General features: G+C 34.5%; 8 protein-coding genes and 1 long non-coding RNA gene across 11 annotated transcripts; 1 reads left to right on the forward strand and 8 right to left on the reverse strand.

The window, feature by feature from the left end:
• Positions 1-10,534: 10,534 nt before the first annotated feature.
• On the reverse strand, positions 10,535-11,651 carry LOC120083581. Its single transcript, XR_005483461.1, has 3 exons — positions 11,493-11,651; positions 11,129-11,389; positions 10,535-11,055 (listed from the first exon to the last, which is right to left on the reverse strand). It is a non-coding gene; the product is annotated as an uncharacterized LOC120083581 (long non-coding RNA).
• A 1,657-nt stretch (positions 11,652-13,308) lies between these two features.
• On the forward strand, positions 13,309-17,890 carry LOC120083183 (aspartic proteinase). Of its 2 annotated transcripts, none has more exons than XM_039038823.1 (14): positions 13,309-13,432; positions 14,496-14,874; positions 14,975-15,035; positions 15,157-15,251; positions 15,337-15,449; positions 15,542-15,710; positions 15,796-15,835; positions 16,004-16,068; positions 16,399-16,512; positions 16,643-16,707; positions 16,827-16,983; positions 17,068-17,187; positions 17,388-17,476; positions 17,559-17,890. In XM_039038823.1, exons 2-14 carry the CDS (start codon positions 14,503-14,505, stop codon positions 17,641-17,643), a joined length of 1,545 nt encoding a protein of 514 aa, XP_038894751.1. In that variant the 5' UTR covers positions 13,309-13,432; positions 14,496-14,502; the 3' UTR covers positions 17,644-17,890. The 2 variants fall into 2 exon arrangements, with proteins under 2 accessions (XP_038894751.1, XP_038894750.1); XM_039038822.1 differs by having other exon boundaries at positions 13,388-13,542.
• On the reverse strand, positions 17,656-19,793 carry LOC120083184 (probable F-box protein At4g22030). The gene has a single exon (XM_039038824.1). The coding sequence runs from the start codon at positions 19,281-19,283 to the stop codon at positions 17,988-17,990; it is 1,296 nt and encodes a 431-aa protein (XP_038894752.1). The 5' UTR covers positions 19,284-19,793; the 3' UTR covers positions 17,656-17,987.
• A 5,093-nt stretch (positions 19,794-24,886) lies between these two features.
• On the reverse strand, positions 24,887-28,025 carry LOC120083194 (aminomethyltransferase, mitochondrial). Of its 2 annotated transcripts, XM_039038837.1 has the most exons (5): positions 27,832-28,025; positions 27,474-27,542; positions 26,298-26,873; positions 25,941-26,059; positions 24,887-25,649 (listed from the first exon to the last, which is right to left on the reverse strand). In XM_039038837.1, exons 3-5 carry the CDS (start codon positions 26,853-26,855, stop codon positions 25,103-25,105), a joined length of 1,224 nt encoding a protein of 407 aa, XP_038894765.1. In that variant the 5' UTR covers positions 26,856-26,873; positions 27,474-27,542; positions 27,832-28,025; the 3' UTR covers positions 24,887-25,102. The 2 variants fall into 2 exon arrangements, with proteins under 2 accessions (XP_038894765.1, XP_038894763.1); XM_039038835.1 differs by lacking the exon at positions 27,474-27,542 and having other exon boundaries at positions 27,832-28,019.
• A 2,475-nt stretch (positions 28,026-30,500) lies between these two features.
• Positions 30,501-31,080, reverse strand: LOC120084124 (glycine-rich cell wall structural protein 1-like). Its single transcript, XM_039040023.1, has 2 exons — positions 30,948-31,080; positions 30,501-30,895 (listed from the first exon to the last, which is right to left on the reverse strand). Exons 1-2 carry the CDS (start codon positions 31,078-31,080, stop codon positions 30,501-30,503), a joined length of 528 nt encoding a protein of 175 aa, XP_038895951.1.
• A 7,088-nt stretch (positions 31,081-38,168) lies between these two features.
• LOC120084125 (glycine-rich cell wall structural protein-like) lies at positions 38,169-38,540 on the reverse strand. The gene has a single exon (XM_039040024.1). It carries the CDS (start codon positions 38,538-38,540, stop codon positions 38,169-38,171), a length of 372 nt encoding a protein of 123 aa, XP_038895952.1.
• Positions 38,541-40,735: 2,195 nt separating this feature from the next.
• Positions 40,736-44,978, reverse strand: LOC120082591 (L-ascorbate oxidase homolog). The gene is made up of 8 exons (XM_039037833.1): positions 44,361-44,978; positions 44,107-44,216; positions 42,706-42,976; positions 42,468-42,570; positions 42,009-42,354; positions 41,337-41,702; positions 41,166-41,244; positions 40,736-41,080 (listed from the first exon to the last, which is right to left on the reverse strand). Exons 1-8 carry the CDS (start codon positions 44,499-44,501, stop codon positions 40,868-40,870), a joined length of 1,629 nt encoding a protein of 542 aa, XP_038893761.1. The 5' UTR covers positions 44,502-44,978; the 3' UTR covers positions 40,736-40,867.
• Positions 44,979-46,274: 1,296 nt separating this feature from the next.
• Positions 46,275-49,337, reverse strand: LOC120082628 (tyrosyl-DNA phosphodiesterase 2). Its single transcript, XM_039037881.1, has 4 exons — positions 48,745-49,337; positions 48,498-48,643; positions 48,307-48,414; positions 46,275-47,045 (listed from the first exon to the last, which is right to left on the reverse strand). The coding sequence occupies exons 1-4, from the start codon at positions 49,265-49,267 to the stop codon at positions 46,461-46,463; spliced, it is 1,362 nt and encodes a 453-aa protein (XP_038893809.1). The 5' UTR covers positions 49,268-49,337; the 3' UTR covers positions 46,275-46,460.
• A 4,362-nt stretch (positions 49,338-53,699) lies between these two features.
• Positions 53,700-57,831, reverse strand: LOC120083447 (glucan endo-1,3-beta-glucosidase 1). Its single transcript, XM_039039215.1, has 4 exons — positions 57,549-57,831; positions 56,166-57,470; positions 55,036-55,063; positions 53,700-54,108 (listed from the first exon to the last, which is right to left on the reverse strand). Exons 1-4 carry the CDS (start codon positions 57,610-57,612, stop codon positions 53,943-53,945), a joined length of 1,563 nt encoding a protein of 520 aa, XP_038895143.1. The 5' UTR covers positions 57,613-57,831; the 3' UTR covers positions 53,700-53,942.
• Positions 57,832-70,856: the final 13,025 nt, after the last annotated feature.

Here is a 70,856-nt window from a genome sequence, read left to right on the forward strand (position 1 = left end):
TCCTAACGATCATTTAACTGAGGCTATAGATCCGACTAACGCTTGGTCTTCTTCTTTGTTGAGAACTGCATTGCCATGCGTCGAAGCTTCATCACGAACGACTCGAACTTTTCGAATTACAGACTTGATTGCAAAGTTGATTTCGTCCAAAAACACAAGGGCCCGTACAATTAACACTTTGTAATACTGAAAGCTTTAACAAAAAGGCAATTTAAAATCCAAAAAGTTCATCAATTTCATCCACAAATGCAGAAAACAGTTAACTACAAATGCAGAAACCCATCGCGACTGTAAAAAGTGTTCATTTCAAATCTATAATTTGGAATATCAGATAACCTGGCTCTGATACCATTTGAAGGAAATCAGAACTGAGATTTCCATGAGCAGCGGAACAATACTATTCCAAATTACAATCATGAATGAACATAACATTTCCAGTCGACCTCTAAACAAGCGGTTATACAATTCAAATGCAGAAATTACAGCATGAACAATACAAATGCATAAAGAGATCAAACTCTACGCACAATAGTAGAAGCATTTCCACACTCCGATGCACACGAATGCTCGAACAATAGCAACCTTGAATGCCCGATCTACACGACTGCAACACCGCACGAACACTTTGTGCTCGTTCTCAACAATCTCCTCGGTCATGAACTCCTCTACAACATGAACAAACTCCTCTGCAGCACCACGAACGGCCTCCAAAAAACCTCGACGGTGTCGAGTTGAGTCTGACACCACCAATAAGGCTACCTTAAACCTGTCTCTTATACACATCTAGATGTGTATAAGAGACAGCACGAACACTTTGTGCTCGTTCTCAACAATCTCCTCGGTCATGAACTCCTCTACAACATGAACAAACTCCTCTGCAGCACCACGAACGGCCTCCAAAAAACCTCGACGGTGTCGAGTTGAGTCTGACACCACCAATAAGGCTACCTTGGTATTGTCGATGTGAGAATCCAGAGGGTGGGCTCTGTTCAAACTTGGTATAAGGCAGACGAAGGAGGAAACAACGATCTCGTACACGACTGGGCAATGGGGAAATGGCAGAGACCTATTGCATAGGTCGATCCCCAATCGTTTAGATAAAGTTAAGCAATCGTCTAGCAAAAGCTATGTGATCGTTTAGCTCGATCTGTCGCCTACAGACTCTGTACGATCGTTTATCTTGGGCCAGCGATCATCTAGCAAAACAATGCGATCGTTTAGTAAATACTGCACGATCGTTTAGCTCGCTACTGCACGATCATTTAGCTCACCCAACCGTCGTTTAGTAAATCCAAATTTACTTGACGACTTCGTGAGTTTCTTTTTTGTGAGAGAGAAAACTCAGAACCTTTTCACTCATTTGTAAAACTTCTTTTCAAAATAGGAAAACCATTTTCCTTTTAAACTCACAGTTACCATGATCCAATAACCACCCACTACTTTGGTTATTAAAAAGAAAAAGAACTAATTATCTAATAATTAATAATATTATAAACATAAATGATAACCAACTTATCATACTATATTTATAACCTATAGTTTTAATATTTCATCTCATGAAACATATAAACCATAGTTCTTTTTCCATTCCATGGTACTTAATGTAAATCTCATTTACATCAATCCTCCACTAGATGTATCTTATACATCATACTGATTATATCATATATAATCAAAGTACCTATTGTCAATTTGAACATTTCAAATCAACACCAAAAACTTATCCTCAACTGAATCCATTGAGCTACTAAGGGGACCTCATGGACCTATAGCTCGAAGCTCCAACGGTATGTGAATAATTGACTAAACTCTTTAATCACGGGATCCACCATCCATTAACTGCCAGGCACTCCACTAAAGATCGACAGCTGAACTCTCCTTACCACAGATATATTATGTGTCCATCTTAACCAATCAGTAGTGCGACAACCCTTCACAGATCGTTCGTAAGTACAGCTGGGCCAATAACTGTTATGCCCCTATAGTTACATCTGTCTCCTTAAGTACCATTGATCCCTCTAATGAACATAAGTCATAGTCCTACTATGACTGAGTCTTCTCTTCCAAAGAGATGTTGTGGCCACTATGTTCAAGCCCCGGAATCAGCTCTTAAGGGAGCAATCTCTCTACTTATTCCTGCTTCGGGAAATGAGTGAATTTCATCTTGTGAACTGAGCTCCCAGCTCCCAAATTAGAAAAATCCTCAAAAAGGTCGACATGTTGAGTTCGCAATCTGGCCACTCTCACCCATACTAATCAAAGGATCGCCCTCAAAGGCAGAAGTTCCCAAAACACTTAGGATTGAGGTCGTGTCACCTATGGTCGTTTTGGTGAGATGCAAGTCTCTAATATCAACGACGTTATATACAGAGTCTAGTCATCTCGTGGTCCAGGTCTTATACAAACTCTTTGTACAGAACACCCCCGCTCTGTAAGAGTTAAACAACATGCAGCGGAAGTATCAAGGATCCATAAGCATTCTAATTCACGAATTTTGGCAAAAACTAAAGCATGTTGTTCATAAAAATGGGTTTTCAGAACATACCTTTGATGAACTCTCCAAGAAAATGTTTGTTCAGCTGCTGTCTTCATTTGATATCAATGTGAACTACCTCAAAGTCTTCCCTACTATGCTCTTGGAGCTTTAGGCAGAGTTATGGGACTCAAGAACAGCTTGAAGATGTAGAGAAACAAGAAAAGCTCACAGCAGCAGCAAGTTGAAGAAGACAGTCTCTTCTTCTCCGCGATTTTTCTCTCCGAATTATGTATTCCCTATCTTCTCCAACAATTTCAATCTTCTTTATATATTTAGATGAACATGCAAAGAGATAGAGTGCATGGCTTGCAGCTCATGCTTGGAGAATCAAAGTAGAGAAAAAAATGCTTTGTGTGTGAGCATAAAGATGATGATAATGGAGAAAAACCTTTTTCCACTTTGTGCAATCCATGTAAAACATTTTTTTCATTTTTCTTTTTTTTTTAAAAAAATGACTTTTAAATCATTTTAATTTAAAAATTGATTTTCTTAAATTAATTTTTGCACAATAATCATCTTTATATATTTAAATCATATTTAAATATTTATTCTCTTATTCCATTTAATTTGAATGTTTCAAATTAATTTCTCAAGCTAACCTAAAGCGTACCCATTTACGAGCTAGTAGGGGGACCTCGCGGACCTACAGATCATGGGCTCCAACGATCCAAGATTAATCGACTAAACTCATTAGACCGATCTAACCCCCATTCGTTAACTATTGGGTGATTCCAATAAAGCCCATAGCTGAACTCCCCTCACTGTAGATATATTATGTCCACTCGATATAACCATGATTAGTAAGTTAACCCTTCACAGGTTGCTCGTAATAACGACTGGGTCGAATCTCTGTTTTGCCCTCGAAATTACCTATTGTTCCTTAAGTTCCACTGATCCCCTAATGAACAATTGATTTGTGATCCAATCAACAAATCGAATCCCTCTCAGGCCAATGAGAGGGTGAAGACCCAGAATCAGCACTTGAAGGGAATAACCTCTCTACTAACCCTAACCGGGTAGGAGTGAATTCCCTCTTGCACCCTATGTTCCCAGTTATTCATCCGATCTTATCCCCAAAATTGTAAGCTTATTGAGCAGAGGCAATTGGTCTACTCTCACCGTTTGCAGATCAAAGGATAATCCCGAACAAACAGGAGTTCATAGTTAGCTCAGGATTAAGGTTAAGTTACCTAGGTCATCACTTCGAAATAGTCAGTCTTAAACAGTAAACAGCGTTATAAAGTAAGAGTGACAAATTTCGTGGTCCGACCTTGCACAAAACTCATTTGCAGTGGACACCCCCACTCCTCATGTCTCAACATGCACAAATTAGGATCACTTCGTATGTAGCACTTTACAACTCTTTGTAACAACTATAGAGTAGGTCGCATCCAATAGTGTTACCAGAATAAGGTACCCAACCTTATTCATATACTATAGATCATTTTGACTATTTACTTGAACCTGATCCACTTGTATGTCTCCACATAAAGTTCAAGTACTCATATAATAGTCAAGGGACTTGGGTTTATTGGATTTCCAAAAAACAATATATTCAACAACAACTTTATCGAATTCCCAGAATAGGTTCTAATGTTTACAAAACCATGAGTTTTAGGACATAAAACCCAACACGCTCCACGTCTCCACACGAATGGTTAGGATTTACCATCTGTAGTAGTTTACAACACTTGTAGACCTCTATAAAGTGGGCCGTATCTGTAGTGTCACCAGGATCAGGTATCCCACCTTAATCCTTATACTACGGACCTATTTATGTTATCACTTAAGGCAGATCCACTTGTATATCACATATACATGCTTAAGTTCACATAAGATAACCAAGGAGCTTTGTTTATTGGATATGAGTAAATGTCAGAATTAAATAACTTATTTTATTCATTGAACAATGTGTATCTTTACAAAACAACGAGACTCCGGGAGAATTAGGACACCAATCCCAACAGAAGTGATAGAAGTCTACTACTCTATCACTTTATTATTCTTTATTTTTTATTTGTTGTTGTGCAGATATATAGTTTTTTATGTGAATATGTATAGATGTGAACATTTCTCTACCAATGATAGATATCTATCATTATCTATCAGTTATACAAAGTGATAGAGTTCTATCAGTGATAAACAGTGATAAAGTTCTATCACTTTCTATCAGTGATAGATAGTTATAGAGCTCTATCACTCTCTATAACAGTGATTGATATACTGTGATTGATATATTGTGATTGATATACTGTGATTGAGCTTTATCATTTTCTATCACTGATAGTTAGTGATAGCACTCTATCACTATCTATTAATAATAGAGCTTTGCACTTATAAACAGTGATAGATCTCTATCACTGTCTATCACTAATATAAAGTTATAAAGCTATATACATATTAACATTTTTCTTATATAATCTTCTTTTCCTTTTATTGCGGTAAATTGATACTATGATTAATATTCCTATAGTCGTTTTTTATGGTGGACAGTGGACTCATTACAATTCTTATGAGAATTATAGTGTTGTTGGAGTTTTTATTGATGATATGATAGACTTCAATGGTTTAGTTAGATTGATATTGGGTGAAATTCAGTTGGATATTCAATAGATTTATCGGTATTATTGGATTTTGGTCAAACTAATATTCAATCTGTATTCCAAATAATGGAAGATAAAGGATGTCATTTGGTACTTGTCTTTGGCTAAAGATTCAGGGGCTAGGCATCCTTTAGTTGCTCATGTTAGTCTTCATTCTGTAGAAGGATCTTGCAGTGGTATTAGTGGTGGAAGTGGTGATAGATTGCTATGTTTATGTTCTTCTTCTAGTTCTTCAAATGATCAAGTTATATGAAATGTTGGTTTTAAAGGTGATTTGAAAAAACCAGATGTATTTGGAAGAAAAGAAATACTGTCTAAGTGTTTTTATGTAATAGTAGTGAATAAGAATTTTCAATTTAGGACTACACGGTCAAATTCAAAGTCGCTTGAGTTGAAATGTTTGCAAGAAGGCTGTTAATGGTATGTTCGGGCATCTCAGTACAAGAAGATTGAGTTGTGGATGCTTAGAAAGTATATTTTCGACCATAATTGTTCAATGAATAGAACTCAAAGTTGTCATAGGCAAGCTTCTTCATCTGTAATTGGGGACTGCTTGAAAGAGGATTTTAGGTTTATCTCTACTAATCACTCCCTTCCTAGAGATATTGCTCATAAGGCTTGTACTAAGCTTGGTGTTAATATTAGTTATCAAAAAGCTTGGAGGACAAAAGAACATATATTTAGATCGTTAAATGGTGATTTAACTGAATCATTTAGCTTGAAGGAAATGAATCCATGTATTATTACAAATGAAGTATTCTTCTTATAAAATTTATATCACTGTGTACTATAGATGGACTGTGATAGATATCTATCACTATCCATCAATGATAGATGTGCATTATTGTCTATCACTAATTAACTGTGATAGCCATCTATAACTGTCTATCCACCAATGACAGATAATGATTGATTTGTTACCATTGTGACTAATATAATTGTTTTCATTTATTTTTTTAGGAATGTACATTACTTTAAAGATTGATGAAAATGGACATTCTAAATTCTGCTTCATGGCTATTGGTGCATCTATTGAGGGGTGGAGGTATTGTAGACCTACCATATCCATTGATGGCACGTTTTTGAAGTCTAAGTTTGCTGGTACTCTACTGTCAGCTTCCACACTAGATGGTAACGATAATATTTTTCCCCTTGCGTTTGCTATTGTAGATTCTGAGAATGATGTATCAGAGAAATGGTTTTTTGAAAATATACAAACTAGTTTAGGGGATAGAGAACATTTAGTCATTGTCTCTGATTGACATTTAAGCATTCTAAAGGGTGTCTTAAGTGTGGTTAACAATGTTGAGTACTGTGTGCATTCAACATGTTATGCAAAATTTGAAGTTGTTCAAGGATCCTTTAAGTAACCAGTTTTACTTTAGTTGTGCTAAATCTTATACTGTTGATGACTTCGAGTTTAATATGAGATCTATAGAGTCAATTTGTCCAAATATTCGAAGTTACCTTATTAATGTAGGATTTGAGAAGTGGTCTTGTGCATATTCTCGAAGAAGAAGGTATGAAATGATGACAACAAAACCTTTTAGAGTGTGTAAATTCTGTTTTGAAAGAGAATAAGAATTCATCAGTTGCAAGTTTACTCGATGCAATTAGAGGTTTACTGCAAAAATGGTTTCATGATCAAAGGAAAGCTAGTTTGTCAACAACAACAATTTTGACTCATTGGGCAGAGAATATATTATGCAACCAATATGAACAATCAAGAAGTTTCATGGTAAGTGTTATTTATAAAATTGATAGGAGAATGGTATTCAGTGTGATAGACAATGATAGAAGTCTATCACCCTAACGTTGATAGATTTATACAACTTTTTATCTATTTGTATGTTTGGTATGTTTGTAATGTGCTGATTTCTTTTCCCATTTTTATTTATTAGGTTCATCCTATTGAAAACATTGAATACTCAGTAATGGATGGTGATAAATAATTCCTAGTCAAGCTTAATTTGGGATCTTGTAGCTGTCGAGTATGGGATTTTGAAGAAATCTCATGCTCTCATGTGCTTGTTGTTCTTCTGCTGCTTAACAAGGATATTTATTCCTATGTATCTAATTATTATTACTCAAGCGCGTTGTCATAGACATATATGGGTTGTGTTCGACCTGTTGGAGTCTATTCAAATTTGAGGGTTTTAGATGATGGCATTAGAGCATTACTTCCTATTTTTAAACGTTCAATAGGAAGACCTAACAAACAACAGACTCCATCTATAGGTGAAGCTAAAAGTAGTTCATTAAGATGTAGTCATTGTCATTCTAAAGGTCACAATTCTAGGACTTGCAAACTTCGCCTAATTAGTCAATGATGTAATCATTATAATTGCATTTTTCCCTTGTATTGTCAAATAGATTGATATTAGAACTTATGAAAGTTATTTTTGCCCTTGGTTGGTTCAATTATTGAGTTTGTAAGTGAATGGAATGCTACCTTTATATGAATAAAATTCTTGAATTTTTTTTGTTTATATTCCTTTTCTAGATTGAAACTGAAGGAAATCAGGCATGAGGATTTCCATGAGCAGCGGAATGATTGTTCCAAATTCCATTCGAAATTGAACATATACAGTCATGAAACGAAAACTTACAGGTCATGCACAATATGAAATTACAGTATGCTTTTCAATAAGATCAAAGGATAAAGTATCATATCTTTGAAGACTCATGTTTCACACTTCCTTAATCACAAATGCTCTATCAGTCTCCAAAACAGCAACACATGAATGCTTGAACACAGTGACCGCAACACAGCACGATCAATCAGCAAACACGAACTCAACGATCTCCAAGATCACAAACTCAACGAACGGCCTCCAAAACCTCGAGCCAGTCGAGTTGAGTAAGACACCACCATAATGGCTACCTTGGTATTCTCGGTGTGAGAATCCAGAAGTGTGGGCTCTATGTGGACTTGGTTAGAGGAAGAGACCGGAGGAATGACAATCGTGTAGACGATTAAGCAAGTGGAAGATGACAATAGTCTATCGTATAGACGAATGCTCAATTGTTTAGAAGATGGTAAGCTATCGTATAGCAAAAGCCCCGCTATCGTTTAGAAGATGACCAACTGAATGATCTATCGTGTAGTGTCACTCCACGATCGTTTAGTCTCTCTTCAACTATCGTTTAGTGAATCCCATTCACTTGACAGCAAACTATTAGTTTTTTCGAGAATGGAAACTCTTTCTAAATCTACTAAATTTAGGAAAATATTTTTTCTTTTATCTCACGGTTACCATGAAACCACCAATAACCTCCCACTCAATTGGTTATTAAAGAAAAAGATATATTATCTAATAATTAATATTATTATAAATATATATGATAACCAACTTACCATATCATATTTATAACCTATAGTTTTAATATTTCATCTAATGAAACATACAACCATAGTTCTTTTTCTATTTCATGGTACTTAATGTAAATCTCATTTACATTAATCCTTCACTTGATGTATATTACATCACACCGATCGTATCATATATAATCGAATTTTCTCTTGTCAATTTGAACATTTCAAATCAACATCGAGAACTGATTCTCAACTTGAATCCATTGAGCTACCAAGGGGACCATATGGACCTATAGCTTGAAGCTCCAACAGTACGTGAATAACTAACTAAACTCTTTAGTCATGGGATCCACCATCAGTTAACTGCCAAACACTCCACAAAAGACTGACAACTGCACTCTTCTTACTATAGATATATTTTGTGTCCATATTAACCAATCAACAGTGTGATAACCCTTCACAAGTTGCTCATAAGTACAGCTGGGCCAATAATCGTTATGCTCCTGTAGTTATATCTAACTTCTTAAGTACCACTGATCCCTCTAATGAATATAAGTCATAGTCCTACTATGACTAAGTCCTCTCTTCCAAAGAGAAGTTGTGGCCACTATGTTCAAGACCCGGAATCAGCCCTTAAGGGAGCAATCTATCTACTTACCCCTGCTTCAGGGAAGGAGTGAGTTTCATTTTGTGTAACTGAGTTCCCAACTCTCAAATCAGACAAATCCCCAAAAAGGTAGGCATGTTGAGTTGGCAATTTGGCACTCTCACTTATACTAATCAAAAGACTGCCCTCAAAGGTAGGAGTTCCCAAAATATTCAGGATTGAGGTCATGTCACCTATGGTCGTTTAGGTGAGATGTAAGTCTCAAGTATGAACGACGTTATATAAATAAACTATTCATCTCGTGGTTATGTCTTATACAAACTCTTTGTATAGGACACCCCCACTCGCATGTCTCCACATGAATGGTTGGAATATATCGTCTGTAGTAGTTCACAACACTTGCAAACCTCTACAAAGCGGGCCGTGTTTGTAGTGTCACCAGGATCAGGTATCCCTCCTTAATCCTTATACTACAGACCTATTTAAGTTATCACTTAAGGCATGATTCACTTGTATATCTCATATACATGCTTAAGTTTACATACAATAACCATGGAACTTTGTTTATTGGCTATGAGTAAATACCAAATAAAATAATTCTTATTTTATTCATAACAATGTGTACAGTTTAAAAACTACGAGACTTCGGGAGAATTAGGACACCAATCCCAATAGAAACATGTGATATACCCATTTATACAAACACTGATATACACTGATAGACACTGATCGATTTCTATCAGTGTCTATCATTTATACACATTGATATACCATTGTGTTGATATACATTATCTTTCAATCAGTGTATATCACTAATAGAGAGTAATTTATTTTTCTGCTATTCTGAAAATGAAGATACTTGATGAACTGATCATGGATATTGATACTGAACTTGTTTAATGGTCAATTTTAAAGTCAGTGTTTCTTCTTTACCATATGATACAGTATATCGGTTTTGGTTATTAAAGTTTATATATTGATTTCATTTTTTATGTAAAAGTTGTTGCAACATTAGGATTATGCATGGTTGATTCAGTTTTGGCATCAAAACTATAAGCATTATAGCATTATTGTAATTGAGTTTAGAGTTGATAGATACTAGAATAAGTCTATCAATATATATCAGTAAACTATGGAATTGATAGACTTCAAAAGTATATAATATATATTTAAACATTGATAGACACTGATAGTAGTTTAAATAGTTTAAATATATTTATGTCAAACCAAAAAATAGTTTAAGATAAGCAAATTGACAATATCAACATCCAAACTCTTGCAAAAATGCTCCAAAGGACTCTTAAACTCTTGTAAATAGCTCTGAAAAAAAATGGTGGTTGAACGTCCTCATTCTTCATACACAAAATAAACCATAAATAAAGCTCCATAAATAGGTCCAATAGCTAATTCAAAAAGTAGTAGATATTGTATAAATATCGGGATGTCTTGTGAAGTCGAGGGGACTCAATGAGAGCAAAGACCAACCATGATACAGAATAACGTTGTATATTTTCTTGGATTAAACTTACAATTAAAAATAATTTCCAGCGAGCAGTTCTTTCCCCAAGTGAAATGGAGCTTACAATCATGTTTCTTTTTTATAGACCATCACTAATAGATATTGATAAACTTCTATCATTGTCTATCAATGATAGAATTCATGATGTACCTAATAGAATTACATTGGACATATATTTGATAGTGGTTTATTCATCATGTACCTGATAGAATTTTATCCAACACATATACAAAAGTTCAAGATTTCGAATGGATGACGCTTGGCTTTGTAGCACCACATCGTTTTTCTGGATATACTCTTTCAAAATATTTTCTAATGGTGAAAAAGTTGATGGTTGAGATGAGCTTGGCATTTGAGAATGTCAGTTCTCCCTTGATGGAACCCAGGTGGTCCATCTCTGGCTACGTTTGGAATGCCATGGTGGTTGGTGTGTAGCTACTGATTTCCGTCCCATGAGAAATTTGAGTGGTTTTTCTAACCAGGGTTGTACGTATTAGAAAATGAGTTATTCTTGATCAAGCAAACAGATTGTGGATTATGTGGGTACCTTTCAAATGAATGTGCTTCTTCACATATGACACAACTCTTATTAGCCGCATGCATGACCACATTCACCTATCCACTTCTAAGACCAGTTTGTGCCATTAGCATTGCTTGTAACAAATTTATCATCATGTTTACCTGTGTCTGCAATGTTGTGATTGCACTGTTATCATGTGAATTCTCATTTCTTCTTCAATCATTCTCCTTCCAATCTTCAATCATTCTCCTTCCTCAATCAATGATGTTTTTGGCTTCAGTATAGGTTCTTGAGAAAAAGAGAAAGAAAAGAGTAAATGAGCTAAAGAAATCGAAAAACAAAATAAAAAACAAAATCGAGAAAAAAGAACACTCAAAATAAAATAACTCACAGTTTAAGATGCAATAGGGAAAATGAAAACAAACGCACGAATTGAATCAAAGAGATTGAAACGGAGAGCATCATGATTTCAAATCGGAGAGCTTCAAAATTTTGAATTCATCGTACGTTTTTACACTTGAAACAAAGATGGACCCCTGAAAACAATGAAATCGAAAATGTAAAAAAGGAAAGTTAATAAAGGGAAAAAGAGGTTAACTTTGGAATATTTAAAAAACTAATACTTTGACCGGTCAATAGTTGCTATATTAGCAAATATTCCAAACGTGGAATATAGGATAAGTTTTTTCCCCATTTGTATTATTTGATACAAATTTTTGGTAATTTTCCCATGGTATTTTTTTTTCCAAATATTTGAAGATAATTATTCAACATTTTATACCATTTAAGTTACAAATTATATTTTGTTTACTTTAAATTATTTGAAAATTTTAAAAATCGTAGTTTTTATTTTTTAAAAAATATCTCTACCCAATCTTTATTATGATTTAACTACAAACATTATATAGGAAAAAAATGAACTCAAGCAAATATTTTGTTGATGCCAAAATTTGAATAAAAAATAAATTTATTAGCATAATCAAATTATACATTCAAAAGAAATTTTGTAGTTCACCACTATGGTGCTATTTAAGCCACACACACTCCAATGATTATAGCAAATATCAAACCTATGAGTAACTTCAATCATAGATTGTGAATATTGTGGACGTGCCTTCAAAGTTTGCATCTTTTTTCTTTGTGCAGGAATTGGATTTGGGCTTTCATGGACGACATGGGACCATGTTCGAGCCTCATGCCTCGTGATTCCCCCCTCACACCTCAACCTAAGGGTTTGGATCAACCTAGTTAAGGCTCAACCTCTAAGGTCGCTATGTAAGGTTTAATTCCCTTAGGCTCGTTTTTAAAGCTCAACCTTTTGCCCTTGGTTATATTCGATGGGTTTGGACTTACCCATTCAAGATAGAACAATCTAGGTTGATTCTTTTCTAATTAGTATATAAATATAAATGTGTATATATATCCTGACAATATATGGGATGAGAGCAGAAGGAATTGAATATCTGTCAGTTGAGTTATGCTTATTTTAGTTTCTGCTTGTGATAATTACTTAACAGTTGGACTTTGAGTCTCATGTTAGGTTTAAACACGACCTGATCATAATTTCACCCTAAACAATACCATACAAATAATAATAATAAACCGAATATAAAATTGATGGCAAATTATGGTATAGGCATGAAATGATTAAAAAAAACCATTTAAAAAGTTTTTCTTGGTTTTTTTTTTCCGCACATGTGCTGTTTTTAGAATAGTTAAAGCTCAAAATAGATAGAATTTTGTAAATAAAGAAAGGAATAAAAGAAGTGATTTATCTTCTCACCTTAAAAAGTCTTCAAAACCAAATGTCAAAAAGGGAGATTTGTATTTATTAAAGTTTGATGAGAATATATCAACCTTAGCTATAAGGTCACACCATAGATTCCCATACACAAAGAAGCACACAATAAATATTCTCCTCAGCCATTCCCCTTCATGTCAGCCTAAGGCACGTCGCCGCTCGACTAACCAACACATTGCCTTATTTTCGGACACGTAACAATTCCTATTTATTTTAATTCACATAATCTCTGATCCCTTCATCGCAAGATCAACGGTCAATATTAAACGGGAACACCGTAGTATGTCTAGTTCTGGTTGCAGTAGATTATCAACCCGCGAAAAATGCTTTTCTTCGGGATCCGAGTATTCAAAAACCCTCCGGTCCGAAGCGTGGACGACTCTACAGGAATCCGGCAACAAAATGACAACTCTGCCCCTTCCAAAATGGACGGCCCAGATGAAATCCATCCTCTTTCCTTTGTTTCAAACCCTTGAATCGGAACCGGTTGGTTGATGAGTTGGGTCCGCTTTGATTTTTGGAGTGGACAGGTCGGTTTACATTCGCTTCTTTCTTCCGTCTATTCCTCTTTCGTTCTATAAAGACGTAGATTCGCGTACCAACTCTCTAATTTTCCCGTTCGTTTGAAATCCCTGTTCTGGTGGGTTCTTTTTGTTTTCTTACATTTTGTTCTTGGTTTTGTTATTTGGACTTCGTTGTTTACTTCATCCGGTAACTGGGATTTGTTTACTTTTTTGAATTGGGATTTGTGGTTTGTTGTTTTGATAATGTGATCGTTGTTTTTTTTTTTGTTTTTGTCTATCCCTTGTTCGGTTTATTGTTATCCGATTACCATTTCGATGATCGTGATTTGTCGGATGCTGATCATGTTCTTAGGTTTTGATTTTTAAGGTTTTTTTGCATGTGTTTGTGTTTGTTATGCCATTTGACCGTATCATTTCAAGGGTTCTTTTTCTTCCTATGTTCTGCAATTTCGTATAGATCATAATTTTCTTTTCTCCTGAGGCTCCCTGGATTTTGTTGGATTGAATCATTAGTTAGGACGTAGGAGCGTAATGTCCCAAACGATTTTATCGTTATAAGGTTTCTCTTTAATTTTGTGTTGGAGACTTGGTCGATTAATCTGGTCTACCTTCTTTGGATATATTTTTGTTTTTTATTTTTTAACCTCAATCCAGAACAATTTAAGAGGTTCATCATCTGAAACTTGATTTTGAAACATTGTTTTTAATGTAATTAGTCAATTCAATAGTTTAGGGCTCGTTTGATTAGGTTTTTTCATTTCTTTATTTATGTTCTGTGTTTTTTTTTTTTATGTTAAAAGCTATTAGGATAAGGCTCGTCCAACTTGATTTGTAGCAGGTTTTTAGTGATATGTTTATAATTTATTTTACTTCTTGAAATTTCAAAGAATCCCAATGTTATTTATCTGGTCTAATCTTATTGTTTTCTCATCCCCTCCCTATGAGTCTTGACTTTTAGCTGGAAGAAAATCTCAATGTTCTATGGTTTTGTTTCCTGCTTGTTTTCTTATCAATAATCATCAAGGGACTATAAGTTTCATGATTTCTCAACTTCACTTTGGACTTATAGGTTACCAATGGCTTCGTATCACTCCCAAGCAGCTTTCTTGTGTTTATTCTTGTTGGTTTCATTTAATATTGTCTCGTCTGCATCGAAAGATGGTTTGCTTAGAGTTGGACTAAAGAAGATTAAGTTAGACCCAGAGAACCGGCTAGCTGCCCGCCTTGAATCCAAGGATGCAGAGATTTTGAAAGCTGCTTATAGGAAGTATAACCCCAATGGTAATCTTGGTGAATCTTCTGATACTGATATTGTTGCGTTAAAGAACTACCTGGATGCTCAGTACTATGGTGAGATTGCCATTGGTACACCCCCACAAAAGTTCACTGTGATTTTTGACACGGGCAGCTCCAATCTGTGGGTGCCTTCCGCGAAGTGCTTGTTTTCTGTAAGAATCTGTCGCATTGAAGAAATGATATATTTTTTTGGAGTGCACCAGTTCGATTAAGGGCCACACACTCAACCTTTTTTTTTTTTTTTTTATGTAGGTGGCTTGTCATTTCCATGCCAGATACAAGTCAAGCCGCTCAAGTACATACAAGGAAAATGGTACTTCCCCAATTCCATGTGCTAGATTGGATTTTAATTATCGGTACTTATTTTGAACTGGGGGGATGTTTGTAGTTTGTACTTTCATTCTAAAATAATTTGGTATATGGACATTGTGCAGGGACATCTGCTTCAATTCGATATGGCACTGGAGCAGTCTCTGGTTTCTTTAGTTATGACAATGTCAAAGTTGGAGACCTAGTAGTAAAGAATCAGGTAACTTCCGGCATTAACTATTTTTATATCAAATAAATTGTTGGTATATCAATGATTTGTTACATATTGTTATTGTCTTTTTCAGTTGTTCATTGAAGCAACCAGAGAACCTAGTCTTACGTTTCTGGTGGCTAAGTTTGATGGCTTGTTGGGACTTGGTTTTCAAGAGATCGCAGTTGGTAATGCTGTCCCAGTATGGTAGGATATGTTTATCCAACATTACAGATTATTGTTTAAGGTTCCTCTTTGGTCATAGAGCTTAAATGAGTCGTTTGTAATTTTCTTTCCAGGTATAACATGGTTGAACAAGGTCTTGTTAAGGAACCAGTCTTTTCCTTTTGGCTCAATCGCAACACTGAGGAGGAGGAAGGAGGCGAAATTGTGTTTGGTGGGGTTGACCCAAAGCATTATAAGGGCAAGCATATTTATGTTCCTGTCACACAGAAAGGTTATTGGCAGGTTGGTTTCTAAGTCACCATCTCATACATCCCTGTTCGTTTTGTTTTTTACTCACCATGCTTAACTTTTTCTTTCTGATTTGTAGTTTGACATGGGCGATGTTCTCATAGATGGTGAACCAACTGGTGTGTTTCCAAATCACTTATTAATTATAATACATCTAAAGTTAATAGAATGTAAAAGAAAGGAGATAGTTTTTCATTTTCTTTCTCTCTTTTTTATTATTTCTGCAATATGGGATGATTTGTAATCTGCATTTATGTGCTTATGACTAAAGAAAATTGTTAATTCAGGATATTGTGAAGGTGGTTGCTCAGCAATAGCAGATTCTGGAACTTCACTTTTGGCTGGTCCAACTGTGCGTACATAGACTTGAACTTTTCCTTGTAATCTGCAATTTCACTGGCTTTACATATATTACCATGTTGCATGACACTTTTTTAATCAATAAGTTGAAAGTCCTTTTTTTTTAATTAAAATAAAATGTCTTGTGCTTCTGGATGCTTTTTAACCTAAGATTTCAGGTTTTAATTTGGTGCTCTGTATAAATATATTTTCACACCCTTGTACATCAAGATCTTTTAGCCTTTGGTGCAAAAGTATCCATGATTGATCAAAACTGCAGCGATGGACTTTGCAGTTGGGTTAAATGGGCTACTGACTCCCATTGTTTGCTTTTCTCTTTTAGACTATTATAACCATGATCAATCATGCCATTGGGGCTAAAGGAGTCATGAGCCAGGAATGCAAGGCTGTTGTTCAACAATATGGGCAAACTATTATGGATTTGCTTTTATCTGAGGCAAGTTAATCCTATCATTTTTAACTTCTCTTTAACTTCTCAATTTTTAACGTAGCATTTTGGTCTTATACTCTGCTCCCAATCTTTATACCTTCTATAGATTATTTACCTCTAGCATTTATGCTAACAGGCAGATCCGAAGAAGATCTGTTCTCAAATTAAGTTGTGTACTTTTGATGGAACTCGAGGAGTTAGGTAAGGCATAATAAATGATTTTCTGTAGTACCACAAATTACAGTGTTCCTGCTATATGAAATCACGCACATATATTTACAGTGAATCTACTGATCCCTGAAATTATGTTGTTCGTGTAGTATGGGAATCGAGAGTGTCGTAGATGTGAATGCTGGTAAATCATCTGATGGTCTAAGGGATGCTATGTGCTCTGTATGTGAGATGACAGTTGTCTGGATGCAAAATCAACTTCGTCAGAATCAAACAAAAGAACGCATAATAAACTACATCAACGAGGTGGATAGAATCTCATACTTTTAAGAATTTTACAGATCCTTTAGAATATTTGTTCTTTGACTCAACTAATCAACTCCCCTGCAGCTATGTGATCGTATGCCTAGTCCAATGGGACAATCAGCAGTCGACTGTGGAAACCTTTCTTCCATGCCTGGTGTTTCCTTCACCATTGGTGGCAAAGTTTTTGACCTTGCCCCAGAAGAGGTAAATACCATAAAAATGAGAAAATAGTTGCTGGACGTAGAATTTTTTCTCCAGACGTAGAACTATTTTCTTCATTTGGTTATACAGCTTCTTAGATGTTGAAACCGGAGATCATGGAAAAATTATAATGCTTGTTTAGTGTTTCCTCAATATTACACTAGTTTTTACCAACCCTCTAAAATGGCGAGCAATGTGAACAGTATATACTCAAGGTGGGTGAGGGTGCTGCAGCTCAGTGCATCAGTGGATTTACAGCATTTGATGTTCCTCCTCCTCGCGGACCCCTCTGGTATATGTCTTAACCATTTATTTTGCTTTCAGAATAATTCAAAGCATAGTTCCGTCTCATTATCTGTTTTTATTGGCCACAGGATCTTGGGAGATGTCTTCATGGGCCGCTACCATACAGTTTTTGATTCTGGCAAGCTGAGAGTGGGATTTGCGGAGGCTGCATAAAGAAGACCTTCCTTTGGTGGCTTTGTTCGGTTGCCTTCGATGTTTATACACATGAGCCATCTTTTGTTTCAATCGAACCTTTAACTTTAGTTTATGTTCATGGATTTATGGAAGTGTTAAATGCGGTTAGAGCTTCCCTGCAAAAGGGAAAAACCCAAGATTGTAAATGCTTGCTACTGTTTCATCTTTTATAGACACAGCTTGTATAGTTGCTTTTTTAGTATCTCTGCTGATTTAAATATATACAGAGTGGCTGTATATTTGGAGATGGAGATAGAAAACAAATGAATCAAATAATATATTTGTGTCATCTTGATTTACAAGTCAACTTGAAATACAGGAACTTAGAAAAGCTTGCTTGCGAACTCTCCCAATTCCTCTCTGGAGTTTGATAAAGCCAATTGCCTGAGTTCTGATAAACTCCTCCCCAATTGTAAAGCGACCTTCATTTCAAACACTTCTCCATTCTCCCCTTTCCCAACGTCTCTCGAATTTACATTTGATTCGATTGTTTCTTCCATGAGCTTAAAGAAACCTGCGTTGCTCCTGTACATTTCAAACACCATTCCAACTTGTCCACCATGTTCCATTGTATTCACAACACTCGCCATAGATCCTGCAACAGCTCCTAGCAAAGCAGGCCAAGCCCCTGAACAAGAGCCTACAAAAGCAGACCCAATTGCTCCAACCAAGGTTAACAATGGACCGGAAACTGCTAGAATCTTGTTGATTTTCAGGGCCTTTTGGCTCAATCTCAAGTATTCTTGCAGATCTTCTCTCTTTAGTACCCGAACAATTTCTCTCATTTCTTCTTCTAGGATTCTACCCCAGCCATTTTCATTGAGTTTTGTACTTGCTTCTTTATGTCTATGCATTTGCTTTTGTTGAGGCCACCAAGTTGCAGGCTCCACGGTGGTGGGAAATTTTTCAATCATGGATCCTAATAAAGGAAGAGGGTATGCTCTATCCAAAGCCAAAACTTTCTCCATTGTTTCCTCTACTTGGTTGTTGTTAAGATCTCCCACAGAGAGTTTGGATTGAAGCTGACAATGAAGCTGCTGGAACAATCTTGCAGCGTTTCTCTGTTCTTCAGCTAGTTGGGATGGTTGCAACTTGTTCATCACCACCGAAATTCCAGTGGCTGCTAAATACAGCAACATCGATGACATCTTTAGTGCCGTGATTGGTGCACCGGTCATGGCTGCAGCTGCCAATCCGACCATCGTTGCAGCTCCAAGAGTAATTGCATTCAAGGAAGTTAGTAAGAGTCGGTTCCAATTGTCACGTTGCTCCCCAACATTTCGATGCATTTCCACTCGATCAGCTATGGCCTCCATAACAGCATACAACTTCGCAGTCATGACAGGATCCGAGCGACTCGCAACACCACTGTTTAAACGTGTATCAGCAACTGCATCAGTAAAAGTTGGAATCTTAAACCCATTTCCCATTTCCAATTTCTCAACCAAGCCTCTGCTTTGCAACTTAGGGAGAGACACAGCAGTGGCTTGAAACATAGGTGAACTCGAACTCATTGTAGCTTTACAAACTCCTTCACTGCAATTGGTTGAATAGAAAGACGACAGTGAAGATGAAGAACTCTTGAAATACAATAAGCTTGCAGTTCTAAATGCAGCCATTTCATCAATAATCTGGAAAAATCAGGTTGAACAAAAGAGAGAAACAACTGATTTGAATAAAATGGGTTCAAATTTCTATGTATATATAGAAAAGCAGAGATCTAAAGAGCAGGAATGAAAGAATCAAGACGCTGATTCTCGAGTTCAAGACTTCAGTGGGAAAAGGCTGACTTTTCAACTCTAAAGGCCCGTCTGTATGAGTACACAAACCAACAACTGCCTCTCAGCCAAGTCCAAACAGCTTGGTATTACATAATAATAGAGAAGGTAACATGTTTTTGTTCAAAATATGCCTTTAAACCGACAAAACATTGTTCTGTTCTGACAACTCACACAATGTTTCAAGTTCATTCGTTAATTTCAAAAATGAATCCGACCTCTACTGATGGTAATGTTTGCCCTTTGACGCGTTTCACTAAGCAGTTTCATGTGTAAGAGTTTTGAGGATTTTACAAACGAACTCCAATACGGTTTGTCAAAGAGGGGTTTGGTCAGTCAAAATTTAACTGCTTATTCAAATTTTTATATAGTATTCAACAATTTATTATTATTATTATTGATAAAAGGTGGAATCTATAAAGAAAGAGAATTAAACGGACCTGGTTACGACTTGAACTTCGGGTTAGTGTAATTTAATTTCTATGGATCCGATTAATTCCTGATTAACGTCCCCATTTTTGGACCAAGACATCATATTTTCTTCGTGGTGATTAAATTAAAGGGGTAAAAAAATATCAAAAAAAAAAAAAAAAACTATTACATCATTTCTCATTAGACCTATGAAAGATTGAATTGCGGACTATTTTGATTTTTTTAAATATGATATTATTGCTATCACTAGATAATCTTAGAGTCAAAACTATAACGAGTATAGTTATACTGGCATCGAATATGTGTCATAAGCCTTGAGATTAAAGGTTCAATCCTCATCCCATATATTATAAAAAAAGATAATTAAGATTAGAAATGAACTACACAATAAAAAATTAGACACTTAGCACGATAAGTAAATACTTGTTACCAACTTCAAGTCTATCCTCTTAGGTCGATGATTTGAACCTCCCCTTTCATATCTAACGTGTTGTTTTTTATTTTTTTAAAAAAATAGTTTGCTTGCTTAAAGAAGGATTAGAAGAGTACTTTTCTTACTTATTGATACCAAAAATGGTTGAGTAGATCAAAAGTATATTTGTATATAATAGAGATCCAACTCAACTTGCAAAACATAAACAACTATGTGCACCCGTGTGATGTTAAATTCAAGTTAGTCTTGAGTTTTTGAGTAACTTGATAGTAATAATGGTGCTTTTAATGTATCCAAGGCAAATAGTCTACTTTACTAGTATAGAATCATCACTTTGTAAATGAAACTTAGGGTCATCATTGTTGTCTTTTTTTTTTTTTTTCTCTCTTTGATGAAGCGATCATCATTGTCTTCTTTGTAACTCTTGTAACCATTGAACCACTATTCAGGTGGTTACATTACATCACCACTTAAGTCCATAATTGAATTGATTTTTAAGTGTCTCATCCATTCAATTTTCAACCGTTCTTTCATGGTCATGTGAGGGTCATCCAAGAGTCATGTAATAATCATCCTATGCTCTTGGCCAACCCATATGGGTCAGCCATAAGCCTGTGTCGGCCAAGAGCTACGCATGATCCTGAGTCATTGTCAGCTCACTTAGGTCAATCTCTTAAGACCATTGGTGACTTTAACGCAAATTTCTTCCATCTTAAGCGAGTCATGTTAGACTTTTACATTCACCCTCGAGCCTCCGGTCTCTGCAATTCTCAATTTTGGACCATCTCAAGAAATTAACCCATAGCATTACTTGTTATGCATCATTTGAGTATCACACGTGTGGCGACCCTAACACCTAAGGTTCAAAAATGGGAATTTTTTTAATGGGAATTTGAAAACGTGACTCAGTTTACGATTTTGTTTTATTGTTACAATTTTCAATTATTAAAATCTTTTGAAAATTACTTGATAAATATATTACCATAGGTAATTGTTTTAAATGTCAAACTGTTAGAAATATTTTCAAATATAGCAAAATGTCACTGTCTATCAGTAATAGATAGTGATAGACATCTATCAATGTCTATCACTGTCACTGATAGATGTCTATCAGTGTCACTGATATATAATGAAATTTTGCTTTATTTGAAAATATTTTTCAACAATTTTCTATATTTAAAAATAGCCTTATCCAAAAATAAGAATAAGGTGTTCAAGGCTATTAAGGAGTGGGTTTTGAGGGTCTTGCAAGTATAGAAGGAGAAGCTCTTTTTAGCTAGCGTAAGGAGGTCTTGCTTAAAGCGGTTGCACAAGCTATCCCGAACTATATGATGAGTTGCTTTTAGCTCCCCAAAATTCTGTGTGATGAGATTTTTTAAGTGTATGCGAGATTTTGATGGGGTCATCAAGTAATAAATCTAAAGTTCATTGGCGTAGTTGGTCTCGCATGTGTATTAGGAAAGAGGACAATAGTCTTGGCTTTCCCAACTTGCATATCTTTAATCAAGCTATGCTAGCAAAACAAAGTTAGAGGATTATCAAGAGACCTAATAGCCTTCTTACTAAGAGCCTTGCGAGGTAACTACTTCAAAACTAGAAATTTCTAATGGCAGGTTTAGGCCACAACCCTTCATATGCTTGGAGGAGTATCTTGTGGGGAATATATTTGTTCGAGAAAGGATATAAATGGAAGGTGGGCAATGGGCAGATCATCCAAATCGATAGGTGTTGGGCATGCTTATGTGGAATGATGAAACTTTTAGCCCAAATGATGAAATAAGTGAGGCCCTTTTTGCTGATCCAAAACCAAGAGCCCAGTTCTTTACCCCAAAACTTTTGGTTGGTAGAGAACTTGGTTATTAAGAGCCCACGATTTTCCAGCTGATGCCTTACACGTGGTCTTTCCCACTGCTTTTTGTCTGATGGAAAAATTGAAAGAGTGACTTCTTTCTGATGGGTGTTTAATGCAAATTAATTTTTCTTTCTCTCTCTTGCTCTCTGATTCTCTCTCGTTTTCCACCTTCTATGTTCCTTTACTTTCTTCTAACCCTAATACTTTCTTGTTTGATCTGTGCAACTGCTTTAAGTATACAATGGAGGAGTCTTGCAATCGAGTAGACGATGGCAGAAGGAAAAGGTAAACGAACATGCAATCACGTAGACAATTGCTGAAGGAAAAGGTAGACGATCGGTCGATCTTCGAGACGATATGAAGAAAATGGTAAACGATCGTGCTATCTTGTAGACGATGAGAAGAAAGGGAAGAAAAATACTCATCGATGTATGTGATTCGTCTATTAAAGCCTACGTCCACGGGAAGGAGAGAGTTTTATTGAAACTAAGTCACAGACTCTTTTTCTTTTACAGATATTTCAAGTTCTTCTTGAAGCGATGTAGTTGTATCTAAAAAATTTGTAAATGATGAGTATTTATACTGATCTTTTATACAAGTAGTTACAATAACTAACTGTAAAGATTAAAGAAATGTGAAATAGCTTCTTGACTATTGAATGTATGAGCTTATAATCTTCAATAGGTGACCCTTGGCTTTCAAAGGGAGTTGTGTGCCTCTCCAAGTGCCTCCAAGCCTACAAGGTTGAGTAGAGGCTTATCTCTTTTCTAATAATGATGGATGGAACGAGGAGCTTATTCAGGCAAGTTTCATTCCTACAAATGCAAACTCCATTCTTCAAATCTAGAGATCAAGGGGTAGACATGACCATGAGATCATTTGGGATCTTGACAATAAGGGAGTATTTTATATTAAAAGTGCTTATTTTTTGGGTCTCAAACTTGCTAATTTGAATGCAACTAGCTCATTGGAGAGGATCGCTTCCAAATCTATGTGGCAATCTCCCTGAAAGTCGAAAGCCCCCAACGCTAATTTTCCCTCCAAAATATAACCTTGCCAAAAAGGTGTTCATTCTGAGTTGTTGTGTGTATTTTACATGAAGCATGTGGAAATTGCAAACCACCTTATATGGAGTTGTTTGGACTCTAGAAAGATTTGGTTTAGGATTATTTCAACTAATATTGATGTTTTCTGGAATGACAGGCCTTAATGGAATTATCAAAACTGCTGACATTGGATATTTTAACATGTGGTATTTGTTAATATTAATAAGATCGTGATCATGGTGTGACAGTTTTGGGAAGCTCGGAACAAAGTGGTGTTTTTAAGACAGCTGACTTGTTGGAATGCCTTGAATTTGTTTATTGGTTTCTTGAACAACCAAGTACGGGGGTCTCGCTTCCGTTTTTGCTGTATTAAAAAAAACATTCTCTTTAATAATATTGTTCTCCCTCTACCTTGTGGACGTAGCTAACACACCGTTAGTGAACCATGTATATCTGTGTATTGATACTTTTTACGTTTTTTGTATTCTTTAATTGCCAATTACATAACGCGACTGATGTTTAATCCATTTGTGATGCGAATGCAAGGTATTTTTCAATTTGTGATGCGAATGCAAGGGGTTGATCCTTCCTACCCAAATCCCAGCTCATATTGGTCGGCACCTCCTGAACCATCTTTTTAGAAGTTGAATATTGATGCAACTTGGAGTACGAATAACAATTCAAGTGGGTTGGGTTGGGTACTTCGTGACCACTTAGGTCATTTGCATCTAGTAAGGTTGAAATCTATCCCCAGATGCCAGAAGGTGAAGCTCCTTGAAGCTATGGCGATTTGCTTTGAACTCGAGACTCTGTCTTCCATTAGTGTATCAAATATATTGGTGGAGTCTGATTGCTTGGAGATCATAAATCTACTAAATGAATGTTGGCGACTTTTCTGATGTCTCCTTTTTTATTGAGAGGCTAAGGATAGAGACGGGGAGCTAGAAGTTGCCCCCTTTTCTCATGTTCGACGTAGCTAGAACATGTTGGCACACTGTGTTACGCACAAAACTTTGGAGGATCAGAAGTCCTCAATTCTTTATCTTGAGTGGTTCACACTGATTATGTCTCATGATATCATTGCATAGTTGTTCTGCTTCGATTGTATTTGTCCTTTTTCATAAGAAAAAAAAAGGTCCTTATAACAATAGGTATGTCTCTTAGCCTTATAGGCAGGTAAATGAATTCCTCAAAATAAAACCTTTTTTCAAATAAGGCATTAATCTATAGTTGAATTGGCAAAGTCCCCAACCGATGATAAATAACGTCAATGGTTGGTAACTTGAGATAATTAAGACATTCGTCATTTGATCATGTCAAAATCCACCCCTATACCTTGAACTAAATTCATAACAAATATAAATGGTTATTATTTTCTCCATACAAATCAATCCTGACTTTCTTGTTCATTTGCAACACAATCTCACAAAGTTTCCATGTAACAAACACAGAAAGTGAAACTTAAGGCAGATTACCAAAAATTGCAAAAGCAAGAAGAGAAAAAACAAAAGATTTTTGGAACACTTGTTTGAAACCAATGTATAAAATCTATTTGACATCATAAGATTAAGTACTTGTGTTTTATTTTATCTTTTTAAAATGTTCATACTCACCCCTTTCATGCGCCAACTTCACACTTCCAAGGCGGGTAGCGTATTTACACGCACACGCACAAAAAAAAAAAAAAAAAAGTGCAGAATGTTCTGCTGATGCTTAAATGCAAATGGTTCCAATGCAAGATTACATTTTTATGTTCAACAAGTTCTGATTAGTGCAGTTTGAAAACAAAATACCCCAACACTTTTGACATCATGGAAATACAGAATTTGGTCAAAAGAGAAGGGTCAGATCAGAAAAATCTTGACAGGACAGGACCAACATACATAGTAGACATGAATTATGTTGGCTTGTAGTATTTTGTAGGAACGAATGGCATTTTAGTGACAACACCATCGTAAGCCTTTCCTCTGATAATTATCTTAACTTTGGTGCCAGCTTTGTGAGATCCAGATTTCACATAACCCATGGCAATGTTCTTCTTGAGGCAAGGGCTAAATCCTCCACTGGTAACTTCTCCAATGTTTTTCCCTTCCTCATTCTGAATCTCACTGTGGCTTCTTGCAGGAGGACCGGAAGAGAAGAAACCAACACGCCTTATGGCTGGGCCCTCTTCGAGTTGTTTCAGAATCACTTCGGCACCGAGAAAACCACCTTCTGCTCTCCTCCTTTTTCCTATGGCCCACGTTAATCCCGCCTCGACTGGTGTTATATGTTGTTCCATGTCATTTCCGTATAAGCACAGGCCAGCCTCAAGTCGAAGACTGTCTCGAGCACCCAGTCCTGTCAATCTCACCTTCGCTTCCGATTTCTCCAGGATTGCTTTGGCAAGATCCAGTGCATGCTCTGAAGGCACTGAAATTTCAAATCCATCTTCACCTGTGTACCTGATTATTTTCAGAAGTACAAGAAAGTTGAATTAACTGTCAGCATTGTTCATTTTCCTTCCCCTAAATTTGGAATGCATTCACAAGAACCACTATGATTCGTGAACTGAACTTGAAAACCAAACGATTGATAAATGGATTTCATCACTTTTTTCAAGCACAGGATGATATGAGATGTTATGATTAGAAAAAGGAAATAACGTGTTTAGTTTTTCACAGATTTCATGTGGTACCAAAAGACTTGGCTCATTTAGAATGGAAAGAGAAATGTTAAGCCTAAAGGAAGCATACCCTGTCCTGGTGAGAAAGCAATGGGCTCCATTGATATCCAATATGCGGAACTCACCAAAGTAAAGTTTGCTCAGATCGTCTTTGGTCAAGTGTTGAAGAACTGGTGCAGCAAGAGGGCCCTACAAAAGAAAGACAATGAACTTTTTTACATTGGTAACACAATAGGTGCAATCGAATATTGTAAACAGCAGAACAATGCATTCAACCTGAATCGATGGGGTTGATGTGAAGGGGATGAATTCAACAATTTAATATGCAGATGAAACCAACTTCACAAATAGGAATCCTAAACTAATGACAGTGTTTATCCAATTTAGGATAGGGAAATGAAAATTGAAATGAACAGAATATGTCAACCTGCAGTGCTAGAAGAGATCTCTCATCATGGATATGCCATGAAACATCCCCTCCTTTGGCCTTGAAGGCTTTCATATGCTCCTCAATGTGAGCTAAATCCTTGTCTCTGCAGCCTGCATTCACAACCAAGTATATGTGGTCATCTGTCACCTTGGTGATCACTGAGTCATCAATGGCTCCACCCTTTTCATTGGTAAAGACAGTAAGTGTTCCTGTTCCAGGAGCAAGCCCAGCAACATCAGCAACAACGAGTGTCTCGAGGAAAGGGATAGAATCCTTCCCCTTAAGGCTGAGTCCACACATATGGGAGACATCAAAGAGTCCACCATTCTGCCTACAGTTCACAGTCGATTCCATTATCGAGTCCTTGTACTGAATAGGCATACTCCATCCAGCAAATGGAACCATCTTTCCACCATGAGCAACATGGAAATCATACAAAACAGTTTTTTTGAGCTCAGACTCTGTAGAAAAGAATCGACGTCCCACAGCCTTTTTATCAGCCTGTGCAAGACGGCGAGTAATTGATTGGCCCAGTTGCCACAGACCACCCCTCATCTTGCTACTCTAAAATATCTGAACATAGAATGAAGGAAATTTAGGCAGAAAATCAGTTTTACCTTAAAATTTAAACCACACCATGTATTGCATGCTTGAATCACTTTTTCTCATATTCAAAATCACTCTCAAACACGTTTTTAATTCCATAAAATTAATTTTATATTTAATTTTATACTCTTAAGGCAATTTTCATATCATCAAAATAACGTTGGAGTGATTTTGAAAATGTCAAAAGTGATTTTAAATATTAAAGAATCACTCCCAAACATGTTATTAGTTAGAAAAGAACAAGATGAAATGGAAACCCGAATAACTAGATAGCTAAAAGTAGAGGCAAAATCAGTATGAACTCTACGATGCTTGCAAACAAAATTGAGATATAACATGGTTATGGTTCATATACGACTCATAAACAAGGAAAGTTCGAGTTACAAGTTGCTAATAATTATTAGCACAAGTTGCTAATAATTATTAGCACAAGTTGCAAGCAAGCAATTTGAGCAAAACTGGTCCATTCCAATGGCATGAAATACTAAAATCAAGAGACGATAGAACATCCAATGATTCAAATAATTTAAGATCACTTCTAAAAAACCAATCACTGATTTGAAATACCGGGAACAATACTCGAGCAGATGAAAAGCCTGGCATGTCACATTGGAGATGCAAAACATCAAACACCGCCTGGAACAATTACAAATGACCGTCTAAAAAAAAATTCAAACAAATCAAGATTATAGACACTTCTTTAAGAAACCCAGAGAAAAACATATTCCAATTTCCTTCCATGAATCCAATCTACAAAACACTGTGTTAGTTTGTATGCTTCAACGTAAGTTTCCAAGATCCAATCAACGACCCGCAAGAGGAAGAGAAACATAATCATAAAAAGGTAAAAACTCAGATTGGAAAACGCAATGTCTGGAGATATAAAAACCAGAAATCAAGAGAAAAGAACGAGCGAAGAACTTACAGAGATGGGTTTTCTTGTTGGCCCTTCAAATTTAGTTCTTCAAAGAAACAAATCTGACAGCCTAAAGGAGCATTTGTGGATCAGTCTGAAGATATCAAGAGGAGAGAAAAAGCTTGAACCTTTATATATGTGTAGGTTATTTTACGTCATATACCAACAAAATACTAATAATAAAATCAAAAGAAAATAAGATTAAAAAACCATATAAGGAAAAAAAATTATAAAAAAATAAAAAAAAAACTTCAAAAGGTTTGGTGAAATATAAAGTGGGTGGCGTAGGGTGCCCTCTTCCAAATTGAGCAGCCAAAAATACCCCATCTTTAATGGGTGGTGGTGGCACAATCTCACACACACCCTAATCTCTTAAAATTCTCTGCCAATTCCTCAGTTTCTTCAATCATATTTATCCCCAAAATGTACAGCCCCTGATGCAAAAATCAAACCCAAAATTTCCAACAACAGAGTATCTCCACCGTTAAATTTGTAATACTATTGACAAAATGGTGGGGTCAGCCATAAATAAGAGACTTACAAATTACGATTCTTCCCATGGTACTCAGTACAGGATATCAGAATGGCTCACCTAAGTTCGGTGGGCGATCACTTCAGGAATCAGAACTATGAAACTGAGATGAAAAGGAGAATAATATTCTCACCAATTACTTCTTTCTCAAATAATTTATTGGTTTTATAAGGTTATAGAGTTTGATAAACAAATAAAATTAACCCTAATGTGGCATTGATTTGGTTAAAAGAGCCATAGCTTATTTAATTTGAGGTTGGAAGATACTTGATCGTGCGCCACCGCAATGGTCAATCTCTTGGGTGATTGAAACGACGCCGTCGCCGTTGCCGCCTTTCATCGCAACGACGTCGGATTCTGAGCCTAACCTCACTGCGTCATCCGGTCTGCTCTGATTTAAAGCGGAATGGCAGTTGCAGAGGATAAGAATTTGGTGAAAAAGGAAAGCTAATCAGCAAGAAATTGTTTCCATGGAACTGAAACGTACTGTACTATTAGCTCCGTTGGAGGGTAGGACGACGAGTCGACGACGATGAGCTTCGCAATATTGGGCTGGGCCTAGTCTAGCGAATACCACCGATCGATTTAAATGGGCTGGGCCTAGTCATGAGTTTAGTAATTCCAAGCCCAGTTTTATTGAGAATATAGTGTGTCTCTTAAATTGTAAAAACACTAAATATAATTAATGGGTGATTAGTTTATTATTTTGATTGAGCTGCAAATGTTTGACTTTATGATATATTTTGTTAGAATATTTTCTTAAATTTTGATAAATTTTCTGGACTGATTTTTAAGTAAGTAATGTTGGAAATGCAACCAAAGTCCACATTCATTAGATTAAGAAGATGATCATAAATATATAAGTGAGAACAATTATCTTTATTAATATGAGACTATGAGATTTCTTGGTTTGAAACTAAAAACAAAGTCATGAGGTTTATGCCTATCGTGGACAATATTATATCATTGTGGGGATGTTTGGATGGTTATTGTCACTATCAAGTGGTAGCAAAATCATAGTCTTGACTTAACCATCTTGGTAGTGGTTGAACTAGATTGATAACGTTTTCACAAAAACAAAGTCATGGGAGTTTATGGGCGAAGTGGAGGATATTTGCCCCTAAAAATAATAGAAATTTAGTTTGAATTTTATTTGGGAGGTTATTTTAATTTCTTTATCCATTATATTTTGGAAGTGTTCAAATTTAGACTTACACTTTTAATCAACTTCAAAAACAATTCTCTCACACAATTAATGGGGGTTAAAATGAACTAATTTAGAAGGAAGGAAAACAAAACTACTTCATCTCTCCTATCTCTCCTCTTCCCTCCCTAGCCACCCTTCCCTATGCCTTTCTCAATCTCTTTGGCTATGGCATAATTCAGTTGATAAATATACCAATTCAAAAATAGATTAATAAAATTCTTAAGTACTTGAATCATAAGCTGTGAAATCTAAAAGAAGCTTTACAACCTTTACTCAGTTAGGAAGATTGTTTCTAAGGACAAATATAAAATAGACAATATATAGTATGAATAAGTGCATCTTGTTTAGAATTACATTTTCTACAAAGATAACTTAATAGATAAGATATTTATCATCATGTCAACTCATAATTGATTTGAATTTAGTATGGAAATTCAATTCGAATACGTTTAATGTATCAAACTAGAATAGTAATTTATCATAAAAGTTTTAAACCTGAAATCATGAACTTGAACTTAGATATTTGAAAGGGAAACAATATATGTGATAAATACATGCAAAATGATGGGATATTAAAGATTACAAACAAATTTTGTGCATCTTAAATAATTGCATGGTAATGGCAAAAGGTGGCTTAGGGTTGGGCAATGGTGGTTTTAGCTTTAGTATGGTCATTGTACTCATCAGCTCCATTGTTATTGTTTCCCATCCCAAATCCAATTCCCATACCAAATCCCATCCCAAATCCCATTCCCATGCCTTGTCCTCCCTTTCCTCCGCCGCCAAGTCCACCGCCCTCCCCCTTACCATATCCTCCATTTGAACTACTTACTCCACCCCTCCCCCACCGCCACCACCCACCACCAAAACCATTGCCATGACCGTCATTTCCTCCATTTGAACCCCTTCTCCTCCGCCTCCACCGCCGCCGCCGCTCCGCTACCTACACCACGCGCCAAAGCCACTACCATAGCCATTTCCTCCATTTGCACCTCCTCCACTACCACCGCCAAAAGCCACCTCCTCCACCTCCCCGCCACCCATACCTCCACCTCCCCAAACCCACTTCCATGTCCATACGCCTCCCCTCCCCAAACAGAATTTCCGCCACCCCCACCGCCACCGCCGCCACCTCTTCACCGCTGCTCCTCCGCCTAACCCAAACCCTGCACCAAATCCCATTCCTTGGCCGTAACCATTACTACCACCTACCACCACCGCCACCGCCACCTCCTCCGCCTCCAGCTCCATATCCACTACCATGACCAGACCCTTCTCCAGACCCACCTCCCCCACCTCCGCCACCGCCACGCCTCCGCCTCCACCATTCCCACCTACACCAAACCCAACTCCATAACCTTCACCATGGCCGGACCCAAACCCAACTCCTGAATTGCCACCGCGCCGCCTCCAGCTGAAGAACCCCTGTCAGCCGGCCACCCAAAGAAGCTTCCACATCCCCTCCAATACCGGCAAGATTCCTCATTGGTAAATCCCCACCCAGTTTGATCACCTCCATAGCCAAAACTAAGTTGGCTTAAAACAAGAACTATAAGACAGAGAAATGTAAAACAAGGTTGAGACATCATTAATTATTAGAAGAAAAGTAGGAAAGAACTTTTGCATGGGTTTCGCTGGTTCTTTGTGTGCCTTATAAAGAGGAAGCCGCAGTCTATAACCATCTCCCTTTCCCCTTTACTGTACTATCTTAACTCAGTACCAAGTTTAATTTACTATATAATGCTCTCCTACCTACCATCTTTCCTTTACACTCTGTTTCAAAAAGGCCTCAAATCTGCCGAAATTATTCCAACTCCACATTTCATTCTCAGAAATTTCTAATATGAAGAATACTTCGCTCGTTCAATCACAAATTGACACACTACTTTCCTTTTTCTAAAAAGATATTTTTTTTAAAAAAATATTTAGGTGTTAAGTTTGCTAGGTTGCACTTATCTATGTGCCCTCTACTTAATTGCTTGATTAAAATTTATATTACTTTTTTTTTCTTTTTTTGCAAAAAAAAATGATTTTTTTTATTATGTAATAAAAGAGTGAGTCGGTTGGAATATGGCTTCACTTAGGAAAAACTTAGGTGCAGTCAGGCTACATCCATCTTTTGTGTAATCTAACTAACATCTAATAGAAATGTGTCACGTGTCATTTCTTTTTTGTCTTTTTTTTCTTAAATTTGTACTTTATGTGTAAAGAAAATAGGAGCATGAGATTAAGTGGTTGGTTGCTGTTAATCATTGGCTCATTATCTATATTTATTTATTTATTTTGTAATTGAAGGAGATGCTCAAAGATGAATACTTATAGATCTATGTGCATAAATGTTAGTGGGTCACCCACATTAATCTAAGTGAATCTCACCTTATTTTTTAAAAGATCTTTGGTGATCTCAATAGCATCTATCTTTGTGCATCCCACGAAATTGACCCATCATAATTTGACATGTGGCAATTTTTTTAATATTTCAATGTTTTTTTTTTAATTTTACGCAAGTGATAAGAGTGATAAGAGTGAGATGCATAAAAATGAGTGTAGCTTAAGATACATCCAAGTATTAAAAGCATTCTAACCTCGCTTGCAACACAAATGAAAATTTTCCATTCATTCTACCCTTTTATGAAAAATATAACAAAGTTCTTGCTTAGGTGTTTACTAATTTTATTTCTATACTATACGTCCGACTCAAGGATTTTTTCGGATAATATTTGAGTGCATCTGCTTCTATGTTTTTTCTCTCATTACTCACACACAAAAAAAAAATATATATTTTAAAAAGGAAATAAAAAGAATTTGCCACATGGCAAATTATGATTGAACAACTTAGTAGGATGCACATTGATAGGGAATTCTCGACATGTATCTAAGTATTTTCCTCGAAAAGAAATGTGAGGAAAATAGAACAATTACTCATCCACACATAAAGTTCTACGTACGTTCTTACATATTTCCTCTAATATAGGTTGTTCTAATTTCTAGAAGTGCTTTAAAAGATACAGTGGAATTTACTTATAAAGTTAGTTGAGATAGTCAAATTTACTTGTTAATTAATTGAGTATAAGAAAATATTGCTCGTTCAGCTTCAATAAAGAATGTAATAAAGTTATATCCCAATGAAAGCAATCCATATCTTGAAATTTATGAGAGTGTAAGTATTTGAAGAGCATTTGTTAAACTATATTTTGATTAGTAGCAAGTGGATAAAACTTACCTTTTATCTCCTAATAAGTCATCTTTCTATGTATATACACTCTAATTATGTGTTAATTTTTTTAATTAAAAAAATTAAAAAGAGTTTGATAGGTGATAAACTATGATCCGACAAAGTTAAATGAAATGAAAAAAAAAAAAAAAAAATAGAATATAGTCTAAAATGCACCTAATTATGTGTACATATATTTATATTTTTTTTATGGTTGTTTGATCCTTGCACTTACCCAATTTAGAACAAAGCAAGTATGGTATTGACAATAATCTTATAAACCATAATTAAAAAAAAAAAAAAAAAAAAAAAAAAAAAAAAAAAAAACTTTGTTACATAAAATTATAGATTACAATCTTTTTTGTTTAAGAGAAAACTTAAAATATGAAATATTTTATATCAAATACATACTTTTTACGTTAAAGAAACAAAAATATAAATAAACGAAAGAGACCTAGAAACATATACTAACACAAGGCCATCACTACTATTTTTTAGTACAACAATATAGAGAATATATACATTATATCAGTCAAGTTAGGCTCATGTTGGACAAATTCATTACTATCCTATCGTATTTTAGTGTTAAATTTCAATTTAAAATTAATAAATTATATATATATATATATATATATATATAACTTATTTTCTTGACATTATCGTGAAAATTTTTAATCATGAGTGTAACTCAGAAATTTGAATTCTTACATGTACCAAAAAAAAAAAGGTTAATTTTCTTTTGAATATATATTCTACCATGTGATAGAAACGTTCATTTTTAATTCGAGGTTTGTAAGAAATTACACAAAATTATTGTTCAAGTGAGTAAAATATTTAAACTTCAGTTTTTGATAAGACAAGTGTCATTTCGATCGCTAAATGCTTTTAAAGCAAATAATTAATGGACAGATTATTAAATAATTTAAATTTATAAGATATGGTGGAGTAGGTGACAGCATCTTCATAACAAATCAGTGTAGAGAAGGAAAAAAAGAAGAAAGATAGAAGAAAATTGTCACCCATAATCGGAGCTTCAAGTCTAATACAAGAACCCCCATGTGATTTATTTTATAATAAAGTTTTATAATAAAGTCCAGTCTGTCATTCTACTTTACATTTTTTTTAATCAAAATGGATTATTTTTATTTATATGCAAATTGAATATTTCTTTGGCCACGTGAAACAACGAACTGGCCATACTTGTAACATAGCTCATGCATTTTGTTGCATTTATTTTTTCTTCTCTCTTTTTTTGTTGGAATGAAAAATAAGTAAAAATAGGCACCGGGTTGATACTTTATCCAACACACTTTAACGCTTAAGTTAGTATTAATCTAAAGTGGTGTTGAGCTCAAGCAATTTTAAATTACGTATTCTTCAAGGAGTGGGTGTTTCTCCTATTATATTATTGTTCTACGGATCCACTCATTGTGAGTTGATTAGCTTGACATCCTCCTTGGCTCGAGCATAACAATTCCGAGCTTCACCTACATATGGTTGCGTAGGGGTGGCTTCAATTCCTTAGGCCTATAGTATGTCACTTGTCTCATAATAATGATAAGGACAACCAACCTTCACGTATCTCCACAAGGACATATGATATTGTCTACTTTAGGTATAAATTTTTATGATTTTGCTTTGGAACCATCCAAAAAAATGTCATGCCAATGAAGATAATTGTCCACACTTATATATCCATGATCATTCTTTTTCATATTCAACGTGAGACTTTATCACTCCTAACCAATAATAAATTCATGGGGGCAGTATTTGGAAAAAAAAATGGCAAAACTAATTTTAATTTGAAAAAAAAATCAATTTGACTCCTACTAAGTTTATCATTGTGTTAATTAATCATCATGTTGCACTATAGATAACAAATAACACAAATTATGAGTAAATAAGTTTATAGTTTCAAAAGGAGATAAAATTATTTACTAATATTTTTATTTTGTTATTATTTACTTTTAATTTACGTATATTGGAAAAATATTTTCAGCAAGATTTTAGGAGTTGATATTCATGAAAATATCGATTTTATAAAAATATGATGATATTTTTGGAAAAATATATAAATTTAAAATTTAAAACATTTAAATTAACAAATGAAACTTTTGTTGTTAATATTATGTTCACATTAGTGGTGATATTTTTATTATATTATATTTATTTTTCAACGATATAATGAACGTTTCATCTTTACATCAATATTGAATTCATAAAAGTATGAGAATATCGATCAGAAATTTAATATTTTTTGAATTTTTTTATTTATAAGAATTTCTCAAATAAAGATTAGCAACGAAATCTGTGTATAAAAGAAAAAATAAATAAAAAGGAGAAAAAGAGAAAACACCAAAAGGAAAAATGAATGGTCTATATTTTCCCCTACCTTCTCACCATGAAGCCCAATCAAGTAAGGTCAATCATCAATGAAGAGACTTTGAAAATTATATAAAATCTTTCTTTTATCAAATTTTGGCTGCATTACTTGAAAGTATAAACTATAGTGCTCTCCAACACATACCTAAAATGTAATCTATTAATGTGTATATTATTGCATGACTTTCTTTAAAATTATAAATAGAAAATAAGCTGTTTGAGGACCATTTAATTTTTTTTCCTTTTTCTAGATTTTTATTTTTTAAAACTATACTTAAAAATATTTTTTATCTTCGAATCAATATTGTTTAGTATTCATTTTAAAAGCTTATCTTTTTTATAGCATCTAATTAAGAATTCATATATTTCTTTAAGAGAAGTGAAAAACATAGTAAAAGATTAGTATACAATTACGAAACTCAGACAACTAAAAATCAAATCATGATTAATTATCAAATAGATCTAAAGAATTTTGTTTTTGACTTTGATTTCGGATAGCTTCAAAACAAGCTTCCATTGCTTTTCATCAATGGAGCATGAACTACTCCCACTTAGGCAACTCTCTCTTAAAAGATTATCTTCTGGATATGCCTTTTTTTTTATATTATATATGTATATATATACATATATATCCTTATTTTCAAAGACCAAGCAAATATATGGCATTGGATGAGACTCAAAAGGCATTGTAATTTGTTTGAATAGATCATTTATTGGGTATCAAAAAGAAGAAAAAGAAAAAGAAAGCCTATTTGATTCCTTCATCTGACTGAATAGATCAATAATTATATTTTTTATATATAGTTGTAGAAATAAACTTCTAAACCTGATTAAATAATGATATCTTATAATATCTATATATCGTTTAACGACATGAGATTTTAATATTATAATAAAAGAGAGGAAGAGAAGAGCAAGAATAATATGAAGAAATCTTCTCTATGGTATATTGAATTTGTTTCTCTCAAACTTAATCAAGAGATCCATCACTATATTGTTTATATGTACAATTATCAAATGAATGAGGAATAACAAATTTGAATCGAAAGAATATTTCAGGCCTATGTGTTATACTATTACTGGAAAAGAAATAAAAGAAAGGGAATGACATTTTTCTGGAAGATTCTTTGGATTATGTATTTCAAAAGACGATCAACGTCGATAAAGGAATGTTGAGTCATGAGCCACATCACTAGTTGACTTGGTCTTTAATATGTAGTCTAAAATTTTTATAATTACCTTTATATGATTGACTCAAAATTAATACAAGTAGATTTCTCATTTGTATGTTAATTAATAGAGTAAGATTAATGCAATTAGGTGTTGACAATATTTCTCTAGCTTTGTAGTTAGTGCTAATATATTATCTCTTCGTTGGGGTCGTCGTGACTTTTTTAGCAGATTTTTGTAGTAATATATTAAATCTTCCAAGTTTTTTTTGTAGAGTAGTTCAAATCCTTTTTGATATTTATATTAACTTTGTAAAATAATATGGAATAATGTGGAATGTTAAGATTGAGCCAATTTAGTGAAGATTACCAAACACGCGTACCAACTCCTATTACTAATTTTATTTAGGTTAAAAGGTTAAATTGTAAAATTAAGATTTTAAATGATGAGGTTTGTGTCATTTAATAAGTTTCTAAAATCTCGTTTGGTAATCATTTTGTTTTTTATTTTTTTTAATTAAAGTTATTTCTTCCCATTGCTTACAATGATTTACATTCCTCTTAAATATAATGGTTGAATTTTTAATCAAATTCTAAAAATATAAACAAGTTTTTAAAAATTACTTTTTTTTAGTTTTCAAAATTTGACTTGATTTTTTAAACCATTAGTGACAAAGGAAGAAATATGAAGGTGGAAGTATTGTCGGCTTAATTTTCAAAAACAAAAAATAAAAAATCAAATGGTTGTCAAATAGGGCCTAAACTTTCAGTATTGTCTAATAATTCCCTAGACTTTTCAATTTTGTGTTTAATATATATATCTTTGAAATTTCACTTTTATGTCTAATAAGTCTTTTTAACAAATTAATTTTTTTTAAGATGAATTGATCTATTAGATATAGTTTAAATGTTATGAATCCTAAACTTCTAATTTCTCTAGAGTAGATAGTTAATTTTTTTTTTTTTTTCAATATCAAAATTTAGAGATTGAATTTATGATTTTGATAGTTTAGGGACCAAATAGATTAAAAAAAACTTGAAAGTTCAAATTTAATCTAGATGAAATTACTACTTGAAATTAATTCCTAAACATTCATCTATGTGTTAATAAGTTTCTAAATTTTCATTATGCGTGTTAAAGTCACCAAAATTTAATGGGGATAGATAATTAAACCTTTAAATTTGTGTCTACTTAAGTTCTCAACCTATACATCGGACTATCTTTTAATATTCAATAACTTAATGGATACAAAATTTTGAAATGGTTAGAGAGCTCTATTAGCTTTAAAAACATCAATTACATATATCATATAGATTTGTTAATTTTTCTATATTTATGTTCGAACGAGCTTATACGTAACTTGATTAATCACAAAGTTTCTTATAACTTAAATCCTAAGTAAATGGTCATTATAGATAGATGAAAAAATGCAAAATATGTCAAAAATCTATGCAAAATTTATTGGACACTTTTAAAATATATAACACAAATTTAAATATTTAATGCTAAAACTTATGAGTTATCCTTTTATTTACATATTTTGTTAATGTTTTATAAACTAATGAACTGTAATATGCCTATAAGGGCTATAAATTACCAATTTGATAATTGCTAAACATATATACATGTCCCTCCACACATTAAAAAGAGATCTTGCTCATTGACATACATTATAATAAAAACCAAATTCATTGAACTTTATAACATGAAATCACATAAATGGGAAAACACACAACAAACATAAACAAACACCATAATTAACCAAATCTCTAGTAATTAACTTCACACTCAATGATGCCCTCAAATAGTAAATGTCCGATGAAACAACACAATTTTTTAACTCAAGGCAGTCCACCTCCAAATCCACCACCAGCTCCTCCGCCAGCTCCGCCACCTAAAATACCACCGCCACCGCCTCCACCTCCACCAAACCCTCCGCCACCGCCACTGCCTAGTCCCCCAATGCCAGACCCAAAACCCCCTCCACCTCCACTGCCAAAGCCCGAACCACCACCTAACCCGCCGCCGCCACCACCACCATACCCTCCACCGCCACCGAGTCCGCCGCCGAATCCAGGAAAGAACTGGAAGGCCAGTGTCTTTTCACTCTCAATCTCTCCTCCATTGGTAATTACGAGTTTTCTGGGCTCTGAGGCCCAAATTAGTGCACACAGAACCACCAGCCAGAGAAATTTGAAAGCCAAAGAACCCATCTTTTTTTTTTAATATAGAAAAAGGGTGATAATTTTTTTTTATGGGAATTGGGAGTTTCGAATGTTGGAATTTATAGAACTTTATGAACTGAAAAAAGGGTAAAAAAAAAAAAATGGGATAGATGACATAAAATTTATGTCAAGATATCATCAATTATCCGTGGCTGGGCAGTTTTTACAGATACCAATTTGCCTTTTAGTTGAGACTTCCCATGCATTCCTTGTTGATGAACAATAATTTTTCCTTTTTTATATTGATTTTCTTGGGAAAAAGATGAGCAAATAATTCTTGAGGAACTAATATGCTTGCACTTTTTTGATGTGTCTCGTCAATTTTGCAATTACATCATTAAAATTATTCTTCTAGACACATTAATTTGTTAGAAACAATATTCAGAAATTAGATGAAACTGGTTTGAGCTCTTTTTGGTATAGCATTTATATGGGCTTTTAGGTGAGCAGATGAAAACTTCAAATTGAGTTGTTGGAAGCTTTACTTTTTTTTTCTCCTTTAGTAGATGAATGGAATTTTGGTTGTGGTCATGATCTCACCACCCACAACAGTAATTTTTCTGTTCCAGTTGAAGATAATCTTGAGTTTTAAGATGATTTATTATTAGAATTTTCTATTTGTTTAAGAACGATTTTTATATACTTATTTTTTAATCCATTTGGATAAAGAAATCCCTCTCCTTTCTCGGCCCATATTTTGCCATTTTCAGAATATATATTAGCCAAAAACACTTGTGTTATGAGTCCATTTTCCTCGATGTCACTAGTCTAGAGCGATAGGAGGTTGAAGGACAAAAGATAAAAGATCTAACTAATGAATAGTGGTCCATGTCTTTAAGAGATCGATACGAATGGATTGGTCAAATTTAATTACGAGAGAGCTTATAAAGAATTACAGAGGACCCATGAGAGAGCTTAAAAGTAGGATAATGATATCATGGAAGTCCTATGTAGTAGTATCTAATAGTACCATGAAAGGCCCATGTAGTAACACCGTTGAAATCCTAGTAGTGTCGAGTGATACCATTGGAGGTTCCAGTAGTGCCTCGTGATACAATAAAAGTCCTATGTAGTACCTAGTGGTACCATTGAGAACTCATATAGTATTATTATAGAGATCTAATAGTGTCTAGTGATATTATAGAGGTTCTAATTGTAATGACCCGACCTTTTTTAATACTCTGACAAGGGTCGTTACTCAAAACTACACATTTACATTCAAAATATTTCGACCATTGAGAAAAATAAATTTCATTAAAATAATAAAGACAGTTTTCCAAAATAAATAACAAATAAGTAAAACCTTTGTTTGAGACCCCTAAAATAATGAAGAAAAAAAATAACTTAAACAAATAAAATTTTGACCAACATTGAGTTTCAAATCAAAACTTTTAAATAGCTTGAAAACATAAACTGAGCGAAAGCGATTTACATGTCCCATATGGCACAATCACAGGTCCCGTAAGTGATCCCATTACCGGGATCAGGCTATGCATCTACGAGCAAAGAAAAATAGCTCATGGCTCATACAGCTACATCGGTTTTTTATGATGAAAGGAAAATCAAAACACATACTATCTTGCATTGATATGCATGTCTAGCGATCCGTAGGCACACCGTCAAATATGATAATAACATGAACGTGAACCCATCAACTCACACATGTCTAGCGGCCTGTAGGCACACCGTCAAATATGATAATAATATGGACGTAAACTTGTCGGTTCACGCATGTCTTGTAACACCCGGAGTGTTTTAACTTTCGAAGATGAAAGTTCCTTGAGAAGGGAAGAATGTAACACCCCGCACATTTTTATATAATAATGTAATTTCAGTAACGTTATATTTTAGTAATTCAATAATTGCTTAGTCGAAGGGCCTTTTTGGAATTTTGGATCTCAAGTATAAATGCAGAAATTTAAGTTGGCGGAAAATTATTCAATTTTGAATTTCAATGTGAAAGTTAAAGACAGGAATTCATTTCCTTTTTGAAACGGAAAGAAATATTATCATTATCATTATCATTATCATCATGATTATTATTATTATTATTATTATTCATTTCAAATGGAAGAGATGAATTTATGTCCATTTTTATTTGAAATTTCTTGGCTCCAAAAAGAGGGTAAATCTCCTTTATATAGAAGGCAAACTAAATAGAGGAAAAGGTAAGGGATGATAAATTTGACTCGAGCTCAAGTTGAGCTTTTTGAACAAGTTATATTCAAAAGAAATACTAATCTAATATCCGCTAAATCATTTGCCATTTAGAATCATGTCACCCACTCGTGACAAAAATTGTAAGATTTTGAAACTTAAAGTGGTCTAGTGTGACGACCACTGGCCTTGCCGCAAACAAGAGCGTTTCGGGGGATTGGCAACTCATCTCTAAAAGAGGTTGATGAGGTATAAACCCTGAGATAGAACTGCTGTCCCAAGTACTGCCTTGCCCAACTCTCAGATCTCACATTCCACATTCCTACATTATCAAGTGCCATATAGATTGCTGTCCATGCCTTTGGATACACCTGAAGTTCATAAAAAGTTCATCAAAAGGTCAGGTTTAGAGACACATATATAAACAGATCTCGTGTGTTTCTAAGCAAGCATTACCTGAGTTGTGCAACGGGCGACCGTGTCTCTGAGATTGTATCGAGCTCTACTAGCAGGAGTCCATTGGCCTCCATCCATCCTGTGATCAAATCCAGCTTCCATGTTAATGAGACTGAAACTGATCATTTGTTTCATTGAGAAGATAGATAAAGGAAGTCAAAGAAGCCTTACCCAACAACGAAGAAAGAGTAGCCATTGATATGCCAAGACTGAACGGTGTCTTCCCAATTTTGAAACACGATCTCGATGTATTCTCGAAAATTAGAACCCATGACAGAGGTCTGGAGGTAGGCATTTCCCCAAGTGGGAGTGGTGGGAATGCTATTGAGGTTGAAAACTCCAGGGATCTTGAAGTAGTCAGCCAGTTTCAGTGGAGTGTCTGCTTGAACAAATGATACACTGTTGACAGCAAACCTCTGCTTGCCATTAATAACAGGAGCCGAGTTCGCTAGTATTATCGTACGGCTCGTCTTGATTAGTCCGTAATGGTAGGAGCCTTGCGGATTGGGTCTAGGTCCACTTGCAGTCAAATTCCAGCTGATTGCAGAAGAGTGAAACCATATTTTAACAAGCAATGTATAGCCACACAAAATATTGCAAACAGAATTAACTTCAAAGTAACTGTTGCTTTCTCAAGTAATCTGGACATGTTTATAGACAACTTCCGTGTTTCACAAGTTTTGCTCCATTTCGATAGAAAGATGAGATATTTCTTTCTGACATTGAAGTTTTCCATATATATATATATATATATTACCAAAGTGAAGATAACTCATCCATAATTATTCAAACAATACTAGACTAACAAGCAATTGATATGCTAATAAGAAGTTGACGAAATACCGTATTGATCTAGCCTGCTGGAGAGACCAAGCGATCTCAGTGGTCGGGCCACCTGGAACTGGACCAGAAACTTTCTGCCATGAATTGCTGTAGTGAAGTACAGCTGTCGTCGTGAGGATCGGAGAGGTGAATCGAGATGAAACGACGACATAGTAATCCTTAGGAGGTTGATTGGCAGTGACCAAGACAGAGTAGGATTGCCCCAAATGGATGTCAAGAGAGGAATATGTGTTCTGGAGAGTGTGAGATCCTTCTACCTCCACCAGTTTCATCACATGGCCCTGAATTCTGAAGTTAATGGAAGCTGAAATACCCACATTTGAAATTCTGAACCTATATGTCTTCCCTGAAAACAAATATTAAGCTTAACAAACTTACTATTTGGTAACTAATAAAAGTTCTCATTGTGTGCACATCAGTGGAATTATGAACAGTGTTAGCTGCAAAATTGTTGTTCACCTGGATCAACATTGAATGTATAACCATTCCACCCTCGACCGTTGATTAAAAGCCCGTCTGGAGATGGAAGATTTTTACCGCTTTCCAGGACTTGCCTCAAAATCTAAGAAAGAATGAGAAACCAGATTTAACAGAATTTTTCAGTAGGATAAATGGTAACATCATTGCCTAAAGAAAAAGAAATCAATCAGGCATCAAATTTTCATGGAACAATTTGATTCAAGAACAGAATGCTTACATAATGATTGGTCTTGAACCAGTCACCAGCTAGCACTGTGAAGTCGCCTGCAGGAGGAGCAAAAGGAACGGGAATACCGGGGCGGCTCCAAATTCTGATGCCTCCAAAGGCTCCAGCTGCTTTGTGAAATGCTGTTGATGGGAAGTAGAAGTAACTGCCAATTTGGTCCTTTGCCTGTAGAGTATAAGTGAAGTTCCTCAGTGGAGGGATAGCACAAGTAGTCCCATAAACTCCATCTTGCCATGAGTTCCTTCTCTGCTGTAACCCATTCCTGCAAAGTTAAATCCACAAGAAAGGTCATATTTCAATCTAGTTTAAGGTTAAAATCTCACCCTAAAACAATATCTACCACGAATTTTATCTTGAAACATCTCAAATCACAATTAGATTCAAAATCTCAATTTTTAAAGGGATTTTAGATCAGTTCTAGGAGATGGGGTTTAAATTTCATAACTACTTTTTGATTTTTTGTTTCTTTTTACTAAAAACGTATTTGGACAATCGGTTTTCGAACTTATTTTTGCTTATTCTGTTCTTATGTTGAAGAGGCCATAAAGTTTGAAGGTACAAGAAATGGAACAAATGTAATGATTTCTTCACCTTACAAAGGACCCATCAGGTTAATGCAATTCAGATCAACAAAATCTGTACCCTATGCAGGGCCAAGATTCAAAGACAATAACTTTTCTTTATTTTAGCCATTTAATGTGGTTAAATGTGGGGTAACTTTTTAGTTTTTATGAACGATAAATAAATAAGAGATGTAAACATCTAGCATGTGAACACTGAAGTCTACCATAAGAGGCCTGCTAATGGAAAAGAATATTTTAATCACACAGAAAGTTAATATAAGGAATCAATAAGATCCAAGAGGGGCATACAAATTAGTTATGACTTAGACCATTACTACAACAGGTCAGATTGTCATTGACTAATATATGCACCATTTAAGGCAGCTTTAATGACACACATTTTTAAAAAACTACAACCAAACAAAAATAAGAGACAGACATTTGATTAAATAGGATGTTTGCTTTACAAGATTTACCATCCCCCCCAAAACAAGAAAAAAAAACCCTCATTTCAAATTATTGGCTTCATTACTTAGATCTGATCTAGGAAATGGATGAAAGGTGAAAGTAGAAACTTTCCCAAGTTTTCATTTTTCCCTCTAATTTCTAATTATTGGCACATTTCCCTATGTTACTGAATGCAACAATTCAACATTTGCCACACTCAAGTGTGAGCAAATGCACATCATTAGCTGAGTAACTGAGGAAATTAATGTTCGTTGAACTCCTATTATCTGGTTTCAAACTTTCATGCAGTTTCCAGGAACCAAACAGAAAAACCTTATACCATTATGCTAATAGAAAGTATAAACGTAATTAGTAGTATTACCAGGAAATGAGAAACGGCTCCTTGAGATAGTTGTACACATTGATAATCAAGTTATCATTAGTAACAGCATCAATCTGAGGTCCTGGGAACTGCCCATTAATCAAGATTCCCTGCCAAATGTCCACCACAACAGCCAATAAGCTCCAAAAAGAACAATGAAGTTTGAGGGAAAAAATGATAAAAATGTTAACTTTTAGCTTTAAAAAGCAAGCACTTTCTAAAAAAATACATAAAAATGAAACGAAACAAAGCACCTGTTGCTTAACTCCAAGCGGATAGATATTGCCATAAGTGACTTTCCATGTGAAAAACCTATATGGGTTATCAGCATTAACCTCATTAACAGCAAAAAGAACCAAGATTATGAGAGAACAGAGTACTCTGTTTTCCCTCATTGCAATATGGAGCTTAAAATCAGCTGAAATGAACAATGTGACAGATCTAGAAGAAGAAGAAGGGATTGAGAAAGAAAGAAAGAAACCAAAAGGGTGTCTTTCTCTCTCTCTCTCTCTCTCTCTCTCTCTCTCTCTCTCTAAATCTACTAAACTCTCTCTCTCTCTCTCTCTCTCTCTCTCTCAACAATTATGTTTTGTGGTGCTTTGCCTTTTGTATAAGCTGAAGTCCGTCTTGGATGTTTACCTAGAAGGCAGTGTGGAAGGCTTGTGAGTTGTCAGTTTTATAGTTCAGAGCCGTAGGTGATGGAGTGAAATGCGGAGGATGGTTGTTCTGATCATCCACCGTCAATCTGGCCTTATTGAAATGAATGGTTGTGATTGCGTTGAAAAATGAAAGTCTATGATGAGATGATTGATGAAGACCGACTGAATTTACGAAGGTTGCCCTTTTCACGTGCAGGTTGGATTATTAAATGCAAGATTCCTCTCAATATACCGTCCATTCCAAAGTAAAACTCACCGTCAAGAGGAATTCGACACCGCCGCCGCCGCCGCACCTTCAGATATTGAAAAGCCGCGACGGTTTTTTCTTTCAAGTGCAGTACCAAAATCTCTATGCTATCTGAAGTTCTAAGCAAGTACAAATGTACATATGATTAGTGTAAAGTCCTTATTTTTAATGACAGCGTTAATCTCTCCGATGACACAGGAAGACTTTGGAGAGATTCTTGTGTGAGGAAAAAAATGTAAAAGTTTTGCACCCTTTTAGTTACAAAATTCAAGTGAATGATTGGTGCATCTTTGAAAAGAAAACAAAAAACTTTGGTTAGGCAGATTTGGGTTAGTGGCTTGTTTCAAAGATACTTAAAAAAACATTTTTGTCCTTCACGATCGATATAGTAAAACTATTCGAAATAAAATTTATTTATAAACTACAAAAATACAGTTATTTTCATTATGTAATAAAAATTGATAATGTTGATAAATGATTTTCAACATAAAGATTAAATCTTTTCAAGTTGTAAAGTTAAGAGGCTAAATTGTTACTTAACAAAATTCATGATCTAAACTAGGGATTACATAATTCGGATTGGGTCAGATTGGAAGATTTTTGTGGACCAACCCAAAAATTCAGATTGGTTAATAATGAACCCTATTAGTTCTTTTATTGGAGGGTCAACTCAATCCAACCCAACCCAAAATTTTCGGGTTGGGTCACTAGTTCTGTTTTTTTTTTTAAATTTGATTTTTTTTTTTAACTTTTATATATATTCGAGTCAGGTCGGGTTGACCCGACCCTGAAATGGGCTAACCCCAGACCCAATCTGAATTTAATATTTTTTAACATTTTTAACCCAACCCAATTCTTACGGTTTGGGTTGGGTGGGTTGAGTAGTCTGGGTTGATCGGATTACCGGATTTTTTAAATACTCCTAATCTAAATTATTAAAAATTTAAAAGTATAGAAACTAAATCGTTACAAGCTAAAAGTTAAAAAATCAAGTTGTCATCAAATTTCAAGAATCTAAAATCAAAAGTTCCTTTTAATCTATTAACAATACAAAATCACATGCAATTGGAGTAAGGACCCATGTGATCGTGTCGGGTCAAAATATCACACATTCCTTAGGCAAGTTTCCATCTTTCAAAATGGGAAAAGTCCTTCCAATCTCTGTGTAATTCCCTTATCTTGCTGCCTTCGAATAATACATAGTTTCTGTACCAAATTATTGAACAAGAATATGCTGAGATAGAACATGGAAAAACCAGATCGAGATCTAGAATACGATTGTAGATACCCTGATGCTGTACCATTACAAAATCTTAAACCAACCCATTGTTTTGTTTTAAGCTAAATACAAAATCGCAAGTCAAAGCATGCATTGTTGAAGCACCGCAAAGGAACAAAAAACGATTAGAGCAGGCTTCGACTACAAAACTTAGAACAAAATCCTCACATTACAGGCTGCTAATTGACAATAGCAAGCCATAATGATCACTAGGGAAAACAGGGAGCTCCAGTGTCTTCATATCTTTTCCCACTTTCTTCTCCTTGGTGTATGATAATTCAGGTATTGATTCGGTCCCAATCATTACAATGGAGTTTACCTTGAAATCTTGTAATTTACAAATAAATCGATCCAAACGCTTTTGCAACGTACGGTTCCCAGATAACATCTTGTTTGATTTGGTATCATAAGTCCAACCATTTTCGCCTGGCCTTAATTCTTCCCAAGCATCAATCCAGCCATCGGGAAAAGGAAACCGACCATCCAACTTATCATCCCAGTTCATGTCTCCACCGAAAATGACATTAGGAGTTTCCTTGAGAAAGTCTATGGCTTCTTTGGCTTGAATGACACGCTCTTTGCTATACATTTGATTCCACTTTGGAGGTGCAGGACAAGGACTCTCCAGATGGCTTGTTGCAACTGTAAATGAAATGCCTTTTTGAACTTCAAGATTGGCAATACAGAGTTCTCTCCCCATTATAGAATTGGGAAATGGTTGACAACTGAAGGATTTCACAGGCAATTTGCTCAACTGCACATTAAAAGGATGAATAATATTATCAGCTTAAGATGCAAAACTATTAAAAAAAGGCACAATACTAGAGTAAGAACAGGTTCGCCACTACCCATCTTCCACCTCTCTGCAGACTACAAAACAACTAATGCGAGAATAAGATTAGGAGATATCTATAAACGATACAGATACATAAAAAAGAAACAACAGTACCAAAAACCTAAGCTCATACTCTGGATTTTAAGAAGGGCTTAAAGTGGTTGGTATTGAATGCTAGACCATAAACGGTCTTTGTGTTTCTGGGTATTCCATTAGCATTTCATCCAAGAGAAAGATATTCCACCAATTAGTAACCCAAGATTCTAGGCTCTTATTAAATGAAAGAGAGATCCACTAGGGCAAAAATGCTATAGATGCAAGATATAGAAGGGGAATGAATGCTTTCTTTACACTGGGATTGAAGCAAAAAATCACTATGGAGACTATATTCAATATTTGGGAAAGTGCATCCAAACCAACCCATCCGTCGAATTTTTTTTTTTTCTTTCGTTAAATTACTCTTTCTTCCCTCTCCAAGAGTCAAAAACTCTTGGAACTTTCAGCATAGTAGTAAGAGATCATTAGAGTTGGTTATATGTGAGTGTGGTGAGTGCATGTTGAGTTAAATTGTAAGTTAAGTCCCATGTGTTGTCTGTATGTGTGGGTCCAATTTAGCGATAACAGACAAGATAGAAGTTTGGTAGAGGGGGTGTATATTATAGAACAGCTACCCATGTGCTGTCTGTGCTTTGGCCTAGAGTTTGCTCTTGGAAAGAAGTGTTTCAACTTTCAAATCTCTCCAAGCTTGATGGTTGTTTCGTGAATATTAATCTAATAGATCATCTGACTGAGACCAGTTTAGTGGTCAGGTCATGAGTCAATCCATAAACATATCAGACTTCAGAAGATCAAAAAAGCACTCAAATAAGAATAACCATGTCTCAATACAATATTTCCCAGAACATCACTAAAAAATGGTAAAAATTCCGAACTACTTCCACAAATTCAAATATACAACAGTATACACTTTCTCAATGATAGGAGAAATGTCAATGTACAGACATTATCGCATTGCTTTGAGTCATAGAGAAAACAATTTGACATAATGTCATCAAACATATCCAAATATCTATTATAAAAATTCTACTTCCCAAAACCAACCCAGACCCAGAGTCCAATTATGATTTAGTTATGTAGGAAATGAAAAATGATCAAGCAAGGAAGGCAACAAAAAGCTTACCAACATACAAAAGTATCCCCTTGAATGAGAATCTTTCTTAACCGAGCAGCTATAAACTTTCCACCAGTTGGTAATCTGGAAGATGTCATATATAGCTGGGGTAACTTCCTGCAGCACAACATAGATATGAAATAATATAACACAAAACTGAATTCTAGAAACACAGACCAAGTAAACTGAGGATGAAAAACCTGAAAACAAATAACATCTGGTGAATGCCGCTGGATAAGTTGTCCAAGGGCTCTCATTCTATTACGCAACTCCAAATCTTCTCGAAACCAAACATTGTAAGTCATAATCTTAATCGATTTCAAGCTTGCCCTAGAACTAGAATCCCCTGTCACCCATCACCCATCACCCATTAATCCAACTTCAAAACCATATTGTACTTGAAGAAACAATAACATTAGCAGACAAATTGGGAACAATAAAACTAACCCATTTCAACAACAGTGTTCGTCGATGTCCTAGTGCCCCGAAATGCGCTTAATTCAGCGAAATCGTCATTGGCCTCCACAGGAACAGGATCGTCCATTTTTCTTTTCTTGCAGGGCTGCAACGGAAAGAACACAGACCCGATAGAAGAATCGGCATTCGCATCTTCACTTATACCAATCAAATCCTTGAAACTCGAAAGCGAGAGGGCCGGAGCCCTAGTACCACAGAGTTCGCAATCGGAATTCTTAAATGGGTTGAGAAATGTGCAGGCCTTGCAGGACCATTTAGGGATTGTCGAAGAAGAAGGAGAAGAAGATGGGGGTGGAGATGGAGGCGATAGACAGATTTTGCAGGCTTCCTTTTGAGAGGATGGGTTTAGGAAGGTGCATTTTTTGCAGGACCAACTAGACATTGGCAGAGAGAAATTGAGAAATGTTCGACGATTTTCAACAGTGCGATGAAGAAGAAAGAAGCTGATTGAGAGAAGAGATTTTGAAGAAGAAGATGCTCCTGTTTGAAACATTAACGATTTGCTCGAGTTTTGCCGCTTCGAGCTCCCACTTGGTAGTCGTTTCAATCTACATGAAACAAGTCGACGCTCGAACGACTTATCGTTTCATACGAGGGAGAAAATCAACTTCGAAATTGACGTGTTTCAAAAATATCTTTAAACTTTAAAAAAAATTTAAAAATATTCTTACATCTTAAAAGAATAGTTCAAAAATAGGTCCGTTGTTAGTTTTGGTTTGAAAATTTTTTATTTCAAAAATACCTTTGAACGGTCAAAAAGTTCAAAAATACCTTTACTGTCAATATATAAGCACAAATCGTTAATACTCATTTCAAATATCCTTGATCTTATAAAAGTTGCATTAATACTCTTAGCATTGTAAAAAAGAAAGTTTAAAAATGTTTCTACTGTTAGTATAGTGATCACTCTGTTTGAAGTTTTCTTGAATTCGAGAAAAACCTAAAACAAATTAAATAAATATCCTCTTTTTCATATAAATACTCTCATTTTTCTTTCATTTGTCCAATTCTTACTTCATTTTATCACAATAAGATATAAACTTCAAGGTAAAGCATAAAATCCTACAAAACTCCAAAAATAAAAATCTCCCTTAAAACATACCCAAAAAAAAAATAACGTATTTGTCTATTAACATACACTCAACTACTAACATATAATCTTGAAACATATAAATCCTAAGGTCCCATTGGTGCTTCCGTTGTTGTCTTTCTTGTTATTATAATCCATATACCTTAATCGAAGGGGGTGATGGTGTTGACAATCAACAAGCGAAGCAATTAAGATCTTAAGTACTTTAATTCCATCAATTTTAGTAATCTAGCAAGCATGGTCATAATAAAGAAAATAGGATTTTAGTAATTATACCTTTGAAGAATTCTTCTTTCCTTCAATCCTAATTTGAATCACCTCTCCAACAAGATCTAGACCACCACTTGATTTTCTCTACTGTTCTCTAGGACCTTAGGTTGGAAGGTGGATACCAAAATGAGTTGAATTTTGAGAATATTTGATAGAGGGTATGGTTTTTGTGTTCAAATGTTGAAGAACTCTTCTTCAACTCAAAAACAGAAAAGTTACTTGTTGCATGTCCTTCAATCTTAGCAATTGATCTGTTTTATTCAACTACCTCATGCAATCTGATTTCATGACATCTTGACACCAAATATGTCAAGCTATAGTGACAATTTTAGGTCCATAGTGGGAAAAATCTACTATGAAATAAATGGATTTAAAACCAATTTTCAAATTTGAAATCCAAAATTCAAATTAATTGATTTTTCAATTCAATTTCTAAATTTTTAATTTAAATTTTCAAAACTTAAATTAAAACAAAAATGGAACTTATTATTTGAATTTTCATAAAATTCAAATTTTCAACTTTAAATAAAATTAATTCAAACAATTAATTAGATAATTTAATTAATTTAATATCAAATATTAAATTAATTAAACACCAATTCCTCAATCATAAATCCCTATTGATGTAATTAATATTTAAATCAAATTTAAACATTATCCAATTCTTCAATTTCGTTTAATTTAATAGTTAAATGTTTAATTATCGTATATAATTACTGATTCTCTTAATTCGAATGTTTCACACTATTTTAAGGTTTAGTTCATTTGTGAGCTATTAGGGATCTAATAGACCTAAAAATCATGGACTCCAACGATCCAAAATTAATTGACTAAACTTTTAGGTCATTCCACTAAAGCTCAGTAGTTGCACTCCCATTACTGTAAATATATTCCTGCCCACTTGATTTAACCATAATTAGTAACTCGACCCTTCACAAGTTGTTCGTAATAATAGCTGGGTCAAAAACTGTTTTACCCCGAGATTACATTTTGCTCCTTAAGTCCCATTAATCCTTTAACAGAACCATTGGTTTATGATCCAATCACCAAACCGAGTCCGTTTCAGGCCAATAAGAGGATAGGGCCCATTGTTCAAGACCCGGAATAAGTACTTAAGGGAACAACCTCTCTACCATAAAATGGGTAGGAGTAAATTCTATCTTACACTTTATGGTCCTAGCTATCTATCCGGTTCTACCCTTGAAATGAGAGGCTTATTGAGCCGACACTGTTGGGTCAATTCTCACCCATGCTAATCTAAGGATAATTCTGAATAAATAGGAGTTCATAATTAGTTCAAGATACTTAGATCATCGCTTTCAAATAGTCAATCTTAAACTGTAATATAACGTTATAAAGTAATAGTGACTTATTTCTCGATCTGGACTTATACAAAGTCTTTGCGTAGGAAGCCTCCACTTGCATGTCTCCACATGAACGATTCAGGATCACGTTATTTGTAATAAATACAAAGTGAGTCGTATCCAATAGTGTTTTTAGAATAGGTACCCAACCTTATCCATATACTATAGACCATTTTGACTATCTACTCGAACTTGATCCATTCTTATGTCTCTACATAAATTTTAAGTACTTATATAATAACCATGGATCTTAGTTTATTGGATTTAGTTTTTACAAGCGCAAGTTACAATTCAATAACAGTTTTATTGAATAAAACTCACTAACTTCTTTATTGCAAATAGAATATGTTTAATTTTACAAACTGCGAATTTTAGGACATACAACACAACATGGGCAAATTTTTTTTAATGAGATAAACAAAAGATTAAACAGTTAACAAGCAATATAGTAAAAGAGGAGGGGAAAAAAAAAAGAGAAAACAAGAAGTAATAGGTCATATATTGAATTAGGGGAGAGAAAGAAATGGGAAGAGGTGATGAGGTGTAGAGAAACGGTTAGAGCATTTTTAATTTTTTTTAAGTAAGGGTACTAATACAAAATTTGAAAGTTTATAGGTATTTATGCAACAAGGTATTAACGGTTTCTATTCATGTATTAACAATGAGAGTATTTTTAAACTTTTTTTTAAAAATTAAGGGTATTTTTGAAACTTTTGAAAGTTCATGGATCTTTTTTAAACAAACCATTAATAGTTTCCATTTAAAACTAACGTTAGGGTATCTTTGAACTCTTTTTGAAAGTTAAAGAGTATTTTTCAAACTTTTAAAAGTTTAATGTATTTTTAACACACTACATAGTCTAAGAACATTTTGTATAATTTAACCTAATTTTTATTTAACCAAATCCGTCCTTTAGTCAAACAAGATCCAACTGAACAAAACCAGTAAATATATCCAAAAAATTGACTTCTAATTTTATTAATTTATTTTTTCGATTTCAACTAAGATTCCATTTAGTCAACCGAGTGGGATCGGAATGTGCATAAAAATGGCTTCTTTAGTACGTCAAACATTTCCTAAGTAATAAACACCATATTATTCTTGCAGGGAAAAAAAAAATTATGTACTTTCAAATTAATAATAATTTAGTTTCTAATGTTAAAAAAATCATCAAAATTGAATATCAATTTTTGCTGTTTCACGATGTAGCCTTTTATACTTTATAAAAATATTGGGTCTCTAATTAATTTATCGATTTATTTATACTGTAAATCTAATTAAATCTTAACATTAATTTCAATTATAGGAAACAAATCGTTATAAATTTTAAAATACAATGACTAATTGTTACATAATAAAGTTCAAGAACTAAATTATTACAAAATAAAGAATATAAAGACTAAATTATTACAAATTTGAAAATACATGAAATAAATTGTTATAAATCAAACTACATAGACTAAATTGTTATTTTATAAAAGTTTTGGACTAAAAGTCATATTCGACCATTTTTATTAAAACAAAAATCTCTATTAACACTTTATTTACCATTTGTTTCAATTCAAGAAAATTTAAGAAATGATTTTAAATTAATTACTTTATTTGGAACGGAAAATATATGAAATAAATATATTTAAAATTTTGTATTGGATGATAATAAAAAAAAGAGAGAGTTAAGAATTTACTAATATAGGTTTTTAACTATGATGTATTAATTGAAAATTAGAATTTAACAAAGTTAACTAATTAAGTAATTTACTTTCAAATCCTATAAAATCTTGCAAAATTCAAATATTTTAGTTAAGAATTTTTTTTTAAGTAAAATAGAATTTAAAATCATTCTACTTCCTACGGTACCGAACAATGGAATTCATTATGAATTGAAAATTTTCAAAATCATGAGGTTCCAAAAAAAAGGCTTACGTTTAACTAATTTTAATAAAAAATAAGATTGAAGGAGTAAAGTATAGGAACTAATTAGTCTGTATGAGGATGTGATGTAATTCTGACCTGGTTTTGAATGTAATAGTACCATTTTAAAAGAATGAAATCAAATCAAAAGTACATAAACCAAACAAAAGATTCAAAGCTAAACAATTGTTATCTCTCTCTTAACCTTCAAACAAAGAAAGTAGCTAATTTTAGGTCATATTCAACAAAAACACTTTAGTAATTAGAGTAAAGAAGGGAAAGAAAGTAGCTTATGAAAATTTCAACTTCCCATTTTTATGTTGACAATTTGAATAAACAAAATCCTGAATCTACCAAAAGGAAAGAAAGAGGCCTTTCCAAGAATCTCCCAAAATGAATTTCAACTCTACCCCTTCATAAAAATATTACATTTCAAAAATAAATATATAAATATATAATATATAAAGCCCTTTTTTTTTTTTTTTAATAATAATAATTATTTTCTACATCAGCCTCCCCCCACCATGGAGCCATCAAAGGAGTGAGAAGAGAAAGAATGAGAAAACTGCAAGCAAAAAAGTATGGGGTCCTTTCTCCAATATTCCACTCATCAATTTCAATCTCTGAGCTGCCACTCCACTGGCTTGAGGGATTTGTGTTGAGTTCACTCTCTCTTTAGTATTATTTTTAACTTTCTTACTGCAAAAACAAACCCATAATACTTGCATGAAACCCACAACCAAAACAAGCAACCAGTTTTTTTTTTTTTTTTTAATTAATTTTTTTTGACCTGTTTGGTAATCATTTGAAGCTCATTTGATAACCATTCGATTTTTAGTTTGTTATTTAAAAAATTAAACCTATAAATACTTCTTCCACATCTAAATTTATTCCTTTGTTATCCATTTTTTTACCAATGATTTAAAAACTAAGTCAAATTTTGAAAATTAAAAATAATAGTTTTTAAAAATTTGTTTTTATGTAAAATTTGGCTAGGAATTCATCTATTGTATTTAAGAAAAATACAAATTATTGTAAAAAAATGGAAAGATAATAGTCTTAAATTTAAAAAAAAACGAAATGATTACCAAACAAGACCTTGATTTTTAGTTTGTTGTTTTTGAAAACTAAGCCTATAAAGACTCTATCTACCTCTAAATTTCTTGATTTGTTATCTACTACTTCCAAATGTTTTCAACAAACCAAGTCAAAATTTTGAAAACTAAGATCCTGTTTGGTAATCATTTGGTTTTTTGTTTTTGTTTTTGAAAATTAAACCTACTTAATCCACATTTCTAACAATAATTTGCATCTTTCTAACTATAATGGTTAAATTCTTAAGATAAATTCCAAAAACACAAACAACTTTTTTGGAAGCTAATTTTTCTAATACTCAAAATTTGGTTTGGTTTTTTGAACCGTTGGTAAAAAGTAGATAACAAAAAATGAAATTTGGAGGTGAAAGTCATCCAATAGGCTTAATTTTTTTTTAAAAAAAACAAAATGATTACCAAACGGACCTAAACAAATAGTTTTTAAAAATTTGACTTTTGTACTTAAAAGAAAGATGCAAATGATCTTGAGAATTGATAAAAAAAGACAGAGCTTTGGTCTATCTATTATTACCTTCCAGGAAATATACAGCTCCCATGACCTGCAAAAACAAACACATTTCCCACAAGTTAGTGAAGCATTCACAAATCACAGGGCACACCATAAAGTAACAGTACCACAAACTGAATATGGGGAGCCCATGTTGCCCCAAAAATCTAAGGCAATTACCTACAAATCTAGGGCCTGGATTGGGAATCTTTCATAATGATGCTGGGGGCAAGAACCACTATGCAATGGAAAAATACAAACCACCCACCCCCACAAGCAAAAGATCCACAAATAAACAAAAAGAGGGAGAAGGACTGCATCATAAAAGTGAATCATACCTCACATTTCTAGAATATAGTATAATGTCTATCCACTTTATATCCTGTGTGATTTTGATTTTGATTTTACCAAAGAAGACCATGATTTGTTGCCTTTTACTTGTATGTTACCAAGATTTCAAGATCTCTTCCCTGTCTGATATAGCTTGTATGCTACCAAGATTTCAAGATCTCTTCCCTTTCTGATAGATATGGAGAGGAAATTACATAATTGTGTTGTACTAATGAGTTGAATATGAAATGTCACATTCCACTCTCTTCAGATTACCTGGCAAGACTTAAGACGAGCTATGACGACAGTAAGGTCTTGTGCCAACGGTTTCACATCCCGTCTTAGATTATCTTATTGAACTTTGGGCAATATCAAATAACACATCCCACCCCGCCTAGATCACCTAACCAGACTTCAAACGAACTGTGACAATAATAGTGTCTTGTGCTAATGTTAAAGTGTCACACTCTATCTCAGATTATCTTATTGAACTTAGGGCAATATCAAATGTCACACCCCACCCCGCCCAGATTACCTAGCAAGACTTTCAGCAGTGACGACAGTAGAGCCTTGTGCTAATGGTCTCATGGTTAAAAAATGCCACATTCCGTCTAAGGTTACCTTCCTAAACTTAGGGTGCGCTGTAACGACAATAGGACTAGATTCAGTGAGATAATCTGGGACTAGTAGGGTAATTTGAGGCAGGTGTGACACAAATTTACTTAAAAAAAGGCACACATCCCAGAGTAAATTAAGCGAAACAATAGCGACCCAGAAACCAATCTTCATTGAAATTTAAGATAAAGAGATGAAGAAAAACTTACTTGGGTCAGTGGTGGTGATCATAGCCAGACCCTTGAAATCACAAGATCCAGCAGTTTTCCCTTCTTTCTGGTAATAGCTATCAAATGCATAAGAAGCATGATTTTTCACATTATTAGGCTGATAACAAACCTCACCAGGCAGAATCTCTGTACAATTAGCTTTTCCAGGTCCACAAGCCCAATCTAAAGCCGTTTGCAATGTCTTTGCATCAAACTCATCCATGGCAATACAATAAGTCTGATTCGTCGTATCATTAGCCAAAAACGTCCCACTTCCTGATACATGAAGCAAATAAACCGGCGTGGAGTTGCCGTAAAACAGCCCCCAATTCGCCTCCGACAACGGCGGAGACCGTAAATCCTCATTGAACAGCTCATAGATATACACACTTGAAGTGATTTCAGGGTGAAATGGGGTTCCACTCCGGTCAAGAATATGCTTTATTAGATTCGAATTGAAATTGTCGGCGTTGTTGATTGTGGCGTACGGCTCTTTCGAATCGCCCTTCGAAGGCCACCCACTTTCAGTAACGAGAACCATAACGTCTGTGATATTGAGATTCTTCATCGAGAAATAAGCAGAGTCAATCATGGCGTCGAGGACATTGGTGTAATGAAGCAGAGTATTGGGATCGACCATTTCTTTAGATGGAACCAAGGGCTTGAATAACGCATTATCAAGAGGAACAACTCCTTTGTTTTGCATAAAAACATAATAAGGGTAAAAATTCATCATCAATGGCGACCCAGTTCTCGAAAGGAACTGAAGCAGAGGAAGTATGAACTGAACCAGGCTTTGGTTGAAGAAAGCCTGCGATGGCGGAAATGGGTCGAGAATAATCGAAGCCGCGTGTGGAGTGGAAACGGTGATTTGGGTATGAAGATTTGCAGCAACTAGGGCATTGTAAAGGGATTCAATAGCAGGAAGTAACAAAGGGGAAGCAGAGGGGATAGTGGTTAAAACCTCATCGCCGACGGAAATGCCGGAAATTAGTGTCTGAGGGTAGTACGCCACCACATTCCGGTCGATCCATGCGGCGGCGGTGGTATTCGAAAACCCAATTGCAAGAAGTTGGTTGTTGGGTACACTGATTATGACTCGAATTTTCGACCCGCTTAGGGCTTTGAGAATATCAGGGTTCGTATCGTAAAGCCTAATGTGAGTAATTTTCTGAAAATGCAAGAAAGAAACCAAGTCTGAAGGCGATAATAGATTCGACACGTCACTCCCAATATTAACCCCAATAAATGGCTGCTTATCGTCTTTCTGCACCTTCTCCCCCTTAATCAATGGCGGAAATTTACCTGCAAAAACCCCAAAAGAGAGAAAGATGAGAACAAGAAGACAAACTTTTACAACTTAGAAGATTTTCATGTCCGTACCTTCCGAAACAGTGAGAAACACAAAAAGGAAGAGAAAGAACAGAGAAAACTTAGAATCTGCCATTGAAATGAGGATGAAGATGAAGGTTGAACTCAGTTACTACGTCATTCTGGGCCTCTGTTTCAGCTACAAATCCTTGCATTATCTAGTGTTTATCAATTCTTTCCCCTGTACTCATTATGTCGGTTTCCTCTTCTGGGTCTGAGTAGTTGACCAAAAACAATCAACAAATTGCAAAGCCAAAGAGAAGACTCCATGGAATGGAATGGAATGGAATTGAATTGACGTTGATTTTGATTAAATGGGGGCTTACTACAGAAATTACAAAGAAACATGTTAATTTACAAAAACACCCTCGTGGGCCAATGTCCTTTTTGGTGGACTTAATGGTTAAGTTTTAGGGTATTCTTGCGCTGGCTTTGTTGATTCCTTTCCTGTGTCGCACGATGGTTGGGCAAAAAAGGGTTAAAGGAAAAAGGGAGGACTCTTTCGGAAGTTTAAACTGTGTGTTGGGGACAGTATTGTAAATTCACAAGGGATTCGAAAAAAGTGTCCGTTCTAGACATTGTTAGATTGCTGTTGAGGAAAAACAGGCTGTCTCTTACACCAAACAAAGAGACGTTACACTTAACACTTCCCAACTCCTGCTGTGTTTTGTTTTTATTTATGGCGCGTGATTTTTAAACATGTCTTTTACCTAATTCACTGGGCTTAATTAACTCCAAAATTTAATACTTCCCAAAAGTTAAAATAAAGAAAATATACTTTTTTGTTAGGAAAAATAAATTATTTTAGCATTATGCTACTGTCCCACACTCTATTTCATAATTTTCCGTGTCATTAGTTGATATATTATTCAATAATTATAGGATAAGAAATATAACTTTTAAAAAAAAGACCATGTCAATTATCGTAGAACTTACCTCATTTTGACCCATTTTTTCGTAGGTTCTATTTAATTTTTAACTGCTACTATTGGACAAATAATGAACGAAGGTAAATTTTCATACCACCAATATCATAGTACTAGAAAAATTTCTAACATGTAAGCTTCAACATGTTACACTTTTACCTTTGAATTTTGAGTCTAATTTTTGTTTAGTCCTAAGTTTGAAAATAACATTTTACTTTTAAGTTTTGAGTTTTGTTTTAATTTGGTTATTAAAACTACCTTGATTTTTCATTAAATATTAAATTTCAATCTTTTCAATTCTTAGTATTAATGTCCATCAAATTAAGGAAAATTTTCTCAAATAGAAAAAATGTCAAACTATTTACAAAAATAGAAAAAAAACACCGATAGATACATCAGTGATAAACTTCTATCCATTTACATCACCGATACACTTCTATCCGTATCTATAAAAAAAATATTAAAATATTGATATTTTGTGTACATAATTTTTTTTATTTTTCTATTTTTGAAAATCTTCCTTCAATTAATTTAAAAGAACTAAACTGATTAATTAAAAATTTATAAATATTTTAAATTAATTTCAAATAACATAAAATAAACTTTAGTAAGAACTCAAGGGAAAAAGCGTAAAATACTTGTCCAAAACACTAGTGTCAAAATCCTTTTAAAACTTAGGATGAAATGGAAATTAAAATACAAATTTAGGGATAAAAGTGTAATTGAAACAAAAATCAAGGAACCAAAGCAAAATAATAATAATAATAAAATTAAGTTTGTTTAGAATGTACTGTTTATAGTAAAAAAAAATTAAAAATGGTTATAATAATGGGATGGGAAGGTAATATGTCATTGTTCATTCAAATATGATAAGAAAGGCAAGGTTTTTGGCCTAAGAAAGCCAAAGGTTTGTATACTAAAAAAGGACAGACATGAACACCCAACTATGTACCTTCTACAAAACAGAGAGTCACGAGCGCTTGAAATAGAATCACGTGACTCTCTGCTCTTAGACCATGAACAAAACACAGAGAAAATAGCAGAAAGAAGACAAAGGAGAGGACATGACATAGAAAAAGTCGAGGAAAATAGTAATTAATAATATATAAGCCATGAAAATCAAAGGTTGGGTTTGAAGATGAAGTTTCTTCAACAAGTGGAGTGGCAGAAAAAAAAGGCATTGGATCCCTTTTGCTAAAAAGGCATAGCATCTTGAACTATAAACTCAATTCTTTATTTTCAATGACAGTAAGCAGGCTTTGTGTTTGGTGGTCGTCAGTCATTATAAACCAAAAAAGGCCGCTTAAATATAGTATTGTATTGGTCAAATAATTAGGCAAAAAGAGGTGGGAATTATACAAACATTTCTCTTCTTCTTCTACTTCAAATAAATAAACGTAAGGTTTCGAGTAAATATTGTGGTTCACCCACCTGACCATGCCTTTTCTTCTTTCCTTTTATCAAGCATAGGACACAGACAATTTTAAGCTAGAAAAATCTCTTCAAATGTAAGAATTAGAAAACTTCCTATCGACGTCAAAATCTCTACTATAATCAATAATGGGTTATAACGAGTTCTCTCTACTCACAATTATAGGCATACAAAATAGATATCTCAAGATTAACAAATCTCGACAACAAGCGGCAACATTAATAGAGAAGAATAAATTTAAAAAGGTTTTACTTGAGGAGAACCAATTATCCACTATAATCTAATTGTGGTAGCTCAAAAAGAGACCTCTATTGTCTAGATTGAAGACCTTCGTATCAAAAAACACGTTATCAAAATTTTAGTTCCATTGTACAACAAATCAACTTCCAAAGAAGGGTTGAAACATGTAACTATATGAAGTGTATTTTTCTTTCTACTTTTCCTCACTCTCGGCAAAACTCTTGATTTGCATAATAATAATAACTAGTTGCTGCTAAGATTTTAATAAGAGATTTTTACATAAATAATCATCTTTGGATCTTATTTTTCAAAAATGTCTTTTCTTTTGTATTTTTTCAATGAAGGCTATTTGTACTTTTTTTTGGACAAATTTACCATTTTTTTAAAAAAATTTTGTTCATAATTGTTTTGTGTATAATTGTGAAATACGGATCTCCATTTTCCTATTTAAGTAAGTGATTAAGAGGTTAATTAGGAGAAAGTTAAATCCTATATTATATAAATAATCTAATAATTTTACAATTGTCATAATAACTGTAATAATTGTCACCTTCTGTGGATCAACAATTAGTAAGAGTGAATGTAAACTATAATGGTTAGGTATTATAGTTACGATAACCATATTTGATCCTAGAGTACGAGTAGAGAGGACCCTAAAAGGATAAAAAGAAGAGAAAACCTTGAAGACTTAAATCCTGAATAGTGAAGAAAGGATTGAAGAACTGAGGAAAATATAGAAAAATTATTTGGGAAAATTCGTGTGGAAGTTGCACGGAGATAAACCATATTCACAGTTGCTAACGAGATTGGAAAGAATGAGAGTGGAGAGAGCAATACCAATGAGAGTGGAGGCAGCGAGAGAATGAGAGAGAGCGAGATTGATTTGAGCGAGAGAATGGGAGAGAGAGCGAGAGTTTGAGCGAGGAAGTTGGAGAGAGCGAGAGTGGAGAAAGTGAGAGTTTGAGCGAGAAAGTTGGAGAGAGCGAGATTGTGAGCGAGAAAGTGGGAGAGAGTGAGAGTGGAAAGAGCGAGACCAGCGAGAAAGTGGGAGAGAGCGAGAGCAGAGAGAGCAAGAGCAGCCTGAACGCCTCATTCAAACGTCACACCCACGCGATCGAAGGAAACCGCCTGTGCATCGAACGACCAGGCAGTTATGCGTTGAATTTGGCCACGATCTTATAGATTATGCATTGAAAACCCTAAATTGAATACAAAAAAATCTTGAAGACGTAAGGACAAATGTCAATTAAAATAAAGGTGTCCGATTAAGAGAAATTCTTAAACCCTAAGAAATTGTGTTGGATGCGTTTGGGAAGAACACATTGAACCAAGGTGAAGTTAGCCTACATCGATAAAGGGAGGATTAAACATTTGGCCATGCAATCAAGTAGGTGGTGTCAACACCATAGGAGGTTTGAATGCCTATAAATTTGGGATTTCATTTTCAAATCACAAATCATAAAATTCGCAAAAAGAGGGGGAGAGTAGAGTGCATTGGACAATGAGGGTGGAGGAGAATGCATCAACTTGAGATGAGGAGATCTCTCAATCTACTTGAGCGTTTGATGTAATTTCAAAGCCATCTGAAAGATAAGAGAGTCTAGTATTCATGGTGAGGCTTCAGAAGCTCTAAGGAATTGGGCTGGAGAATGAGAAAAAGACAGAGGGGTCGAGCTATCGAGTAAGCTGGGTCAGTCTTGATGTTTGGACGATTCCGGCTAAACCATGAAGAGTTATGTGCTAAGATTTTATGGAAAGCTTCTCGAGACATTTTAGAATAGTTTTGTAGAAGGAAGTATCTTAAAATAAGGTATAAAACTATGAGTAATCTAAGCTGTAATTTGGATCTGGATTCTAGGGATAAAAAGGGAGCCCGAAGAAAAGGGAACTATTAGAAAGGCTCCTAAGCAATTAAGGTGAGTGTTATAGCTTTGATCATTAACACATAGTGTGAGTCTTATAGTTTTGATAGTTAACATATGTCGTGAGTGTTATAGTTTTGATAGGTAACATATGTCGTGAGTGTTATAGCTTTGATAATTAACACATAGTGTGAGTGTTATAGCGTTATAGTTTCGATATATCGTGAGTGTTATAGATTTGATAATTAACACATAGTGTGAGTGTTATAGCGTTATAGTTTCGATATATCGTGAGTGTTATAGCATTGATAATTAACACATAGTGTGAGTGTTNTTGATAATTAACACATAGTGTGAGTGTTATAGCGTTATAGTTTCGATATATCGTGAGTGTTATAGCATTGATAATTAACACATAGTGTGAGTGTTATAGCGTTATAGTTTCGATATATCGTGAGTGTTATGTTGCTTTGATAAATAAAGAATATTGTGTGTTTATACGGTGTTGATAGTAAATGCATATTATGAGTATTCACTTAGCTTTATACTCTGATATTGGAATATATGCATCTGTAGATACAAAATACATGCTTTTGGTGATAGGATGATTGCCATGATATTGTTTATGGTCGGCTTCGGTCGGTGGGAAAATATGGTCGGCTTCGGTCGGTGGGAAATAATAGTCGGTGACGACCAACGGAAAATATGGTCAAGTACCTAAGCATGACTAGCGGGATAAATAAAATGGTTGATGTGCACATTGGCGGGAATTGAGGTCATAGGAAGGTTTCCATAGATGATTGTATTGATTGATGATATGATATGCATGCTACGTGTAGCTTTTGGGATAAAGATTACTGGTTGCATGATTATATCTTTGACTGTGCATGAGTTATAATGCGAGTGTTGGCATGTGATTGATTTCCCAAAAATTATGATTTTCAAAGTGAATTTCATCTTAAAATAACCACTCACTGGGCTTAGTAGTTCACATTCTTCAAAATGTTTTCTTAATCCCCCCCCCCCAAAGTAGCGGAAGATGAGGAGTTCTAGGGTGCTACTAAGGTCAAGGTCTGCCACGTGCTCCAATTACACTTCCGGAGAGTTTTTACAGTTGTCGTTGTAAACTTTGTTGTTAAGTCCTTAAGTCGTATAAACATTATATCACTGTCGTAATAAAAGATGGGTCTACTTAATCTGTTATAGTTTATCTCTTTAACTTAATCATTCGGCTGTGTATAAGTTATAGTATGGTATCAGAGTTATTCCGCAAGAATCATTAGGCAATAAGTGTCAACTCAAGGGTTGTTAACTGTTGCAGTTGCATCCCTCTTCAAGGCTGAGAAGGTGGTCTGGGGGCGGGGTGTGACAATAATTACTTTTATTTTTATTTTTTATTTTTATTTTCGTTTTTTGTCTTTGGGTTGTGTATAATCATTATTTGAGTCACCTTTTATTGTACTTTGTGTATTGTTTAATGTGCCCAGAAACGATGTTTCATATTCTAAATCATTTTAATTATTTTTTTGTGTAAAAAACTCTTTTTAATGATTATTGTTCTTACTCTTCTTCCTCTTTCTCTCCTTTGGAAATAGAAAGGTGTGTGTTTTTTCTCCATTACTCGCTTTTTTCATACATTTTCTTTTTTTTTTTCGTTGTTTTCATGCATTAGTTCTCCTACTACCCTCGTCTTCATCTTCGTTTTTTCACATTTTTTTAAACCCTTTTTCCCATTTATAGTGCTTTCATTTCCCCTTTTTAATGGTTTTTAATTATTTTTTTCATTTTTTCTGTAGATTTAATAGGTCATTTGCATGTTCTTCATCAATATTAAAATGAGTTAGTTTGAAATGTTCAAATGTTATGTATACATTTTACTGTTATTTTTGAAGATTTTACTGCCATTTCGTTTATTTTTTTGTTATTTCTGTTAGTTTTGTCTGTATACTGCGATATATATTATGTATAAATTTTTCAATAATAATTATATATAATATATATATATAATTGATTTGTTGTATTATTTGCTTGTATTCTGACATGTATATACGATATATGTGTTATTTTAAAAATAGGCTGAATATACAATTTTTTATGTACTATATGCTAAATATATGATTTTTTATGTATTGCCTTTTATAGGACATCTTACTCTTCAAAATTTATATACTAAAGTATATATTGATTTTGTTGTTATATTTGTTCGTATACTAATATGTATATATGATATATGCATTATTTCAAATTTTACATACTAAGATATATATTGAATTTGTTGTTATATTTTAAACATATATATATGATTTTTTATGTACTGGCATTTATAGGATATGTTACTGTTCAAAATTTATACATTGAGATATATATAGAATTTGGTGTTACAATTGTTTGTATACTGAGATACATATGATATAGAAGTTTTTTTAAATAATCATTCTGCATTTTGTTTCCTTGTATAAGCGAAAACAACATTACTAATATTTGTTTTTGAGACATCTAAACTTTTTCTTTTATATAATTTTGGATTTATTCGTTTTGGTACTATTCTGTTTTTTTGTCTTCATCACATAACTAAGTATATCAATATATTCATACCTTTTTGGTGAACAGTATTGCGTTTCAAAAACGTGGATATCACATGAATATACATGAGTACATTGAAAAAGGTATATTTCGCATAAGTACAAGTATATTATCTATATTTATGTTGTGATTTATAAAGTTTATAATATATTTAGTTTTCTTAGATATTACACACTTTATAGATAATATACTTCAACTATATTCTTTAACTTAGTTTGGTATTATTCTATTTTTTGTCTTCATTGTATTCTAACTAGATTTAATATGAATATGTTTATTTAGTGAACAATGTTCTTTTAGAAATGTGTATATCATGAATATACTTGACTATATTGCGAGGTATATTTCATATATTTTGAAATATATTCTTTATATTCATGATGTTATTTATATAAAAAAATATTTTGCATATTTTCACTGTAGGTTTATGTTGGGGTTGATGCCCTAAATCTTGTAGGGTTTTATAGTTTGTAAATCTTGTATGAGCAAACTTGTATGTGATTAAAAACATTTGATATTTTATTCACTTTGTCTATGAAATATATGATATTTTAGTTACATTAACCACAAACCAATAAAGTAACATCCACGATTATCATTGTAACTTAAACGTGTATGTGGAGATGTACAGGTGGATCATGTTTAAGTGATAACCTAAATGGTCTGTAGTATATGGATAAGCTGGGTATCTTATCCTGATAACACTACGAGTATGACCCGCTTTATAGATGTTACAAATATTGTAAAGTGCTAGAAATAATTTGATCTTGATCATTCATGTATCAGCATGCGAGCGGGGATATTCTATATAAAGGAATCTGTATAAGATTGGACTATGAAATGTTTAGTCTCATTATATAACATCGTTCATAATAGAGACTTTCATTTCACTAGGATGACCATAGGTAACATGACCTTAATCCTCAATAAGTTGTGAACTCCTGCCTATGAAGGCGGTCCTTTCATTTGTATGGGTGAGAGTGGCCAAATCATCGACTCAACAAGCCTACCATTTTGGGATTCGTCTGATTGAGGAGTTGGGAACTCAACTACACAAGATGAAATTCATTCCTTCCCCAAAGCAGGGGTAAATAGATAAATTGCTCCCTTAAGAACTGATTTCAGGTCTTGAACAATGTGGCGTCACACCCTTTTCTGGCTCGAAAGAGGTTTAGTCATAGTAGAACTATGATCTATCGTTCATTAAAGGGATCAGTGGTACTTAAGAAGTTAGAGGTAACTACAGGGGCAAAACGGTAATTTGACCTAGCTGTACTTACGAGCAATTTGTGAAGAGTTATTGTACTATTGATTGGTTATATCCAATGGATAAAAAAATATATCTGTAGTGCAAAGAGTGCAACTGTCAGTCTTTAGAGGAGTGCCCGACAGTTAATGGATGGTGGATAATGTAATTAAAGAGTTTAATTAATTATTCATGTATCGTTGGAGCTTCAAGCTATAAGTTCATAAAGTCCCCTTGGTAGCTCAAAAGGATAGTTGAGAATAAGTTTTTGGGTTGATTTGAATTGTTGAAGTTAATAAGAGGGAAATTATATATGATATAATTAAATTGATTCAATTATATATGATATAATTGACATAATGTATTTGATACATTATAGTTTAGTTGGAGGAATAAATATTTGAATATGATTCAAATATATTTTTTATGAATGAGATTCATAGTTGGTAAATTTAATATTAAATGTGATTTATATTAAATGCCATAAAATAGAGAAAAAGAACTATAGTTTATATTGTATATGATGCAATATTAAAACTATAAGTTATAAATATAATATGATAAGTTGGTTATCATATTTATTTATATTATTAATTATTTGGATTATTAATCTCTTTTTCTCTCTAATCACTTTAGTGGGAGGTTAGCTGGTTGGCAAAATGAAATAAATAAAATATGATTTTATTATTCCAAAAACAAGGCACATGATTTGTGAGTGATCTATATGATAGATTGAGAGCTTATATGATAGAGCTTTAACACTACACAATTAAGGCTTCTTGCTATATGATAGTTCTTCTTCCTCAATCGTCTTCCTCCTCCAAATTCACACTCCCTCCTAACCAAAATAGCTAGAATCCACCACTCCTGGGTTCTCACCCTGAGAATACTAAGGATACCAACTGGTAGTATCTTCTCTATTTAGTTCGAATTTTCTTGCTGTTCAAGGGGTTCGTGATTGTTCGAGGGTTGTACAAGAAACGTTCTTCAAAGGTATAATTACTTGAACCATTTTATTGTTTAAAAGCATGCTGTAATTTTGTTAAGTTGCATAATCTATATGTTTTACTGTAAATGTTTGTTTTCAATCGAAATGGAATTTGGACGATCCGCTTCCTCTCATGGATCTTGTAAACCGAGTTCCTTCAATTGGTATCAGAGCCAGGTTGTAGTTATGATTCCAAATTCCATTTGCTGTATTGAAATCGTTTACAGTTTGGTGAGTTTTCTTTTCTGCATTACGTTTAATCGTTAAATGTATGTGGATGGTTATTGATGGATGTTTACGGGATAGTTGTCACCATTTTGGCTTTCTGTTTAAATTACAAAAGTTAATTTGTAAGGGCCCCTACATTTTTGGGCATTATTCTTGCAATCAAATTTGTATTCGTTTTGTTTTTTGAGTCATTCTTAAAGCTTCAGACGTGAAGGTCGCAGTGCATTTCAATGGAGAAGACAAAATGTGGTCGCATCGTGTAGCTAGAGCTAAACGATCGTTTAGATTTTTCTATGCGTTTGTGTAGAATTTTCTATATGATCCTGTAGCATCTGCTAAATGATCACATAGCTAATACTACGCGATCATGTAGAGTTTTCTACTCGATTGTGTTGCATTGGTTACATGATCGCGTAGGCGCTCGAGGGATAAACGATCGCACGGTATTTGATACTTGACGCAACATGCATGCTAAACGATCGTGTAGACTATCATGCTCATTAATGACGGGAAATTAAAAGTCAATTACTCGAGAACTAAAATTCTATGGACGCAATATGCGATACATGTCTTAAGGTATGCGTTGATTATCATGCGTTGATGGTCATGCGTTGGAATGACTATGCGTTAACAAATGTATGCGATGACCATGCGTCCTGACACAAGTTTTCTTACGCTCATGCCAAGTATAACGCGAACGCAAGTTTCTCAAATGATCCAAGGTCGAACTCAGGGACTTGTAGCTGGATGAATGCGATAATGTGCATGCAACGGTTGAATAAAAGAATGATGGAAGGGTTTCTATACTAACACTACTCCTACTCCTAACTAACAGACAACGCAATGAGAATATGAATGAGAGGTAGAGACACGACAACTATTGACATGAAACAAATGAATGGGAAAATAGATAATATGTGGAGATGTCTTCATTGCAATACTTAAGAGTGAATGCAAGGGCAACCTTAGTCAACGCGAGCCATGCGATCATGCTACACACACTTGAGCCTAACTCTAGGACGTATGCGATGTATATGCGAAAGTGTCGAGAAGCCTATGCCAACCTAAACCCCTATAACCCACTCACGTGCTCTCGCCACATGAGTGTGATGGCCGCATATCACCACCATATCCTACTTCCTGGACGCATGCAATATCCTATCCGTAGGGTGCATACGTTGTGTGATGGAAAACGAAACTTATTCCTAAGTCTCCATTCTTGCTTATGCAAACCTAATCTAGCTCTTTCGAGCATCGATTCTAACCTAGCTCTCTCGAATCTTAGGTTCTTTCTTTAGACTCTCTCCGGAGTAGCTCTAAAGGTGCAATGGATGCATACATAAGACAAGGTAACCACATGAACTTGGCTAACGTAAGATTATTCCTATCTTTAGTGAATACTTGCTTACATTGCTTAATGCGACCAACCACTTACCCTCCAGACAGTTAGTTGTTGCTAATTCTACTCATGGACAAGTGTGCTACAGCTTCACACTAAGCAAATAAGGTTTTCTCACACTCACGCAACACACACCTTCCGGTGGTTTGCTACATGCTTCATATCTCTAATCCACATGACTAAGTATGCGATACTCTAGCAATCTCACTAAATGATGCAATGAAGTTATGGATGCTAAGTAAAGAAAGATGGAGATGGAATCGAAGGATACACAGAAATGCATTGAACATATAATGTATTAATTCCTTAATCACAAAATGTAATACAATACAATATAAGAAAAGGAGAGAAAATGAAATGATCAACTGGAAGCAAAGACTTGCTTCCAGCGGATATACGTCAAGGCTACCAGTGGTGCCATGGATGGGCGGTGGAGCTGACTCTCCCGATATCTAGCTCCAGTCGAAGGCTCTGGTCGTCACTCGGAATGGATGAAGGAGGTGAAGAACTCTCAAGCTTCTTCTCACGCATTTTTCTGGATCACAAGTATCTGCCCTAGGCGAACCTTAGGCGAAAACCTTAGATGAATTGAAATTCTGCTCATCGGCTTCTTTATATAGAGCCTAGATCGCCGACAACATTAATGGACTGCTCTGATTATGACATTCACGGCGCGTTTAGTCTTTTTTGAATCTCTGCAGCTAACTGATAATTTGTAGAAATACAAGTTATTTATGTTACCTTATCTAGATATTGCGGCCAAAAGTTAGTGAATATGCACCGATTGTATGAAACTTAGCTTAGAATTACAATAATTATAAATGATCGCAATTACACCCACTAACACCATGAAAATGGAAGACAAGCCGAATTTACTCTGTTTTGCAAGAAACCAAGTCACTGCTTGCGCTCAAGGCTCACGAGAAGCTGATCAACGCATCTTTGTCACATTGCGCTCATTAATCAACAATAAAGAGATGATTACTGCAATGACGGCGCAATGCGACAGTCGATCCAGAGCTAACTTTCAACCGCACGCGGTAATAAAAATAACACCGTATGTGAACTCATGATCGAAAGATGTAGTTGAGCAATGCAAAAGCAGAGGATTGAGACACATGTACAATTAACGCTTGTGCAGAATTAACGGTTTGATTGAATAACAGAAGGAATAATATCCCTCCATCTTCGGAATTACCATAACAATCAGTGGGGACCACAAGGCTGGAGTCAAAGACTTGCAGCTATAAATAGCCTAAAGATTTCGGAGAAAACTTATGCTACTTGATACGGGGCGAATTGCTGCTAAAGTGTTGAAAGAAAAGGCTGAGCTGAATGCTTAATTGAAGAAATCTGGAAAGAAGACGAGACAAGGCTGCAAGGTGAGTCTCAGATCTATTCTGCCAAATACTCGATTTGAAGCTCTGTGTAAAGACCCCTGCTACCAGTTGAGCAAGCCTGAGAGGCAAGCTCTTCCTACCATTAGATCCATCTTATCCGGCAAGTAGATCTCCATCAAATTGGTGCCAAGACATTAGCGCTTTTTTGTATCTATTCTATTTCTTTCATCATTGTATTTCACTTTCTCTTTATTTCTTCATTCACACACCATGTATCAAATGCTTAATAGACATATTAAATGTTTCGATAGCTTTCATATACCATTCTCTGTCTATTTCTGTTCCTCCGTTAATCACTTTCTCCATGATATATTTTTAATCCCATGATAGTTAATATGAATCAAACAAGTACTTAATCTGTGTTAAAGGTATAAAATGCGTTTAGCTAAAGCATGCTAGACGACATCTTCACCTGTGAGAGCAGAAGTGAAGATGCCATTTTAATCTATCGAGAGAGGGTTTGAAGAATGCGTTAACTAAAGCGAGTAGTACTTCCAGACATGGAAGCAACTTTTCATTCATTACGTTATTCTCTATTTCACCATAGACATGTGGGAGCGTGGTCGATCACTGAAAGGTGTACGCCAAGAGAAGAGCGAAACTGTATTTATAGGTTCAGTGCAATTGAGGAATTGCGTTGTTTATGTTATTTATCTTTCTCTTTCTATTCTATTCATAAGACTTTCCGCCGCATCCCATGTTCTTTGCATAACCTTCATAGCTAGCCTTGACCCCAACATCTTATATCATGAGCCTGTATCTTGTATCATCTAGCTTAGGTTTATTGTATTTCATTTTACTATCGCATTTTTACTGCTTACTTTCTTTTACCGCAATTTATTTACTTGTACAAACCACACTTTTTAAGATTGAAAAATTGGTCGCATATATCACGAACATACTACAATAACCTAAAACAATCCCTATGTTCGACCTCAAATTACACCGAGAAACTTGCGGTGGAATTACACTTGGTTCCATCGTAAGGGAACTTGTGACAACGCATGGCATACTAC

Source organism: Benincasa hispida, chromosome 8, assembly GCF_009727055.1.
Source record: "Benincasa hispida cultivar B227 chromosome 8, ASM972705v1, whole genome shotgun sequence".
In the NCBI taxonomy this organism is placed as follows: domain Eukaryota; kingdom Viridiplantae; phylum Streptophyta; class Magnoliopsida; order Cucurbitales; family Cucurbitaceae; genus Benincasa; species Benincasa hispida.

Excerpts from the sequence above, each read along its gene's own strand:
- LOC120083183 (XM_039038823.1), top strand. The coding sequence starts at position 14,503 with ATGGCTTCGTATCACTCCCAAGCAGCTTTCTTGTGTTTATTCTTGTTG. Across the intron at positions 15,036-15,156 it reads AAGTACATACAAGGAAAATG|GGACATCTGCTTCAATTCGA; the intron begins GTACTTCCCCAA and ends GACATTGTGCAG. Across the intron at positions 17,188-17,387 it reads TTGACCTTGCCCCAGAAGAG|TATATACTCAAGGTGGGTGA; the intron begins GTAAATACCATA and ends CAATGTGAACAG.
- LOC120083184 (XM_039038824.1), bottom strand. The coding sequence starts at position 19,283 with ATGGCTGCATTTAGAACTGCAAGCTTATTGTATTTCAAGAGTTCTTCA.
- LOC120083194 (XM_039038837.1), bottom strand. The coding sequence starts at position 26,855 with ATGAGGGGTGGTCTGTGGCAACTGGGCCAATCAATTACTCGCCGTCTT. Across the intron at positions 26,060-26,297 it reads GATCTCTTCTAGCACTGCAG|GGCCCTCTTGCTGCACCAGT; the intron begins GTTGACATATTC and ends TTTCTTTTGTAG. Across the intron at positions 25,650-25,940 it reads TGCTTTCTCACCAGGACAGG|GTACACAGGTGAAGATGGAT; the intron begins GTATGCTTCCTT and ends GAAAATAATCAG.
- LOC120084124 (XM_039040023.1), bottom strand. The coding sequence starts at position 31,080 with ATGGAGGTGATCAAACTGGGTGGGGATTTACCAATGAGGAATCTTGCC. Across the intron at positions 30,896-30,947 it reads GGCGCGGTGGCAATTCAGGA|GTGGGAATGGTGGAGGCGGA; the intron begins GTTGGGTTTGGG and ends GGTTTGGTGTAG.
- LOC120084125 (XM_039040024.1), bottom strand. The coding sequence starts at position 38,540 with ATGGGTTCTTTGGCTTTCAAATTTCTCTGGCTGGTGGTTCTGTGTGCA.
- LOC120082591 (XM_039037833.1), bottom strand. The coding sequence starts at position 44,501 with ATGAGGGAAAACAGAGTACTCTGTTCTCTCATAATCTTGGTTCTTTTT. Across the intron at positions 42,355-42,467 it reads TACATTCAATGTTGATCCAG|GGAAGACATATAGGTTCAGA; the intron begins GTGAACAACAAT and ends ATTTGTTTTCAG. Across the intron at positions 41,703-42,008 it reads CAGCAGGCTAGATCAATACG|CTGGAATTTGACTGCAAGTG; the intron begins GTATTTCGTCAA and ends TTCTGCAATCAG.
- LOC120082628 (XM_039037881.1), bottom strand. The coding sequence starts at position 49,267 with ATGTTTCAAACAGGAGCATCTTCTTCTTCAAAATCTCTTCTCTCAATC. Across the intron at positions 48,415-48,497 it reads CAGATGTTATTTGTTTTCAG|GAAGTTACCCCAGCTATATA; the intron begins GTTTTTCATCCT and ends GTTGTGCTGCAG. Across the intron at positions 47,046-48,306 it reads GGGGATACTTTTGTATGTTG|TTGAGCAAATTGCCTGTGAA; the intron begins GTAAGCTTTTTG and ends TTTAATGTGCAG.
- LOC120083447 (XM_039039215.1), bottom strand. The coding sequence starts at position 57,612 with ATGGCAGATTCTAAGTTTTCTCTGTTCTTTCTCTTCCTTTTTGTGTTT. Across the intron at positions 57,471-57,548 it reads GTTTCTCACTGTTTCGGAAG|GTAAATTTCCGCCATTGATT; the intron begins GTACGGACATGA and ends GGGTTTTTGCAG. Across the intron at positions 55,064-56,165 it reads GATCACCACCACTGACCCAA|GTCATGGGAGCTGTATATTT; the intron begins GTAAGTTTTTCT and ends TTGTTTTTGCAG.